Source organism: Coffea eugenioides, chromosome 2 (genome assembly GCF_003713205.1).
Source record: "Coffea eugenioides isolate CCC68of chromosome 2, Ceug_1.0, whole genome shotgun sequence".
Lineage (NCBI taxonomy): Eukaryota > Viridiplantae > Streptophyta > Magnoliopsida > Gentianales > Rubiaceae > Coffea > Coffea eugenioides.
Window position 1 is genome coordinate 13,081,994 of NC_040036.1, and position 71,073 is coordinate 13,153,066.

The 71,073-nt window shown below is 35.6% G+C and overlaps 4 protein-coding genes, 1 long non-coding RNA gene and 1 pseudogene across 17 annotated transcripts; 4 read left to right on the plus strand and 2 right to left on the minus strand.

Moving 5' to 3' along the window:
* Positions 1-5,688: 5,688 nt before the first annotated feature.
* On the minus strand, positions 5,689-6,697 carry LOC113756819 (annotated as a pseudogene).
* A 2,924-nt stretch (positions 6,698-9,621) lies between these two features.
* On the plus strand, positions 9,622-23,096 carry LOC113760476 (transcription factor IIIB 60 kDa subunit-like). Of its 6 annotated transcripts, none has more exons than XM_027303059.1 (20): positions 9,622-9,740; positions 10,487-10,592; positions 10,721-10,802; positions 11,029-11,104; positions 11,373-11,455; positions 11,536-11,612; positions 14,209-14,265; positions 14,431-14,543; positions 15,459-15,541; positions 15,646-15,732; positions 16,433-16,513; positions 18,483-18,647; positions 18,727-18,822; positions 19,531-19,606; positions 19,697-19,806; positions 20,147-20,227; positions 20,342-20,461; positions 21,046-21,132; positions 21,299-21,352; positions 21,883-22,645. In XM_027303059.1, the coding sequence occupies exons 2-20, from the start codon at positions 10,528-10,530 to the stop codon at positions 21,964-21,966; spliced, it is 1,677 nt and encodes a 558-aa protein (XP_027158860.1). In that variant the 5' UTR covers positions 9,622-9,740; positions 10,487-10,527; the 3' UTR covers positions 21,967-22,645. The 6 variants fall into 6 exon arrangements, with proteins under 6 accessions (XP_027158860.1, XP_027158861.1, XP_027158858.1 ...); XM_027303060.1 differs by lacking the exon at positions 21,883-22,645 and adding an exon at positions 21,799-21,877; XM_027303057.1 differs by lacking the exon at positions 21,883-22,645 and adding an exon at positions 22,664-23,096 and having other exon boundaries at positions 9,623-9,752.
* Positions 23,097-26,116: 3,020 nt separating this feature from the next.
* LOC113760859 (serine/threonine-protein kinase HT1) lies at positions 26,117-29,874 on the plus strand. Of its 2 annotated transcripts, XM_027303592.1 has the most exons (5): positions 26,117-26,477; positions 26,588-26,686; positions 26,926-27,774; positions 27,989-28,459; positions 29,333-29,874. In XM_027303592.1, exons 3-5 carry the CDS (start codon positions 26,998-27,000, stop codon positions 29,600-29,602), a joined length of 1,518 nt encoding a protein of 505 aa, XP_027159393.1. In that variant the 5' UTR covers positions 26,117-26,477; positions 26,588-26,686; positions 26,926-26,997; the 3' UTR covers positions 29,603-29,874. The 2 variants fall into 2 exon arrangements, with proteins under 2 accessions (XP_027159393.1, XP_027159392.1); XM_027303591.1 differs by having other exon boundaries at positions 26,588-27,774.
* A 4,656-nt stretch (positions 29,875-34,530) lies between these two features.
* On the minus strand, positions 34,531-39,709 carry LOC113760487. 7 transcript variants are annotated; one of them, XR_003467051.1, is made up of 12 exons: positions 39,430-39,709; positions 39,239-39,323; positions 39,017-39,056; positions 38,867-38,928; positions 37,986-38,057; positions 37,641-37,673; positions 37,234-37,286; positions 37,046-37,121; positions 36,798-36,849; positions 36,577-36,677; positions 36,397-36,500; positions 34,531-35,482 (listed from the first exon to the last, which is right to left on the minus strand). It is a non-coding gene; the product is annotated as an uncharacterized LOC113760487 (long non-coding RNA). The 7 variants fall into 7 exon arrangements; XR_003467049.1 differs by having other exon boundaries at positions 39,239-39,327; XR_003467050.1 differs by having other exon boundaries at positions 34,531-34,953; positions 35,348-35,482; positions 39,239-39,709.
* Positions 39,710-47,331: 7,622 nt separating this feature from the next.
* LOC113763267 (transcription factor bHLH162) lies at positions 47,332-48,453 on the plus strand. Its single transcript, XM_027307026.1, has 3 exons — positions 47,332-47,598; positions 47,795-48,124; positions 48,210-48,453. Exons 1-3 carry the CDS (start codon positions 47,482-47,484, stop codon positions 48,285-48,287), a joined length of 525 nt encoding a protein of 174 aa, XP_027162827.1. The 5' UTR covers positions 47,332-47,481; the 3' UTR covers positions 48,288-48,453.
* Positions 48,454-56,255: 7,802 nt separating this feature from the next.
* On the plus strand, positions 56,256-60,002 carry LOC113760887 (eukaryotic translation initiation factor 3 subunit D-like). The gene is made up of 2 exons (XM_027303636.1): positions 56,256-58,087; positions 59,618-60,002. Exon 1 carries the CDS (start codon positions 56,321-56,323, stop codon positions 58,082-58,084), a length of 1,764 nt encoding a protein of 587 aa, XP_027159437.1. The 5' UTR covers positions 56,256-56,320; the 3' UTR covers positions 58,085-58,087; positions 59,618-60,002.
* Positions 60,003-71,073: the final 11,071 nt, after the last annotated feature.

Below are 71,073 nucleotides of genomic sequence, written 5' to 3' on the forward strand. Positions count from 1 at the left end.
TATCACAGTTCAAAAACCTGCACTGTTACTGGATGAGAAAAGACTATAAATTCGAGGTGGAAAGTGCAAATCCCTCGGAACCTCAAATAACTTGAAAAATGGTGTCTAAAAACAAACTAGTACTATGTTTGACTTTTATTATGGCAATATTCTTCATTTCCAAATCACTGACAGCTTATGCAGATAAAGATGTTTCTTCAGGAGCGGAAGAAACGACACCAGTCAAGGCCAAGATTATTTGCTGAATATAACTGGAGAAGTGAAGGATGGTCCTGTAATGGCAAGTGATGATGCACTTCGGGCTTCTGAGCAGTTAGAAAATTGTGAGCAAATTTTGATATCTAGTAATGTTGAAGATCACTCACTTGCGGCCAAACACAAATTTGCGAGAGCATGTGTTCGCCTTTGTATGGACCTTGCGTTTAATATTCGTTAAGTTGCACTTTGTGTGGACTATTGCTACAAGTATAAATAAATAATAGTTAGTTTTTTTCCTTTTTAGCAGGAAGACGTGGAATTTAAGAGTCGGAAAAGAGAAAAAAGAATTGAAATTTGAGATCTCTAGATCTTGGAGTCTCGATCGACCTAATAAATAAAAGTTTGTCGTTGCTACGTGAAAAAAAGGAAAAAGACTCAATTGATACAAACAATTTGTTGTGTATCTCTCTTTTGGAAGTTAATTCGGATGATAAGTGCTGGCAAAAATTCGAAGAAATAAAAAGGTTCGGATGGTAAGTATTGGAGATCTGCTTTACATCAGGGTATGGTTTCTCAATGAACTTGAAGAATCGATGGATATTATGAATCCTAATTAGGTTTGTGTCAACGTTTTGTTTGAATCTGAAACTCGGAATCCAAATATAGAAACATGCATCTTTCGACCCCGGGAGGAAAACATTAGTTATTCCATTTGGGTTCTTCTCAATTATTAGCAATTCAAACAAACAGAAGAATGGAGCAATTGATACTAGCTAGTGATTAAATTATAAGAGACTCATAAAAGATGATCTTTTCGCTCCATTATAAAAGACTCATACTAGCGAGCACACAGTTTTGATTCCTTAATAAAACTGATAAAAAGCCCGGATCTAAATTAAAAGTGCTAAAATAACATACGTAATTAGTCCATGTTAGTGAAATAAATGAAGCAATCATAGGACTTTCAATTCAGAATTACATCTAATAACTTGATTAGTGAATTTGTGAAGGACGAAGGATTTTTGGCTCAACTAAGTGAAAACATGCTCAATAGGTTTTAATAAATTTAGTTCTCGAAACTTTATAAACTAAAACAACATAGAGGTAAATGTCTGTTATTCCATAGGACTATTAGTATAAGGATTAACTCTTTTTTATACACTGGTAGTGTAGCGATTTTTTTACAAACCAAATTTGGACATATCCACATGTGCATGATTTAAAATTCAAATTTGAATTCATACTGTGTAGCATGATCTAAACTTGCAAGTGTAAAAAAAAAAATAAAATTATACACTAACACTGTATAAAAAAGTTGTCCTTGATATATATAATTCTCTATCGATGAAGTCCAAGTAATTATTTTTTTAAAATTGGAAATTTTAAAGAATTCTAAGAAAATATTCTAAATCTATTATTGTTGGCATTTATACTTCAAAATTCAGATGTACAATATCTTTAGGTGAACCTGCAAGTTTCCTAATAATTAATCAAATTCATGTCCAGTGCTAGTTATACGGTATTATTGTACCAAAGATTAATCCTTTCCACTTACCATAGGATTATATTCAGCCACGCCTCATATTAATTTTCTTGTGCAATAACAACACGTGGGTGCCCAAATATTGCTGTGGACATGTGGTGCCTCTCAACAGTCCAACTAATACATGGAGGAGTTTGTTTGAACACCTCACGTGGCTGTAGCCCAATTAAGTTGGGTTTTTTTTTTCCTTTTGAAAATAAATTAAGTTGGTTAAAACTTAAAAGCATAATTAGTACGGATCAAGCATTTGTTACTGATTTCTGTCAATGCCAAGAATGCTAAAGCATCGGCACTCTTATCAATGCCAATTAATGCTTTAATTAAAGACTATCTTTTGTTTGTCTGCATGTTTTTCCTTGCCAAACTATACAATATTGTATATAATTAGGGGTTTGATATGACTTTCAACTCATGGCTATATTTTGGGGACGACATTACCCTGCTGCTGGGATCCTTGTCCAAAAATTGCTTCATGCCTCCCTTTGAATAAACTTGCTTCTTCTGTCCGAATCCCAGCGCTATTCGATCGTCCCAATTGTTCAATTTTCAAACTGAAGATGTACTATAATTGTTGTGGCAGTCACCGAGAAGCAACAGAATAAAGGAATTGAGAAGAATAACGTCCGTGTCCTTTTAGGTGTTGTTATTTTTGGTGGAACGTCTTCCAATTCCAATTCCTACCTACTTTTGAAGCACCTCAGTCAAAATAACTAAATCAGCACCTCCTTCAATTGTTGTATCCATTCATTTGAGCTAGGACTGAGGTGTATGAGTTTTAACCTCTTGAGTCTTGACCATCTAGGAAGGAATTAAAGTTTCGCTGCTGCGTGAAGAATTTCCAAGTTCTACTTATAGCCAAATATGGAAGTGAGAAGATACCAATTCTATATTCAAACTGCAAAACTTACAAGTACACGCCTAATGGAAGCCGTAAAATTTAGCTTAGTATACAAATCTTTTATTAAATGTCAACTACTACGTCTAATCCATGCCTTTAAGGTCACCAAATGGGAAAATCCAGAAGTTGTTGAGCAAAGTATGATAGCTTTGAACTCAGGAGTTCTTCTCCCTGATCATGGCTATACTATTCTTGGGAGGAAACAGTTAAAATGAGTTCCAGCTAGAACCCGTGATAATGGTTATCACAGTTGAAACACATGCAATGCTACAGCATGAAGAAGACTATAAATTTGTGGTGGAACGTGCAAATCCCTTCTAACGTCATATAACTCGAAAACATGGTGTTGCTTTGTTTGTGACATTCCTCATTTCCAAGTCACCAACAGCCTATGCAGAACAAGATCATTCTGTAGCAACAACACCGGCTCCAGCACCAAGTGAACCAAACCAATTTGCTAAGGAATTTTGCAGCAAAAGAAGTTATAAAGAAGGACGAGAATTTTGCATGAGAGTTCTGGCGTCAAATCCCAGGAGTGCCTCGGCAAAAGGTTATGTTGATCTCCTACATATTTCGATAGATATAACAGTGAGATATGCAAACATTACCAAAGAGTACATGGCATCTTTGTTGAATAGTCATGCAACAGAGGGAGAATTTCTGGAGGCTCTCAAACAGTGCATTTCTGACTATGATACGGGCATAGGTGACTTGCTCATGATAACTACAGATATGAGTTTTTACCCTCCACTGGCAAGTTATGAGGCTTTTCTGGCTTCTGACCAGTTGGGCTATTGTGAGGAAGCTTTGAAATCTGATAATGTTGCCGATGGCTCAATTTTATCCAAACATGAAGTTGCCAAAGCAAGTGTTTCGCTTTGTGTGGACATTGCGAAATGTATTAATTAAGTTGTTTTTTTGCCCTTTTGTTGACTATGCGATGAGTATAAATTAAATAAAAGATTTGTTGCAAGTCTATGCGAAAAAGGAAAAAGAATTACTGTGTTAAATGTTTTTTTTTTTTGTTTCTACTATCTTTTGTGTCAATTGAGTGCTTAAGAGTTCCTTTTTCTTGTACCAAAAATACCTTGGCCTAGTTCTCCGCAAGTTAATACAGATGATTAAGTGTTCAAAATCTGCTTTTTGTTGGGGGTTACTAATATTTCATCTTGCGTCCCTCGGAGAAAGCCAAAACGAGTCGAGAACAAATATTGTCCTGCTCGTTCTGAAGCTGATGTTCGACTGAGTACTAAATTCGATGCTTGAGATTGACTTGATAATATTCAGGGAATTCAAGAAAGAAAAGGGTGCTCAAGCTTGAACTCAATTAAATGATTAATCATAGGCAAAATATGTAAATTATCCAAAAGGTCTTTAAAGTTTAAAGGTGTTTTGGTAATTTTGCATTAGGAGCTCTTCTCCCTGATCACGGCAATACTATTCTTGGCAGCAAACAGTTAACATGGAGTTCGAGCTAGAACCCATGATAATGGTTATCACAGTTTAAACACATGCAATGCTACTGGTTGAATAAGACTATAAATTTGTGGTGGTTCGTGCAAATCCCTTCTAACCTCACATAACTCGAAAACATGGTGTCTCAAAAAAATCTAGTATCATGGGTTGCTTTGTTTATGACATTCCTCATTACCAAGTCACCAACAGCCCATGCAGAAAAAGATCATTCTTTAGCAACAACACGGGCTCCAGCACCAAGTGAATCATCCAAATTTGCTAAGGAGTTCTGCAACAAAATAAGTTCTAAAGAAGGCCGGGAATTTTGCATGAGAGTTCTGGCGTCAAATCCCAGGAGTGCCTCGGCAAAAGGTTATGTTGATCTCCTACATATTTCGATAGATATAACAGTGAGATATGCAAACATTACCAAAGAGTACATGGCATCTTTGTTGAATAGTAATACAGCAAAAGGAGAATTTCTTCCGGCTCTCAAACAGTGCATTTCTGACTATGATACGGGCGTACGTGAGTTGCTGCTTATAACTAAGGATATGGTGGATGATCCTGCACTGGCAAGTTATGATGCTGTTGTGGCTTCTGACCAGTTAGGCTATTGTGAGGAAGCTTTGAAATCTGATAATGTTGTCGATCGCTCAATTTTATCCAAACATAAAATTGCCAAAGCAAGTGTTTTGCTTTGTGTGGACGTTGCGAATCATATTAATTAAGTTGCTTTTTGGCCTGTGTGTGGACTATTGCGATGAGCATGAACTAAATAAAAGTTTTGTCGCAAATCTTTGTGAAAAAGGAAAAAGAATTGCTGTGTTAAATGCTATTTTTTGTGTTTCTACTATCTTTTGAGTCAATTGATGCTTAAAAGTACCTTTTTTCTTGTACCAAAAATACCTTGGCCTACTTCTCTGCGAGTTAATTCCGATGGTAAGTGTTCAAAATCTGCTTAGCCTTCGGGCATGGTTTTTCTGCAGCTGTAGGATCCTTTTATGCACATTCTTGGGTTTAAATATTTCATCTTGCGATCCTAGGAGAAAGCCAAAAATTTAGGGAAGCTCAAGTTTGATCGAGTACTAAATTTGATGCTCAAGATTGATTTAATAATATTTAGGGAAGCTCGAAAAAGGAAAGTGTGTTCAAACTCGAGCTCAATTACTCATAGGCAAAATATGTAAACTATTCAAAGGGTATTTATTTATAGGTGTCTTGATAATTTTGCATAAACATTTAAAATTTAATAGTGTATATGCACATACTTACATGTGTATGGTCCGGAAAGAGGGTGTAAGTGGAGTTTCTGGACAAGCACGCGAGCAGAGTATCACTAAGTTCAAGCGTGGCTCATTATCCTTAAACCAGCATTCTCGACCAGCTCTAATAAGCATCTAACGGGTTTTAGACTCTAACCAAGCTACTTGTTCGTTTATTAAATCCCACCCTTTCCATACTAAAAAAATTAATAAAAATTCCGATGCACAATATCTTTATTGAACTTCCGAGACTCTTAGAGATCAAATGCATGTCCTGTGGTGATCTGATCACACCTTTTTTGACACAAGACACAACCAACATGGTTAAACTACTTCAAATAGATTGATCTAGCACTAATCCCACCATCAACAGCTAAATCATGTGCACTTATGTAGGCAGATTCATCTGAGGCAAGAAATAGAGCAGCCTCAGCAACATGTTTGCCGTTCAGGGATTCTCCCTTGAGGTTAACTCGGTCACTCAGAAATCTATGAATCTGTTCTGGAGCCAATCTCGAAGAACTAGACACCATTGGCATGGCAATACACGCAGGAGAGATGCAATTAACTCTTATTCCATACTCTCCTAGCTCAACTGCGGCAGCTTTAACAAGACCTATTACAGATGCTTAGAAGCCTTATATGCAGCTGGACCTCCTGTAGACAGTGTAGCTTCAATACTCGCAGTTCACATAATCGAGCCGCGAATTTTTCCAGCCACCATGGCCTTAGCCGCATGCTTAATAGCACAGGCAGAACAACGAACATTTACAGCCATGGTCTCGTCGAAATCTTTAGCATCTATGGCTAGAATACTGTTTTTAAGACCAGGGACCCCGGCATTGCTAAACATGATGTCAAGACTGCCATATTTCTGGATAGCATATGCTACGGTTTCCTCTACTTCTTTTTCGTTCTTCACATTGCAATGCTTGTACGTGGATTTGTCATGAACTGATGGATTCCACGACCTGATGGCCGGGATCATCTTGAATGTCGGCAACCACCACAAAGTCTCCATGCTCCACGAATATTCTTGCTGGTGCTTCACCTATGCCACTGGCTGCCCCGGTGATTATTGACATCTTTCTCTCTAACCTGGAAATGTTTTCAACAAAAACTTCATAATGCGAAATAATTAAGTATTCCAGTGGCGTGAAATTAATTGCTTACTTCAGTTGAGTAAAGAGGTTAAGATAGAAAGTAACCTTCGGTTAGCCATCGATCTACATTTATAGGCAAAAAGTGTTTGTTGGGTAAGGACCAAATTGATATCCAAAGTTTTAACGGAAATGCATTTGATCCTTTAAGTGCGCAATCTTGATAAATTTTGGACATTTTATGTTAAAATGTCAAAAATTTATCAAACAAATGCTTGCAAAGTTAATTTGTTTGCAAAAGAATCTCGTATTTGAGGAGGTTAATCCAGCTTGGTAGTTTTTTAATTTATTATATTGATTGATGGAAGTGATATTAGGGTGATACATATAAATACGCTTTTTACAAGATTACAACAAGCCAATATGGTGGAAGTAATATAAACAGATTAAAGCTTAATTAACAACAAATCAAGACGCAAACAACAGGACTATTACCGGTATGCTTAATTATACTATTACGTTATTATGGCTAAAGCCAAAAGTTTTTTAACACTACAAAGATTCCAATCCACATGTTGTAATTTAGATTATGTGACATCCGAAGAGAAAAAGAGAGGATTTAACTAAAAACCGTATAATGAAGAGGTTCAGCTGTTTGGATAGAGTATTATTTAAAATATTATCTGGAATAATTGTTGTAGCACTTTTCGTGATATGATGTATGTGAGATAAAAAAATAGTTGGAAATATAAAAATGTGGGTTGAGAAATGTGTTTATGATGCAAGCGAAATATTATTTTGGATAATTTCACTATCCAAACAAACAGCACCGACTTCACTCTGGAGAATGAAATTTAATTATTCTTGAATTTCTTTTCTCTCCGACCATAAGACTCTGAATTTTGAAAGGAGGAATATTCATAGCCATGCAAAACCTCAACTAAATTCGAAAAGAAAACCCCATTCAGAATCTAAACTCAAATCTATAATAAGAATGCATCATATTTTGGGGAGGAGGAGGATAACTGGCTTGAAATGGTAGCCGTTGATGAGCCGACTTACCTAATTAATTCAGTTCAATCTAATCTAATTTTTAATACTTTTGACATTAAGGTAATTTCAGTATTCTCCAACTTAAGCTTGAAAAATCCCTTTCTACATGGGTGCTCGATATTGTGCTTGTCGTCAAGCTAAACATGGTTGATTATAAAACATTACGGCTTATATATACGTTTTAAAATTATAGTGTCTAGGCATGGGTTTTGTTTTAAAAAATAGTAAATCTTTTATACACTGACAGTGTATATACTAGTGAGTCTAAGTGCATACCACATGCACAAAATTTTAATGTTCAATTTCAAATTCAGATAATGTGACATTCATCCAATCCTATCAGTATAGGAAAGATTAATACTTAAAAAAGAGTAAAATTTTTATACACTAGTGTATACACTAGATAGTCTATATACATGCTACATATACAAAATTTGACACTCTTTTCCACTTTTACAACTACAAATAAAACTTCCAAAACAACGAATAACTTTCTCTCTTTTCGAAAGAATAAAAAATATACTCCTATTATTTTTAATGTGCATATATATACACAGTCTGTGCCTTTCTCACTATATATATAAAATGTGAGCAAGGGTTGATATTCAAAAAATATGTCATCCTTTTGAATTATCATCTTAGCCTTATTGTTAAGGGCAAAATGATGACAATATAATTACAATTAAAAAAACTTAATACTGCAATTTCCTCTTCCTATATCAATACAGTTACTTTGATTCGATTTGTCCATGTTTATCTCATGGTATTTGAAAGACATGAAGACTACAGTATATCTACTGCTGAGCTTCTTTCTTCACCATTGGTAAAAAATCACGATTTTTGTATCCAAAAGATAGGAGTGATCGTAGCCTTTTAAACATTTGAAGATTAGTTGGATTCTCCTAAACATTCTTCTAATTTCTTTTAGGTTCGTTGTATTCTTCTCATTTTTTTTTATTGTGATCTCGATTAGTATTGAATACAATTTACTTGAATAATCTGTTTTTTTTTTTTTTACTTTCTTTTATAAAATTTTTCCTAGCTATAAATTAGTAAGATATTTAGTTATCTTTTTCCTCCTACCAAAGAATTTATTTATAACTCATTCACATTTCATCTCTTTGCGCATTTTTCCCCTTTTTTTGTTTACATATTGTACATGTGTTTATGTTTCTTAGTGTATCATATGTTTTACAAAGTGCACGCAAATTGAGTGTGTCCCAGACACTGGTATATACAAAGGACTAATTGTAATTCTCCATTTGCCCTCTTGATTACTTGAATTCATTACTTTTTAATTACACGTAAAGTGTCTTATCAATTAGGTCATGTTTCGTTGTTCAAAAACAACTTATTAAAACCTCATTTTGTTTATTATAAGGTCTTCTGTATGGTCATCAGAATTTAAGAAACAAAATAAAAAAAAAAACTAGTCTAGCTGATAAATCTATTGCAAGTCATTTTAAGTTAATTTTTATATGCTTTTTCAATTGATTCCCTAAAAATGAAAAAGCTGCTCATATCTTTTTTTTATGCATTTGAGCTAATATAATGTGTCTTTTATCAGCACCTCATGCCGTTCTCGTTGTCCTTTTTCCTATCATCACAACCATTTATTATGATCAGAGCATGTGAATGAAAAAAAATAATTAAGAAGAAACATCTTCTTCTCCCTCCATATTAAGTCTAGTAAAACATTTTTGTTCAAGGGGATTTTCAGCAGCATTAATATATGCATACATATGAATTTTTAAGATCACTATTTGTCCATATCTCCCTTTTGATTATTTTTTTTAAGCAAGTTATTTAAAAAAAAACTTTACATGATGTTAAGTAACAATAACGATTTAGTTAACAACTGAACAATTTTCCATCCTCACACCGAAACTTTGTTGTCAAAATTTTAGTTTTTGATGCCTATTATCAAATTTTCAATTGAATATTCGTTAAAAATGTTTATGTAAATGATTTTTTTTATTAGCTGCACTTGCTTATCAGTACTATCTATAATGGATTTGCCAATGTTGATGACTCAACCAAGGGGCGGGCGGCTGTGTGGTAAGACACTTCGGTAGGAGTATTTAAGGTCGAGGCCTCGAATCTAACGACAGTCTCTGCTTTCCGATATTCGGGTGCCAGGCGAAATCCGCATTCCTTAGGCTACGTCAGCTCCACCGGGCTCTCCTGCACAGTGTCCATCTCCGCCATGAACAGTGAAAGCCAACCGCGTAAGATCATGCGTAAGATTCGAACCTTGCATTTTGTACTAAAGATTCACTTCTGGAGTCTTTAATAAAACATTTCTTCAAGAAGGTACAAAACAATGAATAAATAAGGATGATCAAAACAATTCAAAGGGTCGAGGTTGAAAAAAAGTGTTCTGCTGAATACAGTAAAAGATTTCTTAGTTTACTTTGGTTTCACCCCTGAAAATCATTATCATGCGTTGATGTTTTTACTTAGGCTTCTTCAAATTAAAGATGATCAAAACAATTCAAAGAGTTGAGGTTGAAAATAAGTGTTCTGCTGAATACAGTAAAAGATTTCTTAGTTTACTTTGGTTTCACCCCTAAATATCATTACCATGCATTGATGTTTTTACTTAGGTTTCTTCAAATTGGTTGTTTTCCCATCAATTTTTAAGTTCAAGAACTGGGAATTTCAAATGGGTTCAAGCAGATTAGTTCTTTAAACAGTGCCTTTGAATTATGTAGTTGGACTAGGACTGAAAGCGTTCCTTTATTGGTTGTTCTTTTTCTTCTCCAGCCGTCTTTTGGGCGGAGGCTTTTGTGTTTAGGGACGGTTATTTTGGGAGTTGGGAAGGATAAAGTGGAGGGAGCATAATTCAAATTCAGAATTACCTGGGGAATTTTGGTTAATTTTGATTGATACTTGTTTGGTTTCTAAAGCTCTTGAATTTTATTGTACTTGAAACTTAATTGCTCTGATGCGTTTTGGATATATGAATATTCAGGTGCCTCAGTTGATTAGTGACCGTTTCATCTCCTCAAGAAAATGGTATGGTGCCCGAACTGCGTCAGGGACTGTCGTGTAGACCGTGATCATGCTAGTGGATACATGTAAGTATATCTACTGCTTCCGTCAGTTATTTAGGCCAATTTGGCTTCTGAAATTGTAATTCCAGCAACTTGTAGTTATCTCAAGCTTTGCAATTCGTGAATGTTATCATTTGGTGCATTTCTTGCAGATGTTGTTCTGAATGCGGAAGAATACACTATCAAGATGTCTTCACAGATGAGCCCACATTCGTCAAGGGACCAGGAGGAGAGGTTTGCTTCTGTTCCATGTCACACTTGTGTGTGACCATTAAACTGAGAGAACATTGTATTTTCTAAAGGTTGCCTAAATAATCAAATTGAAAGGCAAATCCCGAAGAAAACGACTTAACAATTTTTATTTCATCATAACTTCTTGTGATGTTTTTGTGAGACGTTGTGGTTGTTAATTGCATTTTATGTCAATGCTGCTGATATAGTTTCTTTGGGTTTGGTGCAGAGCCGTTTGGCTGGCAGTTTTGTGAGGAGCATTCAAAGCGATTGTTCAGAATCATTTAAAAGAACATTAGAGAATGGTCTGTGCCTCTGTTTCCTAACTGCTGTTTCTTAAATATTATGGAACATATCTTGAGTTTGTCTTTGCCACCATATCTTGATGCTTTTTGCGTTTTTGTTTTCTTCAGTCTGGGTTGTATGTATTATGTCATCAAATTTCTTTTGTTGGACAAAGCTATGTATTCTCTTTGGTTGTATGAATGATCTGCATGCTCTTTTAATGCAGTAAAGGATTATTTTGTGTTATTTCAGCAGTCTTCACTTATCTGGTATCATTACTCTTTGCAGGAAGTAGGCAAATTAATGATTTGATGATAAAACTGGATATCCCTGACGAGTCTTTAGGTGCACAAGCAGCTTCATTTTATCGGGTTGGTTTTCGTATTCTTCCTTTTTCTTTTTGGTGATATTTCAATTTCCATCAGTTATTGGTACGCCTGAGATCTTGCAGATTGCAGTTGAGCGTAGCTTCACCAAAGGACGTAGAACTGCTCATGTTGCAGCAGCTTGCCTCTACATTGCTTGCAGGTCAGCTGCTCTCTTTTTCTTTCAGCAACAATTAGTCAGATATTTCTTCAAAAATACCTTTGAAAAGTTAGTTTGAGTGATATTATGCCATTGACCTGATGAAGATAATTGGCATATATGCTGTGGTATTTGTTAGGAGAATATCAGTATTCTTGTAGATAATATTAGTAAGGGTATTCTTGTAAATAGTTGGTTAGGTTTGTACTTCTATAAATACTAGTTGGTCACTCATAATACGGGGACAAGATGTTTTCCTCCCAAGATACCTGTTGACATGGTATCAGAGCATGGGTAATAGACTTAGGAATGGATGCCGAATCAAGGGAAGCAACAAAAGAAGAATATGACAGAGAGAGACGAGAATAAGAGACAAAATTAGAAATAGGATGAGAATAATCAGTATTCTTGTAACAGTATTAAAGCATCAACTTGCTAAAGCAATTGTGTCTAGCTCGGTTTTGGTAAATATTGATATTCTTGATACAGGTATTAACAGGCAAAGATTGAGTTGTGTATTTTTACAAGGCTTACCTTGAGATCCACTGACTTCATTATATGATGTAGTATCTTTTGCAGAAATCTAATCTGCTGTTTCTGGTTAGTTGTCTTAGCAGTAAATAAGGTTTCATTCTTATTGCAGGAGTGGTTGCAACTTTAGGTTCTCCCACATTTGCTATTTAGGTTTTTACTCATTCTGATAAGGTTTGACAGATTATTTGGGTTCCAATGAAAGAAATAATGGAAATTTGATAACAAGTAATCTGATTTCAACTAAGAGGTTTACTAGAAGATCTGTAGAGTATTTCATTAGTTAAGATTCCCTTCATAAATTAGTTCCAAGTTAACACCAAGTTAAATTTTCCCTCATCTTTGTCGCTAACAATAACCACTCAGCTCTTTTGTGACAACTTGCTGCCAACATAGCCATTCATAAACTCATGCTTTTTCCTCTTTGCCATTGTTATGTATATACAAGCAACTAAATACATGTAAAAGCTTTCTATGTCTGAGACTGGAGGGTGGACATATGGTTTCCTATAACCTTTGATATCTATCTATGAAAACTACTTGGCTATTCTAACGTAAATCAGGACAAGCAAAAGCAACTTTAAGCTATGTTGCAGTCACTTTACAGTGATGTGATACTTGTTTAGATGTCATAGTAACTATGATCACTAGTCAGCACGTCAACCAAACGTGTGTACAACTTATAAAATTGGAAGATAAATAGATTTGGTTTGAAACTACTTCAAGAAAATTTATTAATTACGGGAAAAAATGAATCCTCCAATGTCTATCTTTAAGTACATGGTTAGTTATTCTTAGTCACAATATTTATGGAGTCACAGAGTCAGCCTTACAAGTAGGGCTTATATTTTAAATAAAGAAATTAAAGAGGGAGGGACACCACAAATTAAGGGATGCTCTTACTTGATATACGGTATAAATATTCAAATGGCAGAAGGTTTGATTCATGTTGTTGCTAGGGATAATCCTAGTGGGCTGTGAAAGTAACAACTCGTGCAATTTGTGCCTGAATTATAATTTGTTTCTCTCCAGTGGAATTGGTAATTAATTTTTGCAGTTAATGAAGTTATTATTGCTAACATAATAGCTAAAATTCATTGTCTTAATTCATCTAAACTGTCCCTTTTACTGGTTATTAGATCCACAACCAATATTTTCAATTGTTTAATGCTGTAGTAGTTATTTGCATCTAAGATATTTCCTCCAATTAAATTGGGGTTTTACAGGTATATGTCCAAGATCTCATTTGTAGAAGCATTTTCACTTTCTTTTTCCTAATCTGTTTTCATGCTGTTCCAATATATCCTCCTGTTTTAACTTGTCTTTGAAAATTAATTGTAATGATGTACATAGTCACTCGCAGTTGAGATATATAAAGTATGGTGAACAACGTTTTCTTATGAGGGAGTTGTGCCCTTTTTGTTGGTTGATGCTATTAGTCCAATCTCTTTTGCCTTTGGACAATTTGGCAAACAAATTGCTAAAGCATGTTAACACGCTTGTCACCTGCTCTGCTATTGAAATTGGTTTGAATGATCTTCTATATGTCATCAGACGAGATTTAATGCTAAGAAGTGATAGATCAATTTATAACATATTAGCTCAAATGGGTATTTTGCAAGAACCATAAAGTAGCTCAACTTTTAGAAGAATTGTCAATGAATTGTCTTTTAAGGATAGGCTAAACTGTTCATAGTTGTCATGGGATTGGTCTTTAAAATGCAATCTAACTTTTCCCCGAAAATTTGAAATTCTTCTTTCCTTGAGTTATTACTCAGTTTTAGTATTATATAGGTGAAGAATTTGTCAACATTACATACATTCTTCTTTTTCTGTATCATTTTGATGATGAAATAAAAATGCATGAGGGAGGCTATTGAAGTACTTCAATACCCCTAGATCATTGCTTGAAAATATAATAGATTCAGTTTTGGGCTCATAGTCTAAAGACAAATATTAACTTCATGTATTTTGATGCCCTTGTATATGACCAAGTGTATGTTGCTGTGTATTTCCAGTATTTCTTTGTCTGACAGCTAATACCTCGTTATCTTTTTGTTTATTGTAGGGCCAATGACAAGCCATATTTACTTATTGATTTTTCCATTTGGTTGAGTGTAAATGTGTAAGAGAATTCCCATTATGATGTCATATTTACTTGTTTTCTTGGTTTAGATTCCCCTTCCAATTTTTTTTGATGAAATTTACTGCTTCATACATACATCTTTAGTGTCTTTAGTTGCCTGAAGACTTTTACGTTTGTGACTAATAACGGTAATTTATGTTATAGTTATGTGTTGGGAGCTGTCTATCTACAGCTTTGCAAAGTTTTGAACCTTGAAGAGCATCCATTTGTTCAGAAACCTATTGATCCTAGCCTTTTTATGCATCGATTTACAAGTGGTAAGGTTCCAGTGTCTTTTTGAAGTTTTAACCATATTATGCGTTCATGTTATGTTGGAGAAATTTCAATGCTGTTCTTAATCGTAATTTTGGTGGAAGTTGAGTTATTTAGCAATTATTCATCTACAAAAAATGGATTGTACATAGACAGGCAAAAAGTAGATCGTACATAGACTAGATTAGTTATAAGGTAATGTTGGTTGCAACGTACTTATTGTGGGCCTTGTTTCTGGTGTCTTTATTCATTAATTTCTCTCCAACTTCAATGCTTTCGAAAAACAAGATCCTGCATTTTTTTCCTCTTTCTGATTCATCATTCTTTTCCTTCCATACAAGAATTTACTCTATCTTTAAATCACGTGGCATTCTTGACAGAACTCAATGGCTTATCCATTTATAGGACCTGAATATGTTAAACTAGCGGAATTGAACCTTTCTTCTATGAGAATCAAATATAGTTAATATAAAGAGAGAGGAGATGTTTGTTAGATCTACAAGGGATTTTATCAAGGTTCTTATATGGTTTCACCTCATTGCTCATGGTCTGACCAACTTTAAGTACAATCATCAAGGATGCTAGTTACTCTTATTATTGTCATTTTTGTTTGCATGAATATATTTTTGAGGTCATTGGTGGGAAGACTCTCCTCAAACATGAGTTATTACTACAGTAGAAGTTCCAATCCAATTTACTTTTTGGTTAAATTGGAGAAATATTTGTTTCTTTGCAAGTTCAATGGTTGGTGCAGGTGCTTTGTTGCTCCCATTACAAACATTGCGTGATCCCTCCTCATAGTCACGTCTTATATTCTCGATCATTCAAGTCCTACAACATACATTGTTGAGATGGTTTAAAATAGTTAGTATCACCTTCCTTTTGTCATTGCATGCTATTAATATTTATATCTGCATTAGCTTTAATGAAAGGCGACTATAAAAATAAGGTTTGGAAGACAGCACTGCAAATAGTTGCCAGCATGAAGCGAGACTGGATGCAGGTTTGCTATCATTCTTTCATGCAGTTAACATATTCTTCTTTGTTGTGCGTTGGCTATTGTATGAGGTGTTGATGAATTATTAATTTGGTTTACATCCTTTACAGACAGGCAGAAAACCAAGTGGGATATGCGGTGCTGCATTGTACATCTCTGCACTTTCACATGGGTGTAGTTACTCAAAGTCAGAAATTGTAAGTGACATTGTGTTGCCATTTCTAAATATTTCTTTACCAGATTTAACCAAACACTCTTATATTCTTACTGGAGCTCACTTGAGTGACAATATCACAAATGATAATTGAAGAAATTGTTGTGAAGTAATATGCTATTCCTCCATCCCTATTGTTTTAAATTTTTTCATTTGATAAGATTTCTGGAAATGGATGTCCTGCAAACTACAAACTGAAGAAGTTAATTTGTCAGTGTGTTAGCATTGTTGCACAATTGTTTCAAGTTTATTGCTGATCATGTGTTAAATAGTGATGTTTCTGGAACATGGTAATAAGTTGTAAAGAAGCTTATACAGTTCCTTGGTGTAGACTCTGTCAGTAGGTTCGCTCATATTTCACCCCCCACCCCCGGCAACCCTCTCATTTTTGCCTGCTATGGTTGGATTTTGTCTAACATGCCTCGTAGATGTATTCTGTACTCTATCCTCATGACCTTCTTTTTTATCTAAAATGATGCAATTTGAAGGGAAGTTATTTAGTGCTGAAAATAGAGATTCTTGCTCCAGATTCTTCTATTAATGTTCAAATCTAACTGATTTTTAAGGTAAAGCTGACTGAATTCATGCTTAAAAAAGGCGTAAAAAAAGTAACTAAAAAAGTGATTGAGATTCACATGTATTTGCATGAATTTCTAACTTATTTACCCTTCCACTGTTTTTAGGTGAAAATTGTTCATATATGTGAAGCAACACTGACCAAAAGGTTGGTTGAGTTTGAGAATACAAAATCTGGAAGCTTAACAGTAAGTTCCTGCTCTTCCAAGCATGATCTGCTAGCATCGAACCTTGTAGCTTATGTAACAACAGTAGGTTTCTTGTGACATAACAGTTCATTTACATAGTTGCATTGAGATGGATCATTCTGTACTACTGCCACATCCAGAAAGTGTCTTAAGCAAAGGCATCAGGGATAATGTATTTACTGATCTTCTGTGACAGGCTCTTTTTGTTTCTTTTTTTTTTTCATTTTTTTTCCCTTCTCATGTCAACAGTTAGCCCTTTACTTATTCAGGTGGAAATTAGAAGTTGCTATTATCCAAGAATACATTATTGCCTTGTTAAAGTTATACTGGTATAATTTGGAAATACTACATGAGCCAGCATGAAGTTCCAGGATCTCACTTTGGTCCAAACCTCTTATGCTATTAGATTAGCACTTACAAGTGGTTTCATTAAAGAAATGTAAGCATTGCCTATTGTCTTTCTGAAGGTTTACAGTCACAGGCTACAATGGTTTAGTGTCGTCATTTGAGTATCTGGGATAAAATATATGGTTAATCATTTGGGATCTCTTCTAGGTTTGTTCTGATTAGGAAGGATGGTTTTATGGTCTTTGATTTTAATTTAGCAATGAGTTTTAGTCAAGCATCTGCAAAATGGTTTCGGCCCTTGAAATGATGGTTCTTTGTGTTGCAAAACTTGGTGCAAGGGAGCTATAAAGGAGATGCAGACGCTAATAGCATAATTTGTATTTTAGGTCATCTTGCTAACCCCTGCAGTCATGGGAATCGTGTATGTAAATTGAGGTATATTTTTAAATGGTTCTTGCTTTATCACAATCATGATTTATAATAACAGTTTTAAGACCAATCCAGACTATCTTATTCTTCACTTGCTTCCCTGTGCAACTTATTTGGAGTGTTTCTTTATCAATCGATCTTTTTTAATGACCTTGATGTTGGAAACTGTACTTCTATTTGGATGATGACAAAGATATGAATAAAATATGGGCTGTTAAGGATGTTTTTGGAAAAAATCAAGTCAAAAGGACATATTTGTTATGTGCTACGAGAATAGTGATGTTCGGAACAGTTGTTATTTCAAAAGGGCGAAAGGAATAATAAAAGGGTTAAGGTGCTTTTCTCATTGACAGGGAAGTGGCAGCAACTGCAAGAGTAAGATTCTAGGGCATCTCTTATTTTTTCTTCCCTTTTTCTTTTTTCCTACTTCTTCAACTACCTTGCTTATCATCTCTTATCAACATAAAAGGAAAGACACTGTCAATAAAAGGCATTAGCCATAAGGCGGTTGCATGCTGTCGCTTGTGGTTACGAAGGTCTGAAGCAAAGATAATGGATTTTGTCCTCAATCCTTGTTTCTATAACCTTTGTGCAATTAAAAGCCACTTTTAAAATCTTGGTACCATGAGACTCCTGGAGTTGTAGAGATTGTTCACTATATAAAGCAGAGTGGCTTGTTTCTCTTAAGGCTAATATAGAGGACTGTCTAAGATAGGCTAACTATGGAAATTTGTGGAGTGATGTTTTGGTTGTCTTTCCTTTTTAGTTTTGGAATAGTGGATGTTGTTTGTCGTTTATATTGGAGGTTTCTGAAAGAGATATTTGTGAGGTCTGAAATATGCATGGGAGATGGTGGAGAGCAGGTGGCATTAAAAGGACCTAAAACAGAGTTAGTCATAGCCCATGTTGAGCATAGGTTTAATCTTTTTTGGGTTTATTACTTTTGGATTTTGTCATGTTTGGCTGTTGCTTGAAGTTAGTTAAGATTGATGTTAAGAAATTATTGGATTGACTTGCAAAAATTTTCATGATATAAAAATGGAATTTGTCTTTACTGATGGAGGATTATGTAAAAGAGGAAAATTTATTTCACTCTCCTTTTCTTTGCCTCTTGTCTCTAGAATTTCCATTTGTGATCGGTTTTCTTAATATGTCTTGAGGTTCATACTTCCTCAACACAATCTCTTTTCAGATTGAGGAATTCAATCAGAATGCTGAAGAGTTTGAAAAGGAGAATCATTCATCCACATCACCAGATGTATACCTGCAGGAGTCTGGCAAAAAGGAAGTGCTTTGCCAACACAAAGGAAAAGAACCTCATTTTGCTCATGGGCTTTGCAGCAGCTGCTATAAAGATGTGAGTTCTATGCCTTTTTTCTTCCTTTCCTGTAACTTTTATTTTGAAGTATGATTAATGCTCTTCTCATATGTTCCAGTTCATTGAACTCTCTGGAGGACTTGATGAAGGATGTGAACCTCCAGCGTTCCAGGTTGCTGAAAGGGATAGATTAGCCCGAGCATCTGCTGAGAAGGTTGGGAATCAAAAATTCTTGTGACCATTGGTGGTGATATGATAAGTGCTATAATAAAATGTGACTATGTAGTAAACGATTAGAGACACCATCTGAATGATACTATATGATAAATTTAATAGCTTAAGTAACAACTTTGAGCTATCTTGTTAAGTGTTTCCCTGATAATGAATAAATTTTCTCCCTTGGCACATTAAAGTCATGAAATCACTTAAAGAGTCAATATCAACTGTGGAAGTTTTTTGGAGCTTCTCATTTCTTGACTAATTTTTCAGTTGAGGTTGTCATCAATTAATAAATGCATAAGTAAACAATGACTTGCCTCTGTATAATCTTAGAGCTTTTAGATAAGGTTGTCATTTGTATTGTACAAGCTCAAATTTTAGTATGAGATTGTAATTTAACATTGTATAAAACAAGCAAAGGCCTCTGACACAGCAATTTAACCTGCACATGAGAAGATAAGATTTCAACTTATACAGTTGATTTATTTTTTAAGGATTATTTAGCTAATTGGAGGGTTTGCAGCTTCAGTTAATGCCAAAATTCAGCTGATGAAACTTTGTTGTTGACATAACCAAGCACTTGAGAATATTTCTATGGAAGAAAAAGTTTAATATGCATATGCTTTTTCCATATGCATGAGTACTTAATTTGAAATTTTTTTTAAATTTTGGTACTCTGACCTAATAGAAGTTATTTGTGTAGGAAGGAAGCACTGATCAGGCAAATCAAGATAGTTGTAACCATGAGAAAGAAGCGGTGCCAGTGTCAGCAAGTGCTTGTAAGTGTCTGATGGTATTGGTTTGAAATTCTCTCCCACCTGGCGGGCCTATGTTGTTCTTACCTCTGACTTTTGTCCTTATTCCGGCAGCTGCCCCTCAGAATCTGAACAAAGGTTGTGATGACACATTTAGCAAAGATGATGATATTCCATCTGTCACAGATGAGACAGATAACCTTTCTGATATTGATGATGTAGAGGTGAGTAAATCAGTCAGAAAGGTGTGCGCATAACCCAATGGCTATGCCTATGGTTTTCCTTAAGGGAATAGTTTATTCTAGTTCAAGCGTGATACAGTATTGGCCTGACCTTGGCACCGTTGCATAGTTCAAATATACCTCATTCATTTCTTGCGCACTCTTTTTGTTTCATTATTATTTCTTTAATGATGCTCTCTGTTGTTCTTCCATGGGCATATTTTTTGTGTAAATTTAGGTATGACTCAGATGGCTGAATTCGCTCATTTATTGAGGGGGACAAATTACTGATAATGTAATAATCAAAGTTTTTGTTTCACACACTCATGATTTTGTATTGCAGGTCAATTCCTACCTTAATAGTAAGGAAGAAAGCCACTATAAGAAGATTATCTGGGAACAAATGAATAAGGAATACGTTAAGGTGAATGAGATTTTCTGACGTTGGTAACTTTTGTCCATGATTTGCTGAAGCAGTTAGAGAACAAGCTGTGAAATTATTGATGAGAAAAGAGTGTTAACTGCTAAATGTTTTCAGGAACAAGCAGCTAAGGAAGCGGCTGCTGCTTTACGAGATTGTGGTGAAGTTACAGATGATGTCCTTGCAGCACGGAAACTTGCAGCTGCAGCTGCTGCTGCTGTGGCAAAATCAAGAGATGTAAGTTGCTATGTACATAGTTGGTATTTTCGAAACATTATCCTGGACATATTTATCCCAATCAATTGGAACTTCTCTGGAGATAGAATGTCTGTGAAGCTTCTGTCTTGATTTTTTTTTCTCTCTCTAACTGCACCAAACCCCCCCCCCCCCCCCGGGGGGCAACCATGAGAGGGAGGATATAGTTCCAGGTTTTGACAGCAATGGATTACAAGCTATGAAGTGGTGGAAAATGTGCTATAGATCCTATCAAAGTAGAGTTTGTTTAAGAAGCATACATATCATATATGGAGATATCCATTTTCAAGTGGACTTAGAGTTTATGTTACCTTTCATCAACAAATGTGTTCTTCTCTTGGAGAAGAAACAAACTCGATCTTATTTTGGTACTAGGATATCCTTGACTCTGACATATGTTGCACTGTAACTGGCTATTTGTCAATTTCTCAATTACCTTAAAATGTTTAGCAAATATTTTCAAATGAATGACAATTGAAAGTGATTAATTAAGGTATTTGCATTATAATATTTGTGGTGGTTCTTGATTGGTGAACTTACTAGTGCTGCACCTTATGGACTCCCAGCAACAAAAACTGAAGAGAGCTGAATCTAAAAATGCTGGCCCAGCTCCAACTGCTGCTGAAGCAACCCGTCAGATGCTGATGAAAAAGGTATGCCACACAAGAGACCTAATGGGATTAGTTTATGAAAGATTATATAGCAGCAGACTCTTCTTGTTCTTTTCTTATCCAAAAACTGTGAAATAGGATTAAGTTCTACTCATATTTTTTTCTTTATCACACTTCTTCAAGTTTTTCGGTTTTCTATGTTTTGCAGGGGTTAAGTTCGAAAATTAATTATGACGTTCTGGAGAAACTATTTGATGAGAGTGTATGTCAATCTTTATGACTTAATTCCTTTTACTAGCTTTCTTCTGGAATATATCCTGTTGATTGATAGTCCTTATCATTTCAGTTAATTTTAGCCATCAAGACTAGCTTTTCACTTCTGCTATATTTGGACAAGATGCAAGTTACATTGTGGCAGGAAATGATACTTCATTCAACAAAATTGATTTCACATGCCAGAACTATAAGTGGTGGCCATCTGTTTTTGATTAACATGAAAGCGATAATGCTTAACGAAGTTTTTGATCCATAACAACTTGTCTAAGATAAAAGAAATGGTTATTTTCCTGAACATTTAAAAGGCTTTAACTTACCTATATGCATAATATTTGTGTATAATGTATAATGAGAGCACAAAGTTACCTGAATCAGAAAATAATCATTTGTGGGGAAGAAAGAAGTCTGATATTCTATTTTCTCCTCTTTTAGAAATTCAAAGTTGGTTTTCTTCACCAAACATTGTTGCTTAGTAGCAAAATGTCAAGTTTCTGATAGGATCATCTTAAAGTTTAGTGCAGAACATGGGGAAAGAATGGAGATAAGGCTGTTTGGATTGAAGTTGAACTGCTTAGCAGATGTAGGATAACTTATATGTAATGTGGTTTTTGACATCTAATCGGTGCTCCTTTGTTTGAAATAATGAAAGATCCATTGTGTTAAGCTCTGTACTTTTTTTCACTTGATTAAGCTTTTTCTGTTAGAAAAGGTTTGGGCTCTGCAGAGTGGATAGTCCATTTTCGCTTCCCAGATTTTGAAGACTAGTTATAAATCTTGCTTTCATGCTTTCTCCGTTCCTGAATGTGTGTTCTTTAATGCGCTTTAATTACATCCTCTAGCAACTGTGGTATTTTTAGTCCAAGAAAGATTGCGCTACTCCAACATAATTCTAATTCAAAAACATAATAACATTTCTTGAGTTCAATCCTGTGGATCAGTATTGAGTCAAGTTTGAGCTTTAGGAAACGGGTTCACTTTGAATTCGACCTATGCCGAGTCTAGTTGAGCTACGTCGAACAATCTCAAAACGAACCAACTGCAGTCGCAGGGCTGGATAATCTTTTTTCTGATTAGGTCTTAGATTCAGTTCTTCTCCTGTTCTATTTGGTTTGGAAGGTTTGATATATCAGCTTTGATAAGGAGAATGTAGTTTACTTCATTACTGATTTCATTCAAAATGTGTTTCTTTTGCCAGCCTTCGGTCCAATTATGGCAAGTGTTTCTTTGCTTGATCTTATATTTTTAAGTTTGTATTTAGTTCTCTTAGTGACTTGTACAAGAGTTTATGTCTGTGCAGTCGCCTCCAAGCACCAAAAAGCCTCGTATGGAACCTCCCCGCAATGACCACAATGCCTCTGGAAAATATGCAAACAAGAAGGATAATGAAGCAGAATGAACAATGTTAATAAGCAGGAGCTGAACGAGGATTATATGGAAGATGATATTACCATAGAAGTAGATGAAGAGCAGGATCAAAATGAGGAAGAAATGTTCTATTGTGATGAAGATGATAATGATAATTTTGATGAAGATTGATTTTTTTTTTATAGCAGCTTCATAGTTTTAAAGGAAAAGAACATGATTCTTGTAAAATTTTCAATGCCTTTTTAAATATCCTCTCTTTCAAAACGAGTTCTCTCTTCCTTCTCCCTAGAAAAACTCTCTAATCAAAAATTTCTTCAACTTTTCTACGGGAGAGAGATCGGATTTAGTTGATCTTTCCCACACGAAAGGAGCATATCTTTAGTTTCTTTTCATTTGTATAATTAAGTTTTTTTTAAGATTTTTCTAATGAAAATTTCTTCTCTTTTAAGGTTGTCTAATGAGTGTTTTCTTCTCTCATAAGCATTCTTATTGAGAGTTGTAAGTAGTTTTTTCAATTTTCTTTTACTAGATCTAGGTTTCTTCAAATTTTAATTGTCAAATATAGAATTTCTTAGATCTATTTGACAGATATCATCGTAATATTTTTGGACTTCAAGCAATTAATCAGTAGATTTGGAGATTGGAAGCATGTACAAATATTCTTGGATTATAATTATTTTATCTTTTTTCAAAATATTTTTTGAAACTATACAATGTAATTTTTATTTGATCTTCAAATTTGCGGTATCCATTTTTTAAAAAATAATTTTAATTCTTTTCTTTGATTGAGCATATGTTTGATGATATAACTTTTGTTGTTAGTACAGATTTTTAAAAAATGAGTATGATGTTTGGAAAAAAAAAAAGAATCATTAGTGATTCTCCAGTGGCGACACAAGCTTCGTCTCCATAGGCATTTTGATCCGACTGTTGAAGTTATATGAACCGGACATCCAACCGTGTGTGTCATATAGAAAAGAAATGTCAAAATCAGATTTCCATTTCTTGTCCTACATTATTCTTAATAATTTCTTCCAAAAATTCTATATCGCGTGTTTCATCATTAATGAGTCTTTTACTACAGACAAAATATTTGTCTTGACCAATAAATTTTCCTAAATCCACTGGCATTATCATGTTGTTAATCATAGAAAAACATTAAATGTGTTTGGATAGAAGATTATTTGAAATAATTACTGTGCTATTTTTCTATAATGTGATGTATATAAAATAAAAAAATCAATTGGATATATGGGTAAGGTAATGCTGTCTGAGCTGTTAATTAGAAACCAAATTCTACACCACAAATTAATTGAAGAAATGGTAATCTTCCACGAAACAGCACAAAAACATTGACGCAGAAGAAAGAAACTTGCTAAAAGTTGAAAATTCAACCGGACAGGAAAATTAGGGGAAAAAGAAAAAAAACCAGACAAACAGAAACAACCAATTCCTGCCAAATAAAAAACACAGACATAAAAACAAAACAAGTTGTTGAGGGTAAACCCAAAGGCCCACCTAAGTCATTGAGGGTCCCCAACCAACTCCAAATTCAACGCTAATCAACACACGTATCCGTGCGAACCGTACATTCCAACCAAACTTAAACCAAGCAATATGGTCATTAGATCAAAGTTAATTTGGAAGAGACTGCATGAGCTTGGGACGTATATTATGGTTTGCGCAGATGCATGTACGGATGTACACTTATATTCATTAAGGCGCATTCTCCAAATCATTAAAGTGCCTAAGCATTGTTATGGAGGTGATTTAATTATTTAATACTAAATTAATAGCTATTTGATTCTAGAATAGTAATCGCATCCCATTCACAAAAATTTCCAGAGCTTATGCTTTTCTTATAAAATGTTGAATTTTTTTCCTATTCTCGTTTTAGAAAATTTGCCAAACAACCAAATATTTGAGCAAATAAAACTATGCAAATTTAAAAGATCTTAATTTGTTTAAAACTGCATGAACTAGGATACTTTTGGATTCTCTCATAGTCTCATGTGTTGGATATTTTAAAAAGACATTTTAAAAATAAATTTACATAGATAAGTGTCATCTAGCCACAAAATGTTATACAAGGAAATAAAGGACCCAAAACCACTCAGAGAAATTAGTCTTTATCGTTCATCTTTACGATAGATTTCATGAATAGCTTAATATATTAATCTAAGATGAGAGGGTTCAGGTATTAATTTTTCTAGAAAAGTTTCAAAATATTGGGGCGTAATAATTGTGATAATGTGTAATCATATGATAAACTAAATGTAATTTAGATATATTAACAAGTCAAACAACCAAAAGTTAAACAAATTAAATTAAAATTAATTTATATATACTGATATACACTAATAATATATACATTATCACGATATTACGGTTGTATGTAAAATTTGAATTTCAATTTCAAATTCAAATTATATGTCATGCATCCAATGTAGAGGTAATATTGAGTTCGAGTAGCACCATGCTCGAACTCGAACTCGAACTCGATTATTATTAATGCTCGAATTCGAACGAGTATATAAATTCGAGTTCAAACTGGACTCGACGTAATGGAAATTGAGCTTGAACTTGACTTGTTTGAGCTCAAGTAAACTATAAGCCTTATCAACCTCGAGCTACTCTAGCTCGAATTCGAGTTTTTTTTTCTTGTTTTTAATTTTTTATATTTTAGATTTATCAGATTATCATTTTGCCATCTATCACTTCTTTTTATTGAACATTATTTCATGTAAATTTATTAAAATATGAATCCATAATAACCATTCCATAAATTAAAATATATAATATATAAATAATATAAATACTCGATTAAACTTCTCCAATATTCGAGTAGTTACTACTGACGCTCAAACTTAACTCGTTACATCGAACAAGAAGTACAAGAAGTTCGAACTCGAGTTCTATTAAATTAAATTTAAACCAAACTTTTGACCAACTCGCGAAACAAGCTTTTGACCAACTCGCGAGTGGTTTGGCTTGCTCACACCCCAAATCCAATACATAGAAGATTAATGCATTAAATTATATACAAAATGAAAAACAAAATCTGAGTAGTTATTTGCGTGCCTCAATCCTCCGATAGTGACAGTGACCTCGCATTCTATTGCTGCCCTCAATCTTTTCCTAATATTCCCTTTTAATTTTGTCTGTCTCGTCTTTTATTGACTTTCGCAAAAAGTAGGCCCTACGCTTGGTTTTCCCCCTCCTATCACCGCCCACCACACTCCATCCCCACAAGCGTAGGGCCAATCAGCATCATTAAAGTGGGGCCCACAAGGCTTGCTTACGCGCACCCGCATGCTGTAAAATGGTACATTTCGTATATTTGTACGTATAAGCAAAGCCATTGAACCCTTTGTATCATTTTATTGACTCTTTCCGCAGTACTGATTAACGTTTTCAAAAGCTCCCTAAATTTTCAATATTTGTGTCATAGTTGGACACAAACTCCATATGGGATTTAAATATTGCTCTCTCTTTCTCTCTAAATAAAATGATAATCATTATTTTATGGCGAGAGAAAGAGAGATAGATTTTGAGGAAAGATTATTTGTTTTTTGTTTGGGTTCTGTTTCTTTTTTCTTTTTTTTTTTGAAAATCTTTCAAGAATAACAGGTTTTCGTTTTTAAATTATCTAATATGATTCGTGATTATCCTGAAGTAATGATTGGTTTCTTGGCGTTTGGTGGTGGATATAATGATGGGTGTTTCTTTGCTTTCAAGCTAATTGGGTATTCCCTTTTATTTTTCATCAATTAATTTTTTTTTTTGTTTTTTTGTGTAATATTTTATTAATTTATTTGGTTTTTGGGGTTGATTGTGCCTCTTTTGGCTTTTCCAGGCTTTGAAGGAAGGTGGAGAGTTTGACTTTGAAGAGAAAGAGAAAGGGAGGGTCGGTTTTGGTGGAGATTTTGACTCGAATGCAATTGGGGTTGATCAGGTCAGGTTTTCCTATTGATGGTTCTGATGTAGAATGATGGGCTGGAGATTAGAATTTTAGATCTTTCAGCAAATTGATTCAGAATTTTGCTGGGCTTCTTTTACTTTACAGTATACAATTTATTTGTTCACTGATTTTATTTTGATGGGAGTGAGGGAATTGGTACTTTTATGGGACTCTGTAAATCTAGAGGAACTTTTTGGCAAGAAAATCTTGATTTGAAGCTTCCTTCTTCTCAGCTGAAGAAGGGGGAAGAGAAGAAGACTGGATTGGCGTTTGGATATCAGGTGTTTTAGTGATTGTTAGCTAAAATGGAGGAAGAGGCTAATTCTTGGATTAGGAGGACAAAGTTTTCTAACACAGTTTGTCATAGATTAGATTCATCAAGACTGGCCTCTATTCCGTTGACTATTAATCAGAGGGGGAGAATCCCAGTTGCAAAATCTAGGCTTGCTGTTACACCTTCTGCTGCTTATGTTAATCCTAAACAAGACCCTATTGTTAGTCCGTTACAAAGAAATCCCACGACAAACAAGCAGAGGGCTGTTTCCCCATCCCCACAAACCAAGCTTTTGGATACGTTTAAGGAGGCAAAGCAGGCAAGGTCTGTTAAGAGGAGACACTCAACTCCAAATTCAAGAAAATCTGAGAAAGGACTTGTTGGAAAGCTGTTTCATCATAAAGATTCTCATAAAGATTCCCATGAGCAGAAGCCAAATGGTTCTAAGTCTCCATTGAATAATAGTCGTCTGAGGCACTTCTCAGCTATGAAATTTCACGAGAAATCCAAGGGCAAGAAGGATTCAGCCTGGACTAAGTATTTTGATCACGGTGGAGGAAGGGTGACCTCAGTGGAAGCAGCTGATGAGCATATGGTTGATCTTTCTAAGCTGTTTCTTGGCCTAAGATTTGCTCATGGTGCACATAGCCAGCTTTACCATGGCATTTACAAGGATGAACCTGTTGCTGTGAAAATTATTCGACTTCCTGATGATGACGAAAATGGAGACTTAGCTGCTCGGTTGGAGAAGCAATTCAACAGAGAGGTTACTCTGTTGTCCCGTCTCCACCACCCAAATGTTATAAAGGTAGTGTGGAATTCTCGTTTGCCAGTTTGATTTTTTCGTCAGTCGTGACTGATTATTTGAGTGATAAGTTCTTATAGTTGATTCAACGTGATGAAATATTAATTAAAAAGTTGGTATATATTGATAAGCATGTTTCGTGAGAACTGATCTTATTGTTTTGACATCAAGGTATGTTTTTGGTTTTCATTTGGTTCAAAATTTCCTTGTGCTGCAGTTTGTAGCAGCCTGCAGAATGCCACCTGTATTTTGTGTTATCACAGAATACTTAGCTGAGGGTTCTTTGAGATCATACCTTCACAAACTTGAGCAGAAGCCTATGGAGGAGAAATTTCTTCCCTTAACAAAGCTAATCACTGTGGCTTTGGATATTGCTCGTGGAATGGAGTATATTCACTCACAAGGTGTTATACATAGGGATCTCAAACCAGAGAATATTCTTATAAATGAAGATTTCCACCTAAAAGTTGCTGATTTTGGAATAGCTTGTGAAGAGGCATACTGTGATCTTCTTGCTGATGATCCAGGTACATACCGGTGGATGGCGCCTGAAATGATCAAGCGCAAGTCCTACGGCAGGAAAGTTGATGTGTATGGCTTTGGACTCATTTTATGGGAAATGGTTGCTGGGACTATTCCCTATGAAGATATGACTCCAATTCAAGCTGCTTTTGCTGTAGTAAACAAGGTATGCTGCTAGGTTACTTTATTTCTTGACTTATATGATCTATTGTTGTACAGATTTTAAATTTTCATGATAGCTTATATGCGTATTTATATATGCTTTTCTTTTCCCATTTTTAATCTCCGTGCTCCTGAACGTGCCCTTATCTTTTATTTTGAGTTGATTTTAAAGTAGATGAATGTTATGGAAGAAGTTGTTACAGATGCGGATAGTTTTCTCCCATCTGGTTTGAATTTTGCTTTGTGAATAAAAAGAATGAAGCTTGTCAATCTAATTCAGATGATGAAAGAAAATAGGTTTGAGAGATCCCAACCAATAAGCATGTTAAATCTGACAAGTGAATGGAAAGTCCAGTGTGTCGAAGCTCAGATCTTGCTCTCTGAATTTGACATGCTTGAAGTTGTGTTATTATCACCATCGCTATAACAAGTAGTATTGCCAACATTACTTGGTTACATTGGTATCTTCGTTTTGCTCTATATAAATAGCACAATCTTATGCAGAATAGCTTGTTCTCTTGACATATTAAAGGTCATGCTATTGAATGCAAATATCATGCTGGCATAGCCTAATTGCCTTCAAGTGAATAATGAAGTCCTGTTATTGGTCTTCCTATGTCACCAGAATTTTGGAGATGACTTTTCTCTATGGTATTTTGATGTTGTAAAAACAACATTCACCCTTTGTTTTCTATATCGGGTTCTGGTGTGAAACAAAAACTGAAATTTGAATGCTGCAGTACTTTGTTGGTTTGACATAGAAATGTTCCTCTGCTTCTTTGCTCTCTAGATCCTTAGAAGATTTTAACATGTGGAAATCTTGTATGTCTTTTATTTCATGTAATTGTATTAATGAGCTCTCTCTGGGATTTTCTAGAATCTACGGCCTCCTGTCCCAGAGCGTTGTCCTCCAGCAATGAGAGCTTTAATAGAGCAATGTTGGTCTTTGCAGCCAGACAAGAGGCCTGAATTCTGGCAGATTGTGAAGGTATTAGAGCAGTTTGAGAGTTCTCTTGCTTCTGATGGAACCCTGAATCTGGTTAACAATCCAATCTGTCAGGATCATAAGAAGGGGCTTCTCCATTGGATCCAAAAGCTTGGTCCACATTCAGATACATCATCAATGCCTAAACCTAGATTTCAATGAATTTTGGATGATTTGTAGCTTCACTTAGATCCCATTGTAATTATAAGGTTTTTTTCTCAATTCTCTTTGCGGTTTTCATCCCTTTATCTCTGAGCCCAATGTGAATGTTAGACTGTAGGCAGTCATTCAAATGAATTATCGTTTGTACTATCACATTATGGATACAAAGGCCATGGTTATCAAATTCTGAGCACAATAGTTGTATTTCATGATTACGAAGGAATGTGAAAAATTTTGGATTTTCTGTATAGGGAACTCCAAAGTCCAACCTCCCTCAGGCCTGTCTTTATTCACTTTTTCTGTTATTTGTTTACTTATCTAAAGGTGGTTATTTTGGTTTCTCAGCTCCATTTTTTTGTTTGGGGGGTTCTGGCAGTCCCTAAGTGAAGTTGGCGTTAAATGTATCTACATCTTCTTCCTTTTACAGTTATTTGATTATTCTGGAAATTAGACTGACAAAATATGAATTTTTCTGATCATCTTAAAGTTTTGAGTTGTGAAAGAAGTACTTTCATGTCGAAGTAGGCGTCTGGGTAGGCGAGCATAAACAGACATTTTACTTGATGCCTGTGAAGATCAACCTAATTCCTTCTTCCAGCTGTTACACTTTCACTGGATTACCACAGCATACAACACCTGGTGCATTTGAAGGAGAGTGACTTGAATGTTATTGAAGCATGATAAATATTGCTTTCATCTTATTTCGTTGCTTAAGAAAGAGATCTTGCTGAATTTTGTTCCTTAGCAGCGGTCTGCAACTGTCATTTGTTGCACCGATCACAAGCATCTTATGGATATGTAGATATATCCTCCTTTGACTTTGCATTCTGTGTCAACATGGTAAAATGATGCATGATTAATTATGCTTGCGGAAAGAAACTACTCGTTAATGGATTTTTGTGTCCACTTTGTTGTGAATGAAAAGTTTGGTAGCGATTGTTCTGCCTTTGGTTACATGATTGCTAGCGCCACTCAAACTTTTAGGCCCTGTTGTCCTTTTCCCTCTACCCATCCTTTTTATTCCTCAATTTCTATGTCTTAGCCTGTTGCAGTCTCGCGGACTGTGCTCGTAGCATGTTTTCCTTCTCTGGTTGATGGTCTTGAGTTTTGTTACACGAGTTAACGTTCTTTTGGGAGCAATTGCACCGGCTAGAGCTTTGGATTCATATGCATGGATGGTCAATTTCTAGTGCTTTGGAAATGCAGGTGGAGCCTATGACATGGTGCTAAAGGTGATGGTTACATGCACCTCGCAGGACCAGAAAGAAGACCTCGTTGCATTGCAATCCTCTTTGACATTGATTCAATTGCATGATTGCATCCAAGTTGCACTACTGGCTTTGGCTTTTCTTTGTGACTCGTATTAAATTTTTGGCTTGAACTGTAGGGGTCTTACAACACCCTAGTTTTTGCATCACGGACAACAGGAAATGGAAGCAAATATCACCTCATCCGTTGCCTCCTAAGAATGTGAACCTGGTGCATTTAGGACCACAATGGATATTAATAGGCACTGGAATTCAAGTTGGGAGTTTTTTTCTGTAATTTGTAAAGATATTTTTAGCTCTCTCATTCCTGGCCACTTCTCTCGTTTGGAGAGAGAATTTGTTAAAGAGAGTGGAAGGAGCACCAAATTTTGTTTTCCTTTCACCTTCTTCTTCCCTGAACTTTTGACTCCCAAAACAGAGAAATGGAAACAGATGCCCTTTTCTTGTTTCTTTTTGTTTTCTTGCAAAATCACTAGTTTGCAAATAAATCCATCTTACGACAGCTGAGAAGTGCACTTTTCTTGACTTCGACTTGCAAACGTTGTGCAGGCAGGGCACATAATCTTGATTCCTGTCATCGGATGCTCGTGGAAAACTTTAAAACAAATAGTTTAGCCGAACGTGTATAGGAAGTCCGTGAAAGAAACCGGTTGGACTGGATTGTATCATGAAATTCCTTCTACTTAACGTAACGAGACCTTGCATGCTACCCGTGATTGTTGGAGGGGAGGGGGTGGTATACATTTGTATTAAATTTGCCACTATGTGTAACGACTATGTGTATTAAATTTGCGAGTGTAGAGAATTTTTTTTCTAAAATTTTGATTTCTATAGTTCCCACGTCAACATGTTTACTCGAACGCCAATTGTATTAAAGGATACTATTCGTTTCGACCCCTCAACTATTCCATTTGCACTCTTTTGGCCTCTTCATAATATAATATTGCAAACAAATTCCTCAACTAAAAAGTTGTCCCATTTAAGGACTTCTGTCAAATTTAACTGTCAATGTCAACAGAACAAGGGGGGGTAAACTATTTTCATCGTCAAGTTTTTGCCCCTAATCTAAATTTTATCTAGAATAGTCCCCAAACAATTAAAAGAGTATACTTTCAACCTTTCTACGCCATTTAGTGATAAGTGTGTAATCGGAACCAAAGAATAATTTTGTCTAATAACTTAATATAGTAACCATTGGGACCAGAATTAGAAGGGTTAAGACGAAAAATACACTTTATTATTCAGTATTACAAAAGACGAAATCTAATGATGGTAAAGCAAAATGTATTTTTCTTCCTAACCTTTTTTTATTCTAGTTTCGATGGTTATATTAAATGGATGGACACAAATTTCCTGTGGTTCTGACTGTCACTTATGATTAAAATGGGCAGAAAACCTGAAAGTATACACTTTCTAATCGTTCAAGGGATGCACTGAGATAAAATTTAAATTAGAGACCAAAACTTGATAATAGAAATAGTTTAATGACTCCCTAGACAATTTACTATTAAGAAATTAGGGCATATCTCTGACAATTTGTTTTTGAAGGGTCAAAAGACGACAGTGGAAATAGTTTAGGGACCGGGTCACTGTATCTCTTTGTTTGTTATTCGGTCGGTCACTCTCAAGAATTCATCAAACTTAGGCAGTTTCGTCAAAAAGGAAAAAGCTACCATACTTTAATTTCTTAACCCTTGAGAAGGTTGTCTACGATTGTGTTAAGTGCGAAATTTATCATCTATCTTCACAAACCGTCGATGCTACAGCCACTTGGTAAGGTTCACTGGTTCAGGCCCCCCACGAGAAAAATCTTGGGACTCGGAAAAAGTATCTGTGCACAAAAAATCTTCACTTAATGTGAAGATATCTGTCAAAATCGCGGGATGTAACGATCACCACAAGAAACACACCAAACGTTTCGTAACCTCTATTGGTCTAAATTCTGTATTTTAGTGCCCCGCGATCAAAATAAGAAATTTTTTTAAATAATAAAGTACTCTCACATAATACATCTGAAAAGTTATTTAAAATTGTTTTTTCCTTTTCTTTTTTGACTTTTGTTTTTCAGTTTTTTTTATCTGCTTTTTCTTTTGCGTAAATAGGAAGGTTTAAACTGACACCTTTCACTTATACTTCCTCTCTGCGAACCGCCTAACCCATTCCACCCCCTTGTAGTTCTGTGGGTGGATTTCTTTTTATTTGACATATTAAACTAACAGAATGAGTTTGAGAATCAATATATCAAACCACTCAACCAAAAAAAAAAAAAAATTATATCTCGTTGCAAAAAGGCCATTTCTGGTTTGCCTATGGGCTCTTGAGAGACTTAATTGATTTGAAAACCTACTTGTAAGGTATTAAAATTTGAAAGAAAAAATTAATCTCCAGCTCTTTGCTGCTGTAACCATCAGCACATACAAGCTGGTCGAATATAATATCACACAATTAGCAATAAATTTGTAAAAGATGCATGTGAATTGATTTTATACAAACAGTCTTCTTTGACGTCAGATTTAAGATTCGAATCCTACTCCTGACAGTTGGAAGTATGAAGGATATAGGAAGGGGTGAAACAGTTAGAAAAAATATGGGGTCAAGATTCAAAACATCATTTGTATGGGATGGAATCCTTCTGGAACCGAACTAAACTCCGACTTGAGCGCGCCTAAGCTGTTATAGTTGTCAGGTTTCTTGTTTCAGTTGTAATATTGCAAATTTAGTAATACCAATTTTGCAGAAAGGCTTGTTCTACAACTCATTAATTAGGAGGGGTCAAAAATCTGTTCTTCAATTTTAGGGCTGTAGTATTGATTAACCACTAACTAACTTAAATAGGTAGTAAGAAAAAATTTAAATGCATTAACCTTGTAATAACTAGCAACAATTAAATAGCTCAATTAAGGATTTCCATTTCCAACTAGGGAGGCTTAAGCTAGATCAAAATTTATAGAGTATAACCGAAACATAAAAAAAAAAAAAAAAATTTTTTTGGGAAAGAAAAACGGCATAATTATTGATAATACACATATGGAGGCTTTATTCTCTTTTCTTTCAAAAAACCAAAAAAAAAAAAAAGAAAGAAAAGCACAGCCCACAAATATGAAAATAACAATATAGTGAAACTACATTCGATTCGTTAGCCCATACTCCTCAACTTCCAAAACTGAAAAAAGCGTCAAGTAACCAGGAATAGATGGACGAACATAAGCCCATTTGTCATGCTAGGTCTACATGCCCAGCCGAAGATAGATAGATGGTTGGCAAAGACAATTTAATTGCCATTGCCCCATGGCTGGGCCTAACCAGGGCGACCCACGAAAAAGCTCAAGACCTGAATAGGCTTCAATAGAGGGCAGGTGTAATCTTGCTAAGATCCACCTCAACTGGTAAGAATATTTACCCGGTACTTATATTGATGGGAATTTATTCCTTTAGCTTTTTCTCACTCATGCCCATTTCGTCCTTCAACATTGCTTTAGTGTCCATTTGAGGTTCGGTGTTTTTGGTAAAACTAGGAGGCACAAAACGCGCTGCGCGCGTTGGGATAAACAGAAAATATGCCCACTTAGACATATGGATTCATGGAACAAAAATGTTTGTCAGTTAATAATTTGTGTACACAGCTAAATATAAATACACATGAATAAGTAGGAGGCAAAATTGTTTCACGAAAATAGGAATCCAAATCAGCTATCTTATCTTGAGCTTCAAATCCATAAGCTTCATTTCAAAATTTACTCTATGGTCAACCATAGAGTTAACCCATATAGAGTATATTTGACCTGAATCCTGATACATGATCCATATCAAAATTTACACCAAATTTCCCTTTATTCATATAGCAGTTGTAGCCATGAAATCCTCCTTGCAACCGGGAGAAGAACAAAGAGGCCCGTTTCTTTGACGTTGACATGAAAATGAAGTCATCAATAAACCTTAAAAGCGGATATTTGCAGTGGTACATGACAGCTTTGTTCTCATGGTGGATTGCTGCAGACAAAGCATCACGTGTATCTTGGTTGCCAAATGAATGTGTGGGAAGCTCCACAAACTTTCTCCAGATTTGTATCCAAAAACTTGTTCCTACTTTTTAACATCTCTTATGAAAAATCCAAAAGAAATCAAACAAAACTCCAGAAAAGATAAAACATCAAAAAGCAGCAAACAATCACAGCCAGATATTTAGCATAAGGGAAAGAACAAAGCATACAAGGAAAAAAGATGAAAAAATTAGCATTAAGACCATTGCATAGCAGCATTAGTAAAGCAAGGATCCAAGAAACACATAAAGGAGTAGGGGGGAAAGGCAATTCTCTAAGATTCCAACTCCGTAAAAAAATTACCTACCATCGAACAAGCGAAAAATTTAGGTAAAGCAAACCAGCAAACAACTGCAACCTTGAATTTTGGGCCATGGTACAATTTAAGAATTCAAGAGGGCTAACAAGAGTCAGTCAAGCCAATTTAGCCAACATACCGCTTTAGAACGTTGATGGCTTCTATTGTACCCAACATGCCAACTACCCCATCATATTTCCCAGAATATGGTATTGCATCAGTGCGAGAACCTGTTGAAACTGAAACTGGAGCAAGCTCAGTTTTGGAACCAGTCCTACAAAAAACCAAATGACGATTTGGGTTAAGTACATGTATAACAAGCAGAAGAGAATGAACAATGGATTATTACAAAAGAATTTTTCAATCAGATTAAATTTTTCCTACATTAACATCCAACGTCATTCTGCGAAATTGAGAATAATTCTTCTTAAACCACCAGTTCACCCTATAAATATGAAGTTTGGAGTTGATGATACTTAAAGTTCAAAATTTGGAACTTAATATCAACAATGTAATTTCAATTATACAACTTTTGAAGGGATTTCATCTTTTATTGCTTGAAATATTCTCAGTGCCAATTATTCTTTCTTATGGACCATAATTCACCAAATATCTCTCAAATAATCTTTTTAAATAGTTCAAAAGTAGTCAATCACTTTTCGAATTTTCAGTACCTTCTCTTTAAAAAAAAATTGCACAAAGAAAACAAATGGAAACAAATATTTCTTTCAACGTTAAAAATGGCAAAACTATGCATCACTTCCAGAGAATTAGACCTCTTAAATATCCTCAAGGCCATTTATAACCTAGCAATAGATAGAGAATGTAAAGCCAAATTGCTATGCACCATGAACCAATTTTTTTTTTGAATCGGTGAACCAAATTTTTAAGGCAGTCGGCTGCATATATTACCTTATCAGCAATTACAACTTTGTCTGGAATTTCTAATTTGGTTCCAGGTTTTGCAGTTATTGTCACTTTCCCCTTAAAACAAGGGGAAAAAAAAAGAAAAGAAGAAATTAATGCATATGCCATATGGACACTAAATAAGAAATAACAAACCACTGTACAACCACAAATTGCCACATCACAAGAAAATCTTCAAGGAACAGATACATCCATAAAGCTTCAGAAACAGGGTAACAGGGAAACAGAGTAATAGGGAGACAAGTAGTTAGTTTGTATTACCTTCAGGGTGATACCAGATCCAAACCACCATCACCACTCATCTTTAGGCTGTCTAGTTCAACAATACTGGGAATAGACTTGATACGACTTAAGAAGTTGCCTACCTAAAAAAGTGAAAAAAACAATTAGCTATATAAACAATTCAACCTGTGGAGAAAGATAGGGGGCTAAAATCTCAACCTTCTTAAATTCAGGTCCCAATTCATAGTTGGGTTAGTTGGATTTTTCCTAGCCTCGTTGCAGACCACATAGCCGTCATCAGACAAAGTGTACAGGTCGGACTGTAAAGGTTAAATGCATGAATAAATAGCAATTCATATAGTATTCAAAACAGAATTCAATAGCATGATCAAAGAACTGATTGGGGGTGGGGGCTGAAAGTAAATGATTTTACTTCTTACCTTTGGTTGTTGGTAGAGAGGAGACTGAATGTGAAATGCCATATTGATAAACCTAAATGGAAAGAAATGGAAAATAAAGATGTTTAAATGAATATCAAGAGATAAGGTTAATGTATCCTTATTGTAGCGCCAGTAGCAGTTTCAAGTTGAAGAACTTTCACCCCATCTACTTCCTATTAATCAGACAAAATTAAATAGAAGAACAAATACATTGGCAGAATGCAGAACGGATAGTTAAGAAATAGAACCTTTGGATTTGGAATAATCTCCATCTTCAGTGCACTTTATTGTACAAGTCTTTTGATTGCTTTCAAGTTCACCCATCTATATGATAGCAGAAATATATCATTCCATTGCATTTTCCATGAAGGAAGCATTGCCCACAGTGCTTGAAGCAAATAATATTTTAGCTTCAAATGAGAAGCATAACACTTACAAGTTGTTGGGATTGAAAATTTTGAACTTCCCTATCAACTTGAATTCATTCACCTGTAAAAAAAGAGGAGCAGCATAATCCTTTAATATCAAAATGATGCCTATGAAATTGTGTAACCCAAGAAAAAGATGTTACATCAAGAATGGGCTAATTCTGGATACCCTTGTTTAGTTGCCTAAATAGGTCGATGGATCTAACTCCACATTAAGTAAACAACCATACTGATTAACCTAACTGGTTATATGTAACGTGCTTATACCCTTACATACATCAATCCTGGGACCTTCTTATGTAGAAATAGTTATTTAAAGAAACAATGTTTAAATTGCACAAGGTTGCATGCAGTATGCCAACAGTTAAAAGCATTTCGTTAAAAGGTAAAGAAACCAGAAGAAATTGAATCTCACATGTTCATCAGGAACTTGAGCTATTTCTAGAAGCTGCAACAGAAGATAGAAAATGAATTAATAGCAACTATTAAGCATGAAAATAGAAACATTCCAGTGCATCATTGAATATATCCATCTATCTCATGGCATGGTTTAAACCATTTAGCAAAATACAAGTAAGAAAAATACCATGTAAACAATATAGCATGTTTATCAATCTTGTCAAAATTTTACAAATATACCAAGTTTGAGTAGCTATTCCAATTTTCTCATAAGTACAATTTTAAATGTTCAAGTATGTATTAACCTACAAAAGAGTGAATATGGCAGGTAATTGTCCCTTTTATCTTTTGTAGAGTATACCTGCCGGTTTTAGTTTGGAGTGGCCAAGAACTTTCATCAAATCCCCGAGAAAGCACTTTCTGCAGCTGAACCCTAATAGATCAACAATAATAGGAAAACAATAATAAATCATCTAAAAGTATAGAATACAGGGAAAACAAAAGGCAGAAAGTTAAAGAAGACATTATTCTAAATGCAAAGGCTGGTTCGATATTGAAAAAGAAGTAAATTTGCATCACTAATCGGAGGCAGAAGCCATACTAACACAAATAATAGTCATCTTTAGATGGATTTTATCGGACAAAAAACCAACAGAAAATTTCAGGGCAGAAAAATCAAAACAAACAACCATGAAACAAGCAAAAAGAACAGCTGATAATTACAAAAAGTAGCAACACCACAATAGTTCAAACATGGAAGGAAAAAAAATGGAGAGAAATGACAAAATAATGAAGACAGTACCTTAAAGGACTTAAGATTCTTCAATGCTAGCAGCTATCACCACTATTAAAAACACCAAACCATCCATTCACCATATTATGCCACTTATATGCCCCCAACCCCACCTTTCCCCTTTTCCTGAAACGAATATTGACCCCCATACCTAGAATAAGCAAGTTTGAGCCTAAGCTCTATCCTTGAGGCTTCATTAGTTCTGCATTTTATTTTTCCTTATAAATGGCATTATTGTAAAGAAAGAGCAATCAACATAAAAGTTAGTTTAAGTAGAAAAAACCCAATTAACTTACTAAACAAAACTTACACAGTCATCATGCCTTCCTTAAGAAAATTTATGTAGTTTGTAAATTTCAGTAAACATGTAAATTTAACTTAAAAATGCATGCAATAACTAAACCGCAAACAATTGACAAGATAATGAACAAGAATGCCTGAAATGATACCATGAAGATGATCTTCCAATGATCCCAAGGGCATGAACTAATAGACAAGTAGCCTCTGGTCCCTATTAGCACAGTAACCAATTAAATTTACAAGGTTAGAATGATATAAAAGACTGAACATAAGAACATCAACCAAAAATTCCCGGTTACCTTAGAGTCTATTTCTATCCAATTGCTTAACTGCAACAACCTGTCCATTCCAGTAATCCAATTAATTAGCAATAATAAACTTGAAAAGCAGCCAGAAAAATTTCGGTAGAGGCATTTCTAATAAAATCAATATTGCCATTCTAAAAAAATTTCAGGAAAATTCAGAAAAAAATCCTATGAAATGAAATAATTAGGAAAAAAATTAGAGAAAATCGCACATACCTCACTCTACTACTTTAGCTTGAAGATCTGGGATTGAATATTTTCTTTCAGATCATCTCTAAGAGGGCCACCACATATCTACACTCTAGCTGCATTCCAGAAAAAACAAGACAAAACATCGACGCAACCAAATAGAAGAGAGAAAAATAATCACTAATTAACGGAAAGTAACGGAAGAACCGAGGTAGTACCTGAAACAATAGAGAGGAAGCAGCAGTCAATGCTTCACTCTCGGTTCTATATTTGACCGAAAAATAAAAGTCAACAAATCAAAAGTAATCCCAGCCAAGACAAAGTCGGCAGTCTCTCAGCCAAGGAACGAAAATAAAAGACGATTGTGGAAAAGGTTAGGTATCGTTTACAGGGTTTGAAGCTTCAAATGTTAAATGAAAACACGGAACAAATAGGCAGTTGGCACGGGTAGTGGAGGCCTATGCTTTGTTCCTTCATCTAGCTGTAAGCTTGGGCCGGATGGACGCGTGGAGTGCTGTGGATAGAAAAGAAAAGCCTAGGGACCAGCAGAACGTGGCAACTGGTAGCTTTTAAATTCTGTGATGTCCGGAGCTGGGAGACATGACAAATTGGTCGTAGTAGCCGGTGTGGCGAGTTGAGTGGGGAATTGGGGACGGCAGGCAGGCACAGTAAACATGAGAATAAAGAAAAAAAATAAAAAAGTTGAAGTAATATTCAAGAATAAAATCAAAGAGTTGGAAGGAAAGGAGAAGGAGAGATAATAAAGATTTTTAGAGCAAGAGGAAGAGGGAAAGATCTGATCAAGGACTGTTGGGATGGGTTTAGCTTCTGAGGATAAAAGTGAGGCGAAGGAGAGAAGGGGAGAAGAGAGAAAGCGGCGGCGGCGGCGGCGGCGGAGGCGGAGGAAATTTAAGAAAACCCTAGAGAGGAAGTATTTGGCGCATTGCGCGGAAAAAAAGAGGCTGGTGACTCACATGTGCGGCACGTGAGAGGACGACGAAAACCATTCCAGGTCATCAGAGGCCTTCGGCTCTTTATCTACTTATGTTGAAAATATGCTTGATTGCTAAAAGTACTTTTTAGGCATTTGATGAATATCATTCCATAAAATTATGAGTGAAACTTTTGAGGTTATAAGATCAAATTTGATACCTTTAGAATAGCTTTTTGTGTTTTTTAAAAAATAAAATATTAAGTTTAATCATTTTTATCCTATATTATGAACTAAAAAAAGAAATAAATAAATTTAAATTTTTTTGAATTACACGTTATCCAAGACAATAAGAATAAGTATTTATAGAATTGTATATCCAAATAATATATTTAAAAGCGCTTGAGCATTTAATAAGTGATTTTATTAAAAGCTCGATTAGGTATAATACTTTTCAATAAACTATTTCAAAGTATATTGTTTGGATAAAAGCACTTATCAAGTGCGGCCCTTAGTCTAATTTAGCCTTTGAACTTAAATTTTCTTATCTAATTAAATCCTTTTATGGCAGCACCAATTATTATAATCTTTCTAGCAAAATCACCAACCCAACCCGTCAAGGATAATATGAGAATTGGAGGCTAGGGCCAATATCCAAAAGAAGATGCTATTCCAAAAGAATGTGCATGGAATACAAATGTCGGATGTTAAATGGTTGCCAATATACACCACATGAGGATTTATGTACACCTAACTATTTAAATCACATCCGACATTTCAAAAACTAGCAAAATTTTGGAGACTCGATCTAGCAAATATTTGGGTAAATTCGATCTATGTAGAATTAGTTACTCAAAATTTGTCATACTATCTCACCAATTTAAATAATAAAATTTGGGTCATTAAATTTACAAGATCAAGTCTATCCAAATTTTTGTCAATTTTGGCAGTTCAAATTCTTTACGTTTCCTTTTGACAAAGAAAAAAGTTTTTTGCCTTGATTCGTGACGTGGAGAGAACCGAATCCATCTAAACTCGTTATTATTTTTTTTAAAAAAAGGAGCTCTAACCATCTTGGACGTGTTATGGATCAGGGCAAGTGAAATGGTAATGGTTCCCAGCTTTAAAAGGTTAAGAATTGGGCAGCAAAGCAAATACTCATACTGAAAATGTTTGGTTGAGCCAAGGTCAGTAAAATTCTGATAGAATTGGTACACGTTTTTTAAAAAAAAAAAAAAAAAAAACTTATTGTGAACAATTAATTTTTAACAATTTTGTCATAAAAGTATAACAGTTATTTATGGAGAAGTTACCGACTTACCGTCTGTAACCTTCGTAGATGATGATACATATATACAATGACCGATGGCACGCTGCGAAGTGCCATCTCCTGATTCAGGACATGCGGCAAAAAAAAAAAAAAACCATTTTCACAAGGTTTTCATTGCCTCAATTATTCAATAATGGCTACCCCAGGCCTAGCCCCAAATTTGTTGTCAGGGGGCTATCCTAATTTTACATCTTTCACTTTCCCTCACATAATTTTTCTCTTTTTCCCTTGTCAGAAATCCTCTGCTAATCTAAGTGTCGAAATGGTCCCCAAACTTTTCCCATTCCCGACTTCATTCCTTGTGACACGTGGAATTAGGCTCGTCCCAGCTGACAGCCATTATTACACAAAAAAGGAACCAGGAATCGACCATTATTATTTGAATACACAATTTTTTTTCCATATATTATTTTAATTGTACCACAAACATGTTTTTTGTGATCTATTTTTTAATATCTTCAACAATATTTTTTTTATCTCACATGTATTATATTAAAAAAATTGCTATCATAGTATTATTCTAAATAATTTATTCAAATAATCACCTATCGAAATACACGCAATCGAGGGGTCAATTGAATAAATCAAGTATGATATTAGTCAAGTAAAAAATTTGCGCATCGATACATTGAGTATGAGTTTAATATCATATGTTATCATAGATTCACATCCAAATTCCAGAACATGGAATCTTGATTTTCACTAAGAAATTGCAGGAAAAATGAAAGCCCAAAAACAGGAAGAAGAGGAAAAATAGGAGCTTTCCAATGCCAAAGCTTCTTTCTTGTGTGATAATAAGGTAACAGTTGCCTCTTGCACAAAGAAGAACAAGAATAGCTGTTGAAGCTTGTGCAAGGCAATGGCTCCGTCATTTTAAGGAATGCAAGACAAATATTTTTTTTTTTTGAAGGAATGCAAGACAAATATTCAGAAAAAAAAAAAAAAGAAGCTTGGAAGTCAAAGGCTATTCCCCCTTTTCTCGGCAATTGGGTTCAAGACTTCTCGTCATTTATAATCTCTCTTATCTTTTCATTCAACCTAACTCTCCATCGGTCGAAGACTATTCGCACGAGAGGATCTCACCAATCATAATTTTATCTACGGGGGACAATTTTATGGTGGAGATTTAAGTAAATTTAAATGTCTAACATAAATATACAAGTTTATATTTGTTATGCTAAGCATAATAAGTTGTGCTCAAAATCATTTGGGTGGAGTAATCGGCTTGTTTCAACTGATGACGGATTTAGATATTTCCCCCTTTAAAATTATGCCTACGATATATAGATAAAAACACACTATATATATATATGCGGCATACCAATTGGAACACCTAAATGCAACCCAAAAAAAAAAAAAAAAACCACAAACAAAAGGAAGAAAGTGGGACAGCAGCATGACCTTGATAAAGCTTGAAACCAAGCCTAGCATTTGTAGACTCAAATTCGGCTTGAAATTGAGATTGTTCAAACTCGAGATCCAACTAACAAATGTTGAAGTAAGCAAGCTAGTTTTTGTCGAGTTGAGCATGAATAACTGCCCGACTTTTAAATGTTTCTTCTTGCCTTCGACCTTGCTCTTCAATTTGCAAAAGATAATGGGATATTAGGTAGGCGTGTATCATACCCGTTATTCACCAAACGCAAAAGTTTGATGTTTCTTTTTATTCCAGAATGAAGCAAGTTAAGATGATTTCAAGCTACACTAGAACATTTTTCGAACTTGAGTTCTCTGGTTACAATGAATTCGAAAATGTCAAGAAAAGGAAACTCTCTGTTTCCTTCTCCTCGCAAGTCCCATCCCCCACAGGTTTCCTTTTCTTGCAAAAACATGCCAAATCTAGGAAACAAAAAGTTTGGCTTCGTGCATCCAACAATTCAATATCTGAATGACAGAATGAGAACCGCAAAAAGCTTAAAATTGGATATGTCTCCTTGCGATCCAATATGCGCAGATTTCTGGCGAGGACGCCTCTCTATTTGATCCACTCCCTCTAAATGGTTTCCAGGTGTCCAAACTGATATGGCCCTCCAATCGCCAGCTTAAGACTAGTCATGTATATTACTTGTCAACAGCATTGTCAAAAATGCTCAAGACTGGTCACATGATTCATATGTCAACAACATAACAACGGAAATACTTTATCCTATACTCCACTTCTTTGTTTAGGCACTATGGTTTTTGTTTTATTATACTAGGCAAAGGGACCAAAACATTCATAAATTCTAGCATTTTAAATTGAAAAAATAAAATAAATTTTTTTGAGTCCAGAGAATAAGGAGTTTCTAGTCTAAAAAAATTAAATTAGAAAAAGGGAATGCATGTAATGGAGTGTGTAAACCATTATAATTGTTAATCGTAAAAGAAAATTCTTTAGCACGTTATTGTCGAAATCTGTATGCAGTACTAGGATTAAAGGAGGAGGAAAAAGAAATCCAAACATAATAAATAAAAGAAGGAAAAGTAGAGAAAGTAAATAAAAATCATTATTGTCTTTTTCTATCTTGGACTTTTTTTTTAAAAATTATAAAGAGGTAATTTGTAGTTTGGCGAATACAAATCCCTTATTACAGGGTGGCAATTCGTATTCAAGCGGGCCTTGCCAAATGTACTAATATTCATCACGTGCTGTGCACAATTCTTTCTATCTTGCATTTTTTTTTTTTTTGACAGAACCAAATGAGCGACGGAATTGCATTGGGAAAGGGACAAAAACAATTATGAGCACAAGACAAGTTGGTTGGAGTATGAACTCAACGTTTTTATTTTATTTGGTAGGTTTGTGAGTTTTTATTTACCTTTTTTTTTGGAAGAATTTCGGTCGACTCGTCCCAAGCCGTGGCCCTCCAAAACGATCAAAAGATTGGACAATGCCTAGTGGTTCATTGCCATTAGATTAGACTACTTACAAATCGACAAGTTTTTCTTTCCTTGTCCTCTTTTTCCTTCCTTCCATATTGTGTGGTGGGGGGGTCACTTATCCGCTTTCTTTTGTGTTGACAATTGACTGAGTTTAGATGGGACGAATACGTGTAAACACACGGGGTGGTCCATTGCCAATGTACTTCTTAAGATCAAATACGCTATGAACTCTTAACTCAATCAAATGTGAACTTGGAATCTCATTTTTACCTGGCCTCAACTGTGTGTTTGTTGTCTTATAACTTTTGACAAATTCTCAGGCGTCTAAAACATAATATTCTTTTGACATTGCATATAGTATCGAATAGAAAATGGACGACTACATGCCCAAAAATATAATCGTAGTACAAGTGCTGGAAACCTTTCTTTTATATAAATAAAAAATTTTAAATTCAAAATCTCCAACTTTTAATTTGTTAATTTCTCCAATCCAACCCTCCATCGTACGTACGAGTGAGAGTGCTGGATCAATTGTTTGCTACCACGTAAATTCTTGGGGAGTCAGTTGGTAATTTCATAAGCAACCTTAATCTCGTTTTAACTCGCAGCCCGTAAAGTAATTTCGGCCTCGCATCATTCGAGTGCGACTTGCGAAACGAACACGTGAGTGGAAAACACTGGGAAGATGGGGGGATCTTTTATATCTTTGGTCCATGCGGATAACGAGAAAAATTACCACGTTCTTCATTTTTTCCTCTTTGATCTCGTAAACCTATGAATCTGCAACAATCAGGGATGTGATATATTGTGTCCATGATGCTAAGTCCATGCTCACAGATTTCTAGGACACGTGAAAGTTGTATTTTGCTGGTCAAATTACATCAGCCACGTATTAGTCCTTGATAATTTGGCAACACAAGTTAACTAGTTGAACAACTATTTCTTTAAAAAAGATCATATGTGTTTGAATCTCATTATTGATGTGAGAACCGTGTTTGTATATAATCTGTAAAAAATTTCTATAAATGATCTATATGATCATGATGACATATTTTGACATGTACTGATAATTCGAGCCGAGCCGAATCCATCTAAACTGTTTTGTACCAAAAAAAAAAAAGGGTCCTTGATAGCCTAGCTAGTAGCTACAACTAATTTCCAATTATGTGGTGGTATCCGTCTATACGTGGACGCTAATTGGGTTCAGAATTTGGTGAAGGGTTAAAAGAACTAATGAAGAATGAGCAGCTATTGCCTGCCTGTTTTCAACATCAAGTATCCAACATATTTATTATGATTATAATATGGCTATTGCTGATCTTTACCTCTACGAGACCCTAGGATGGACCAGCTGGAAGGCCTAGGGTGGTACCACTTTTGAGTTTTGTCCCTCACGTTGTTGGTCAAGATGCAAGAAAAGAAACCATCTAATCTTCTATATATATGAATTATTTAAAATATTACTTACATTTTATTGAATAAATTTCTTTTGCTAGTATTTTTTAAATAGCTCTACGTCGATTATAAAATTAAGTCGACAAAATTTAGTTCTAATCTCTTGAGTTTTTAACTTTTTTTTATGATTATCATTTTTTTAAGGGCAAAGTGATGCCGGACACTGATCAGGGCTGCTTTCCAAACAATTAGAACGCAGACAATCTGAAAACGTTTACTGCGGGATTCTATATGAAATATGAATGACCCACATTCTCATTCTAAACAATTTCTCCCCCGAATTATTGGAGAGCACATAGGAGGCCTGTTCGTGGAAGTGACATACTATTTCTTTTTCTCAAATAGGAAATCATAAAATTAATTCATATTATCTTCTAGAAGAACTCCGTACATAATTAGTATATTAGAAATACAATGATTTTGTCTTCCCGCATTTTTTTATTCTAGTTTTGGTACGACAGTGGCATATGTGAATAATATTTTGAAAAATCATTTAAAACATCACTGACATTTCGTCAAATGAATTTTTTTGCTCTTCATTTTTTAAATAATAACTTTACGTCCTTGACAAATTTAATTGAGCAAAATTGAGTCTTAATCTAAGTTTTTAATCAATTTTTAGTTTGAAATCATAGTGTGACCCACATACAACCATTTTTTATATACACAAAGGTCATATTTCACTTTTATAACGGCAAAAATGAATATAGTTCGGATCAGTTCTTACTTTTTTTAGGAGTAAAAACTAATATGGATCTAATCACCTGTATAATTACAAATAAAATCTAACTTTTTTTTCCCTAAAACAATAACCATGCATAAGTCCCGATTTTGTAAGAAACTTAAAATTACTATTTTAAAAGTCGGGTATGAAAAAAGTCATTTAAAGAAATATAATGGACGTTTTCACCAATTTTTTCCTGATATTTTCTTTTACTACGAAAAGGAACACTTATACTATACTACTGCAATAAGGGAGGAAGAATCATCCAATTGGGTTATAAACAAAGAAGATTAGATGGAAAGGCTTATCTAGACCACAGAATTGTACTCACACCCTCTAAATCTTTTTTTGCTTTTGACCGAAGGGCGTCGCAGAAATTCTTGTGGCCGACTACGTTGAGGGTGGTTACTGGTTAAAGAGTGTGGATATCGGTTCTTATACCTTTCAAAATTCAAGGATTGACGTAAATGCTTCCGGACAAAGAATGATGAACTTCCTCCCTCTCATGATCTCCTGCCTAATTCAAAGCATGTGCTAATTAATACTACTATCTTGAACTAACTCTTGCAAATGTGAATCACGGATCAGAGACAGCCATCAGGTTCGTTGTGTGTGTAAATCAAAAGCCGATATCCAAACAGGTTTTGCTTTCCAAAATTCTACCAAACACAGATGGTCAAAAATTGTACATGTGGGGCACCACAATACTCATCCAGACCCCACCAATTTCCCTTATCTGGACCTTTCTTTGCTCCGACTAATGATAACCTTGTGCACTGTACAGTTCAGCATTCGGCCCTTTCTCTTTTCAGGTATCCTTTCGCTGCATAGTTCAAACCATATGTGTTAGGCATACTTACCAAGAAGCAAAACTTTATCCCCAGCATGGCCATTTTTTCTTAGGTGAAATCTTCTTTGCTCAAGTTCCTAGTTCCCACTGCAGGAGTAGAATAAAATAACATATCCACATGGAGCCAAACCCTAGTTCATCTAAAGCTGACAGAAAAACCATTGAGAGAAACAGAAGAAATCGGATGAAGACCCTTTATTCCAAGCTCACCTCTCTTATTCCTCCTCAATCCAGGGTTCCTTCCTAGCCCAGAACACGTCTTCATATATAACATGCATACACCTCACTTCTTCTTCTTTGCCTTTTTTCTATGTTTTTATAAGGGAAGTGTGGCAAAGAAGTAAAAAATTTGGGAGCAAATGTTTTGGTGTATGTTCATATATCTCGAAATTATGGTAAGTTTTTTTTTTTCCTTCTTTTCATGTTTCCAGGAAGCATCATCTCTGCCAGATCAACTTGAGGAAGCCACAAATTACATAAAGAAGATGCAGATCAAGTTGGAGAAGTTGAAGGAGAGAAGAGATTTTACTAATGGAACAAGATTAAGCAGTGATACAGATACAGCGTCTGCAGGTTTGAGACTGCCCCATATTGACATTCAAGAAAGGGGTTCGGCTCTGGAAGTGGTTCTGATAACTAAGTCGGATTGCCAATTCATGTTCACTGAGACCATCCGTTTGCTCCACGAAGAAGGAGCTGAGGTTGTCAATGCCAGTTTTTCTGTGCTGGATGAAACCATTTTCCACACTGTACATTCCAAGGTAACCACTAGCCTGCTGTCTTTTCATGCTTTTTTCTGCCATATCTAAGAGAAATCTGAACTTTTCTTCTCTTTTGTGTCTTTAGATAGGAGAATCAGCACCTTGTTCTGCAGCAGCAAGGATATCCGAGAAGCTAAAGAAGTATGTTTATGGTGACAATTAGTTAACTGATCTGACATGTTTTTTCTTGTTTTTCATTAGTTTGAGTCTTGACTTGTTATCATTCCAAATGGAGATCAATTCATTTTCCCTACCGTTTTTGTGTCACGTCTGAGGTGTAAGATGTGAATCTCTTGAATCCGCTTCAATTTATTGACTGATTATATGCTTCTTGTAGTCTTGAACTTTTTTCTCTTCTTCCACACTAGGATTTGGCCCTCCGTATACCATTTAGATATAATCGTGCATCATTAAGATTGAAAATGAAAGTTAGGTACTTACATTATCACCCACATTTTATTGTCGCCCACATTTTCCTAGCAAACACGGGTTGTTTTGCAAGTGAGATACCAGCGTTGCTACTTAGTTGTTGGTATTCTCCAACACAGGCTTAGGTTAGTTGCATATGCAAGATTTAGATCATATTTGGTCAATAACCAACCACCAAGGTGTAAGTATGTATTTCTAGTGCTTCAAAACATGGACATGCCATTTGATACTTTGATTAAGGTTCACAGGTTCAGCGTCTGCATCTTAATTCCACGAGGTCTGGCCACAATGCAAAGAAAACCAGTACTTTATTTTCTGAAGTTGTTGTTGTTAACTAGATGCAAATAACTATAATTACTAGTACCAGTAGTGTTTATCAGCCATGAGATGATTCCGTTCAAGATGTTTGATCCTATTCCTAAGAATCACCAAGTCATATGCCATTTGTTCAAGATTTGTTAAGAACGATGTTTTATGTTCTAGATGGATGGGTGATAGCTCTATGTACGTACAAAGATTCCCTAGGATATTATTTGTAACTGGTCAACGTCAACTTCTCAGGAAATAAGGGATCGTGTTGAAATCTAGAAACGTGAAAAAATGAAATATAAAAACAGCCTTCGGGGTAGTTGCAGGCTTTTTCCCTCTCACAAGTTAAACTAGAGAATGGCATTGGATCACAAGAGCTCTTTTTGATCCTCTCATTGAGCACAAAGATTCTGCAACTTGTGACATGGACTAAATGATTAGATTAACCTAACCCTTGTTCTCATTGCAGAATTTTTATATACAAATAGTCTGGTGGTAGATGAAATAGTGGTTTAGGTTGAGGTATGTATATGGTCCCCCCCCCCCCCCCCCAAAAAAAAAAAGAAAAAAAAAGACAATCCATAAGTTATCTCTCGTTCTTTACCTTCTTGCATGCATATGGATCAGGAGTTTATAGGGAATGTTTTTCTGGTTAGAAATCAGTGATACTTAAAATTTGTCAAGTACTGTTAAGTTATGATGGTAGTGATGCATGCTTACTAATTACCAATAGATGAAATCCTACCACTTTCACAATCAATTTTAACATTCACTTAAGAAACCTTTCTATTCAATAGTTGTCCTTACTGTTTTGTCTTGTTTGTATATTTATGGTCATTTTCAAGATAGGACTGAAAGCAATGGTAGAATTGCATTGAAGACATGTTTGAACTGTCAACTACCGAAAATATATAGGCCTTTTTCTGAATGCCAAGTGCTTTTCATTAGAAGTGTACTTGGAGCTTTTGCTCTTCTAATTTACAAGGCGGAAGAGCAAATTGTGGCTCCATGGTGCTCTCTTTGGTTGGACAAAGTGCCAATTTGTACTAGTCAAATTGGAAATAAGTCTTGCAACTCGACAATGTACTATATCTTCATGCGCCCCCTTTTTTTTTTTCTTTTGATGCTTGGGGGTGGGATTTGCCAAGAGTCAAATTCTTAACCTCTTACTAGAGACGGACGTCCAACTACTAGATAATTAGCTAAACACCAATACTATATTATGTCCTTTAAAGTATCAAGATAATTCTAAATGTGACAGCAGAGACATTCTAAATTTCGGCTTTTTTCTTTTTTTGCGATGACAAACCATCTATTTAAAAAGCCAAAAGTTGATTTAAGTGGCAAGAGACAAAGCCCTCAATCTACATATTAGAAGTCGAAGAGGCTTTGATCTAACTAGCTACTAAGGTTGAAACTTCAAAATTTAGAGATTCTGGATCTAAACTCTCTCTCTCTCTCTCTCTTTGCATTTTAAATCCCCTACCCCTATTTTGCTGAAAAAATTAAAACAAATACATATTAGAAATTAACATTCAGCCATAGTTTGTGCTCAAAATTAACCACATTGAACCAACAATATGTTTGAGTTGCCAAGATAACAAGTCTTCATCCTAATTGGTCTTTGAATTTCAATTTGAGTCCATCTATAAAAAGTTGACTCTAAATTACAACGTTAGTAAGCGATAAACACAAATATAAAAATTCCTAAAATTAAGGAGATGGGTTATCCAATAATTTGTTTTTGTGGCTTATATCATATATCACTTAGTATAGAATTTTTCTTTCAATTCTAAGATAAATTTCTCAATTCAACATCCATTCTTGAATATTAATGAGATTGACGTGCTGCTGAAATGAGTAAATGTTTAAAATTTATTACATTTAGCTAGCAATTACGTATAAATAGCAACAGATAGAAGCTATCCTTAGGCAATACATTGTCACAAATAAAAGCCCAGCTTGTAAACAATAGAAGCCGAAAGGCTAACGCAATTTTATATTGACAAACATGATGGACTTCACAAGCCCACAAAACGACTGATTATATATCCTATAAAAAGTATAAGAACTATTGAGGGGCCTGTTTGGAACCTCAAGTTTTTACCAAGTTTGTATAATACTAATTTTTTAACAACTTTTGCTACAGGAACTCCAAAAAACTTGTCAAAGTTTTTAACCTACACACTTCAAAAATACACAAAAAACTTTTTTCCAAAATCTTAGCCGATCCTTTGCTCCTTTAACTCTGCTCTCTCTCACAAGTCATAAGCACCTCAATCCTGCAATTCTCTGCAAACCCCCAGGCGGAAAAAAAAATCAAATTGTGCATTAAATTCCCAAAATTTCAGATGATGCTTAATATGAAAGCCTCCCCGGAGGCCCGGACGACGTCGTTTTCATCATCATCGCCGTCCCGCTCAATCGTTACAGCGGAGAAAGCTTTCTCGTTCATCTCCAAAGGATGGAGCGAGGTCCGCTCCTCCGCAGGTGCCGACCTCCAAATGATTAAGAACCGGGCGAATTCCTTTAAAAATCGCGCCGACAGGGAGTTGTAGAATTTTTTGAACTCGGCCTCCAGATCGCCCTTCGCTGTCCCTACAATTATGGCCTCTGCTACTACCACGCCTGCGGAGATCGACTTTGTCTAGAAGCTTCGGCCAGATCGCAGCTAGGGGAAGGGGAGGATGGCGGGGGAGGGGAGGAGAAGGGGAGTGGGGAGGAGAGGGTGAGGGAGAAGAGGGGTGGCGGGGGAGGGAGAGGGGAAGAGAAAAAAAGCAAAAAAAAAAAAAAAAACTTTGCTGTGAGTTGCGGCCATGGAAGTCTCGGGAGAGGGAAGGGGAAGGGAGAAGAAGCAGGAAGGAAGGAAGGAAAAGAAAAAAGAAAGAAAGAAAAAAATGAAAAAGAAAATGAAAGAAAGAAAATGAAAAGGAAAAAAAATTTCATCTTACAAAAAATTTTTCTACAACTTCTAAAAAAAGTTTTTTCATCTTACAAATTTTTCTACTATTTCTACAGTGATCTACAGTAAAGTTTTATATAAACACAAAAAAAACTCACCTTTCAAACAGGCTCGAGAAAAAGTAGAGAACTTTCCAGGAAATTTAGGTACGCTCGCTTATTTTATCAATATGACCTATAGCAAAGGACTTTCCGAGAAATCTTTGGTACTCTCACATATGTTATCAATATGACCTTGATAGACAGACAATAAGGGAACTATCGAGAAAAGGTAAAGAACTTTCCAAGGAGTTTAGGTACTCTCACTTATTGTATTAATATGACCTTGATAAACAGATATAATAAGAGGGCACAAACAATAGACACGGCCAATCCTTCGGTAAACTAGGCAACTTCAGAAGAGTAATTAACAACTTTAGTGTACGCTTCTGAAGAGTGAGCCCCCGAAACAAAAATTTAAGGCATGTGGCGTCCTAAATTTTGAGTGTCGATTTGGACCAACGTCCATGAACGGTAGACGTTATACACTTTTGTTAAGAATATTACTCCCTCCGTCCCAATTTGATAGTCCTGTTTTTCTTTTTCGTCTGTCCCAAATTATAGTCCACTTTTCAATTAAAAAATGTAGTTGTATTTTAATTTTTCTAAAATACCCTTATTCAATGTAAGTTATTGTTACTATAAATCTACCCTATTTAATGAGAGTTGATTCTTTTTTTACCATCAATTTCAAGTTCCCATAAAGTTGTACTCTAATTAATGTGAGGATATTGTAGGAAAATAGTTACCTAAATTGATTGTTCCAACAAAATTAACTACTTTTTCTTAATCTGTGTGAAAAAAAAATTAGGACTATCAAAGTGGGATGGAGGGAGTACAAAATTCATTTTTCAAGTGCCTATGAATTCAGAACTTCTTTACAAGAATGATAATACTGTAAGACAATTCCTCTTGCCAATAGTTCGATCCTATACATTTGCAATAATTTTTTTATTAGTAGTAAAATTAGATGCATGTCCTCTACTTTTATGTGTTATCCAATAAAGTAAAATTCTTATATTATTAATTTCAGAAAAAAAATTATGTTATTTTTATTGAGCTTTGATTAAGTTCAAAATAGGGTTCGAGATCCACTTTGACATTGAGAACTCCTTAAAATTGGATTCAGATATGTGAGGACCCGTAAATTTTTCTTATTTTATTTTATTTTATTTTCTCTCATGCATTTTCTTCACTATACCCTATGATATTGCTTTTTCTAGAGATTTTATAAGTGAATAGAGTTTTTAAATCATTTTCCTGATATAAGTTAGTTCATGTTAAGTTTGGAGCGTATATTGGATGTGGGACCCGCTAGTGCGTTAAGTGAGAGAAATTTAGCCAATTAGGTTAAGTTTTGCACAAAGGGATTAAATTACTAGGTGTTAGGAGATAATTAGAGATTACCTAGATGGATTAACCATGGGGAGACAAGAAGATAACTTTAAAGCATAAAAGGTGCCACGTGTCCTTTTCTTATTCGAAGTTGGACTTGCCTAACTTTCTTACCTTTACTAAAAACTTCAATTTTGACCAAGAAACCATCTTCATTTCCAACCTCTTGACCGAACCTCTCCTTGAGAGAAAAGAAAAGAAAGCTTCAACTACTTCTTCCATTTCTTGCTTCAATCTTGAAATCCAATCGATTAACTCTTGAATGTGTCCACCAAAGTGACTTGCTAAGAGAGTTTGAAGGTCTTGGTGGAGTTGTTTTGAAGGAGAAACCCTTAAACTACTACCTTTCTTGAGGAATTAAGGTATTTTGCTTGGAACTCACTCTTTGTTCCTAATAATGGTAAATTAGTGATTTATGGTGGTTAAATAGGTTGTTTAATGGAAGATTTTGTGGTTTGAGGTAGAGTTAGTTAAATTTCAGATTTTATTGGTGATTTTTTTGATTTTATATGATCATTAGTGGTTGGCCATGAATGATGGCTTGATATGGTGTAAAATGAAGCTTTTATATGTTAGTTGTAATTGGTTGCGAAAAATTTCAGTTTTATGCGGAAATTTCAGTTTTAGGGTTCCAATCTGCCCTGTTCTGACCGGCTTTATTTGTGCATGTTAAAGGCCGAATCAGGTTTAGATTAAAACATGAAAGTTGTAGCAAATGGTGTTAACTAGTTGCCTGCAAAATTTCAACTCGATTCGAGCACTGTAGCATGTGAAATGACCGAAATACCCTTGATTGCCCATGAACCTGGTTTCGCAGACAGATTTCTGTTTTCGTGGAGATTTTCATTTTTTATCATGAAAATGCATGATTTGGTTTTGGAGGTCTTCATAAGAAATGTAGGTATATGTATTAGTTTCGAAACGTCATAAAATTCGTTTCAATCCGATAAGTGTAGTTTCAGTTGTGATTGTTATGCCGAAAGGTATGTTTATGATTTGTATGTAGAATTGTGGTTGATTTGAGATGAGTTGGTGTTAATTGTAGGATGGAAAAGTAAGCATTTAGGGGAGATGCTGTCCAATTTTCTAGGCCGTTTAGTCCCTTTAAGTTTGAGTTGCCTTTTTGGTAGAAATGAAGGGTTTTTGGGTCGTTCAAGCTCTAGGTCCTTTCGTTACCTTTTCGTTCCAAAATCACGCTTTTGCACCCTTGCATTCGTAGTTAGTTTGGTTAGACTTACGACTCATAGTTGAGTTTCATTTGTGAATGTCGTTCCCATAGGAACCATAATTGTTTACTTTGATCATTTTAGGACGTGCTGGTGATTTAGAAAGTATTTCGGGGGGAAACGTTTGAATTTGTTTTACTTGAACTGGTGAGTGTACCACTCCCTTCATTGTTGCTTAACTTGGTTTCTGTACTTGCAATCTGTGATTTGAATAACTGTACTATCTGTTTATTCTGTTTGAGACGAGAGTGTACCTTATCACACTCGTTCTCTTGTCTGTCTGTATGCCTATTTACTGTGTGAATTTGAATCTGTTATCTATATCTGTATCTGTTCTGACGTCGTTTGGAGGCTTGTATCCAACGACCTTTCTGTGACCTCTGAGCTCAAATCCTGTGGCTAAGTTACTCGAGTCAAGCCGGCAAGGGTCAGGTCGATTAGATAACGAACCGTGGTAGTCTGTTTCTAGGAATTTTTGGGTATTGAGACTCTTGATTCCGGTATACTCGAGTATTACCACTTCTGTTTCTGTTGAGGTGTTCGGACCTGGTAAGGGGTAAGTTTGATGGACGGAATTTGGTGTAAAGTGTGGGTCACGGATATGGTTGTTCTTCATACGTTGACGGAGAGTTAACGGGTTTGTATCAATTACGGCAACAGGAAATTTTGGGCTCATGAGAGCCACCCGTATCCTTTCTATCTATGGTGTTTGTTCATTTTTTTATTTGAGTTGCATATGTGACTAATTGAATATGAAGTTCCATGGTTCTTAATTGCTATTATTTTGGTACCTCATTGAGCGTAAACTCACCCCCTTCCCGTTATCTTTATTTTCCTTACAGGGAACCACACTTTGAACCGTGATTTTGAGAAAAGGGTTGAGCTAGTGTAAACGTTCTTTTGTTAGCTCTTATGTAATCAAAACCCTAATTGTCTTTTAATTAAGTATTACGCTTTTAATTGTAAAGTTTTCAATGTATGTATATAAGTGTTTTATCATGTACATTAAGTGTATTCATTTGAGATGGTACATCTGCGTTTGTTGAGATGCTACTTGTAACCATTGGACGATCGGATGGGCGCGGCATTTGACCAAGGAAAGAAAATTCTGGTGGGAACTGTTCACCAAATCCGACCGTATCTTGGTCGGATTGTGATTTGTCCACTTTCCATTTGCATTTTCGTCTTCATTTTTGTTTCCGTTGAGGCGTTTAATCGAAGTACCCTGGTACCCTACGGTGTAGAACTCATGTGTCTCAACTTAGTATTTTTCGATTGATTGTTCTCTTGGGGATTCGTTTGTGCGCTATATAGGGTTTGTGAGATTCGACTCCGTAGTTTTGGCGAGAGTTGGGCAGGCGGTCCGCCGAACCCTTTGGTTTGTCTTAGGGGGAGGTGGGGCTGTCACAAGATCAGCTTAATTAAATCAAAATTCAACTCAATTCGACTAGCTTGCAACAGAGTTTGGCAGAGTTTCATGAGATAGAAAGTAGTGACTTCCGCGGTGATTTCTATCATTCTATTCCCTGCCCTTCTCTTGAACAATATCGCCATGGTCACACTGACCAAATTTCAATTATCCATTACGCCAACAATTACATTGGACCGTAAAACATTGGATTTCCGTATATCCCAGCCCAAGTAATGGAAATTTCATTTTCTTGAATTTCTCTTGGGCCCGTCCTACCCTTTTTGGGCCCATCTTCAACAATAAACCTTTACCAGAGACTGAGCTAGGGTTTTTCTTATAGTTCTCCTTCTCTCTTCTTCTTCTTCCACCTGCTCTTTCTCGGTGAAATAGAAAACTTCTCAGTAAGCTCCGATTTGGATCAAAGTCATGGTGGGTTTTGAAGTCGGAGCGGTTCCGTTCAATCCTGACGGTTGGGGTCCGCCCGATTCCTCCACCGCCAATTCCATTTCCGTCCCAAACCACCCATCCAATGTCCCCTTCGCCCCGTTTTCCCGGTCTGACAAGCTCGGTCGAATCGCCGACTGGACCCGAGCTATTTCCAACCCGAATCGTCCTGGATCTAATCCATCCAACAAAAACGTTTCCGACTCTGCCTTTGATTTCACCGGCGACGACTCTTTTGCAACCTTAGCCGCCGACGAGGACTCCTCTTTCCGTTTAGTTGACAATGCCGCCTCGAAATCCCACCACGGCCACCATCAGAACCGCCCCAAATTCAACCCCAGGTGGCGTTTCAACCCCCACCACCACCGCTCTCAGCTACCCCAGCGGCGTGACGAAGAGGTCGAAGCCCGAAAACGCGAAGCCGAGAAGGAACGAGCTCGTAGAGACCGTCTTTACAACCTCAATCGCTCTTCCACCAACGCCGGACCTCGCCGCGAGTCTGCCGTCTTCAAATCATCCGTCGATATCCAGCCGGAGTGGAATATGCTCGATCAAATCCCCTTCTCCACTTTCTCTAAGCTCTCCTTCTCCGTACCCGAGCCGGAAGACCTCCTTATATGCGGTGGGCTCGAATTTTATGACCGGTCCTACGATCGAATTACCCCCAGAAACGAACGCCGTCTGGAGCGCTTCAAGAATCGCAATTTCTTCAAGGTGACAACCACTGATGACCCTGTAATCCGCCGCCTGGCCAACGAGGATAAAGCTACAGTTTTTGCAACAGATACGATATTGTCAAGTTTAATGTGCGCTCCCAGGTCAGTTTATTCATGGGATATTGTGATTCAACGCGTTGGGAATAAGTTATTTTTTGATAAGCGTGATGGATCGCAGTTGGATTTGTTATCTGTGCACGAGACTTCTCAGGAGCCTTTACCTGATGTGAAGGATGATATAAACTCTGCTTATTCATTAAGTGTCGAGGCTGCTTATATAAACCAGAACTTTTCGCAGCAGGTTTTGATTAGGGACGGGAATAAGGTTACTTTTGAGGAGCCGAACCCATTTGCAAACGAAGGAGAGGAAGTGGCCTCTGTGGCTTACAGGTATAGGAGGTGGAAGTTGGATGATGATATGTACTTAGTTGCACGGTGCGAGGTTCAGAGTGTGGTGGAATTGAATAATCAGAGGTCGTTTTTGACTCTAAATGCGTTGAATGAATTTGATCCTAAGTACTCGGGTGTTGATTGGAGGCAGAAGTTGGAGACTCAGAGGGGTGCTGTTTTGGCCACTGAATTGAAGAACAATGCCAATAAGTTGGCTAAATGGACTGCTCAGGCGCTTTTGGGTAGTGCCGATATGATGAAATTGGGGTATGTTTCTAGGGTTCATCCAAGGGATCATTTTAACCATGTGATATTGGCTGTTGTTGGATATAAACCGAGGGAGTTTGCCTCTCAGATTAATTTGAATACCTCTAATATGTGGGGCATCGTGAAGAGTATCGTGGACTTGTGTATGAAGTTGAATGAAGGGAAGTATGTGCTTGTTAAGGACCCATCCAAGCCACAAGTGAGGATTTATGAGGTCCCACCTGATGCATTTGAGAATGACTATGTGGAGGAGCCGTTGCCAGAGGAGGAGCAGGTTCAGCCTCCTGCAGAGGATGCTGAAGGTGGGGAGGCGAATGCTACGGCTAATGATGTGGAGGACAAGGATGTGAGTGCTGAACCGGTAGCAGCTTGAATGGTACTTTTACTAGTAGACATGAATAGTTGCATTTGGTTATGTTTATTGCTTCTTCCTAGTGAGAGCATATTGATTCAAGAAGTTGATTTACCCTTTGATGCTGTTCTATTTCATCTTGTTAGTTTTTTTTCTTACAAAACTATGCATCAAGTCCTTTTCCAGTGGCTGATATACCATTACCCTGTAAGTATGTTATGGTTTTCTATAATACTGGGAAGGTTTCTCTTAGAATTGAATTGGATATGATATGAGAATGTATTCTTTGGCTGTGGAATTGAATCCTTTCAGAGATGATATATTTTTATTCTTGGTCAAATTAAGTGTGGCCTTTCTGTGGCATTGATTTACTTAATTGTATAACAAAGATTATCGGTTGGTTTGCAAATGATTTGTGGAGGTGTTATTATCCTGTGAAATGGGTGGTAATCTTGGATTTGGTGGTCACTAGCTGAAGTCCTTAAATAGCTGAGTTGACCTCTTTTATATATTTGTTCTTGTTGTTTCCAGCAAGAAAGAGATAAGGAAGAGATAGGATTACCTTTCATTTTCTGTTCTATGCAATAAAGTCATATTAGGCTCTGAGTCTTCAGAAACTAGCCTCTTACCTGGACCTTGAATGTGCTTTATCTTGTTCTGCTTGATGTTTCATCTGAGATTAACAAATGTTCTTTTGGCTGCTTATACAATCTTCTAAGTATGATGTATGTGAACATGTATGATTGTTCTTCAATTGTATTAGAAAAAATCTATGTGGGCATGGATGATCTAGGTTAAATGTTTGTGTGTGTGTGTGTGTAGCATAGGCAGCTGTTTGGTGTTTGTACGGCCTAGTTCATTAGCTTTTGCATGGACCCTGATTTACATGTCAAAAAGATATAAACCATCTGATCATCGCAACTTGGACATAGTCTCGTATTTGGTGAAACTATTAAGCAGGTAATTGGAGTTGATCCTAAATGCTCCAGTTATAGTATTCTTGTTGGTTCTTTTAATCTTGTTTTCTGATGAAGTTCCTTTCTTGTCACTAAAGCTTGCAACTCTACATGAAGTTTTGATTTCCTAACGTGCTAGCAAAATTTCTTGTGACATTTGGTTCCATGTCTTGGTGAACGGCAATACAACCACCCTCTCTCTCTCTCTCTCTTTCTGTGGATTGCCCTGGTAGATTATGTCGTGGGCCTTGTGGCTTTGTCAGCTTGTTTTAACTAGTTAAATAAGTTTATGCACAATCATATGGAGTAGTAGATCGGTCTTATATGGAGGTATGATACCGCTATTTATGTTGTATTTGCAAAAGATTTTGAATGTTGTGCTTGCAGATCTTACTGCTGTGAATGACCATGCTTTTGAAGGACAAAATTTCATCCACCTTTCATATGAACATACTATGATCTTCTTTAGTTTCCTCCTTGAATTTTGTACCATCTTGTTAATAGTTCAGGGTAGTTCTTGTTGATTTATCTACTTGTGTTGCATGTTTTCATGGCTGAGTTGGATGATGTATTTCTTCCTTTGTTGTCCCTTTTGCAGGTTAGAAGCTAAGATAATGGTTCTAGAAGCTAATTCCAGGATTAATCTAGCCTCAGCTGTACTTGCTTTACGTGTCTAAAAGTTGTTGATAATGGTTCTAGAAGCTAATTCCGGGATTATTATAGCCTCAGCTGTACTTGCTTTACATGTTCAAAGGTGGTTGATCCCCTTTCTTTTTTTTTTTTTTTTAAAAAAAGTCAACTGTATCGTTTGAGTTGTTTGTGGCCATCTTGTGGCTGTGAAAATTTTGCTAGGTTGCTTTAAGGATACTACGACACAATGAGTCAGCAGTTTCAACGGATTTTTCTGTCCATCTATCTCTTCTGATACAAATCTAGAGAAGTTAATTATGTGATTAGTAATAGTATGGAAACTGTTTCACTCATCTGTTGTTTCTCTTGTCAATCAGAGCGTGACCCTGTTGCTTTATGATGATCAAAGATCGAACAGTGCCTGTTGCTTTATGATGATAGATAGATAGAGAACAATTTAGTCTCAAAAAAAAAAAAAAAAAAAAAGGGGTTTGGTGTGTCCTCTTTGGGAAAATAGAATTTCAGCGTAGCTACAGGATGGTGTTTTTGACAATGGATGTATCAGAATATATCTCATGCTTTCATAATGCCCGTTGCTAGAGGGTTAAATTTGCTGAAGTATGTAGTCCCCTGTTAGAGAGTTGTATTTGCCTCGAGTATATATTCCAAGTAAGAATCTGAAGCACGGCGATGCAAATATGACGATAATTTGCTTGTTCTGTTTAATTGCGGGGAGCCCCAAACCAACAGCTAATCCCTAGTGTACTCCAAAAAAAAAAATTAATATATAAGGGCCAACATTTTTTTTTTTTTTAATAAAAATGTATCCAACATCAAAACAGCTACACCTACCGGACTTTTAGAGGGGTGAGAAAACTTGTAAACGGCACATCGTTCACGTTTCTGCAGGGTGCACTGCATGCTAAGATTGGGTAGGAATTTGGAGCAATTTCTTGTGCCATACAACTTCTATTCTTGCATAAATTTTATTTTAGCATAAGGGGATTTCGAATTCGATACCTTCTACTTACTTGCGCTCGCTCCGCCTGAATCACCTAACCCATTGCCTTGATTCCCGAAGAAGAGCGAAATTTTAGAATTGGACATAAATTTCCCCTCTATAAAAAAGTAAATTACAAATAGCCGGTCAAAGCCTTCTCTTTGCTATTCATCACGGTCAACTCTGGAACTAGCGGCCAAAACTAATTACCAGGACCATTACATATAATCCGATGAAACTAGCGGCCAAAAAAAAAAAAAAAAAAGGAAAACTTTGAATGGCATCAAGGTTTCTCCGGAACAAAATCCTAGTATCTAGAAAAGTAAATTAACCAATAAGCCCATATTTTCGATGTTCTCTTTAACGTCTTGTTCCATTTCGGAACTGAATCAGAACTATTCATTTCCATCGGGTAAATCTCCGATGTATGAATCAGAATGCAACATAAGAAATAAATGAACCTTGGAAGTGATAAAGTACGTGGGTCTGTGCTAGATTAATATGTGATTTCAGGATAATGATTTTAGAAATTGATAATTGATTGGAGTAGTGTTTATTACAGCTGGACGACTTGAATGAATCTAATAAGTTACTACTAATTACTGATGAAGTAAGATGTATTAGTAATTGACAACAAAAAGATCCAAATTACTAAAACAGTGGCATCGCTTGGAGCGGGAAAAAGGTTCAGACTTGAAACCAGCGCCGAGACTGTGGTCTTTTTTATCCATTTTTGGCGGCATTTTTTATGTTCGGTTTGATCAAGACTTGCTCAATTGCGTCTGCACTTTTTCTAGGTTTATTACTTCCCCCGTTACCGTTACAAATTATTCGTCGCATTTCAGGGTTTCAACTTTTTTAAAAATATATGATTGACGGTGATGTTAGTGAATTTATTTTCAAGATTATTCTTGAAAATTCAAATTTAAATTTTGAATTTAGTATGAAATATAAATAAAGGTGGAGATAACATTAAAAATTGATACTCTCAAAAGTAATTTTGAGTTCAATAAGCATTTTGGAATGTATTACTAAAATAGAAAATATGACACTTTTAATACCTCCGACCGACCGACCGACGGACGGAGTAACATCCAAAGGAAGAGTATACGCAGGTTCAAGGAACCAACAAATACCAGCTAGCAAAAGGAACCAACAAATTACACTACATGTCTACTGCGGTGGGAACATTTTTCTGGTCAAAATCCTTTGGCCTTTGATTTCTGGTTTTATTGAACTAATTCAAAATGGAGGCATGCATTTAATTCAGCTTGAAATTTAATGGCAAAAGTAATTGCAGCAGCGTTCACTAATTTTTGACGGTTTCGCAAAATTCTCTTTCCCTTGGATATGGTCAATACTTTTTCCCGCTGCTGTAATTGAAGGATTAACGAGCGCTAATAGCTAATAAAGTGGTTATGGATAACTGCCGATTTATTTCGCCGATTACGTGTATTAGACGGTTGACCGAACCTTCTATTCCTTTTCTTTTCCGGTTTGCCATTAGTCCGTGGTTAGTGGCCTGTTGCAGGTTTTTTAACATTTTCGTGTACTAAACGATACACCTTAACTTGTCCACGTATTTGTCGCTCGGATATCTTTTCCTCATTTTCTGTTTGTTCTAGAAAAAAAAAATGTTTCAATTCCAAAACTCTAATAATTCAATGTAAAATAAAATGCGAGATAAAGTCCCTCGAGACACAAAACAATTGCTTTTCTTGAGTAGTTTGTAGAGTATTCTTTGCGGCCCGAATTATTTATCGCATTTTTGGATTTCAACTTTTTAAAATTAGTGACTTGACGTGATGTTAGTGGATTTATTTTCTAAATTGCCCTCTGAAGTTTAAACTTTAGATTTGAATTTAATACGAAATATAAATAAAGGTGAGAATAATATTTAAAAAAATATATCAAAAATAACTTTAATTTTGATAAGATAATATATATATATTTCTGAACAATTCAAAAGTACGAATATATGATAGTACTTTGTATCAGCGTGTTATTACCTGACTGCCAAAGTACTCTGTACTATCAGTATGCTAAAGTAAATGTAGAAGGTGCTTAGAAATTCAACAGGATTGCAAAAGGAAGCCTGGTTTGCCTAATGATCGGGCTTAGTCGCCAAATACCAGATCACATGGCAGGGTTTGATGGGTTTGTCTTGCTGGATAATCGAAGGGGCGGCCGCGGTGGGAAAATGGGACTATTCTGCCTCCTGAGTCCTGAATTGGTACTGTCGATGGCCCCAAGGCCGAAACAAGGAGGCGGACACATTCCATGTGGCATTACATTAGATACCAAAAAAAAAAAACCAGCAATCAATCAACCAGCCAACTGCTTTTAATGTTGCCCCATGTTTTTCTCCATCACATTAATACTCAACATAGAAATCAGATTTTTAAAAAAGAAAAAAAAAATCAAACTAGCAACAGGGGAGAAAATAATTCAGTGGGCTAGGCTAGCCACTATCCTCTGATATTTTACACTTTCTTTTCTCTTGTGCTGAACAACCACTTTTGCTTGCCTATAAAAGCTTTTGTGTTGTAATAACTTTCTAGCCAACCTTTTTGTCAAGCATAAAGAAAGTTTTTTGGCTTCAGTATTTCACAGCAATCTTTCATTACTCTGTGGAGGAAGCTATCCAGCAGCTTTTCTCAAATCAATCAATGGCTTCTCTTGTTCTTCTTCTATCCGAACTAATTAGACATGAAAATCCAGACCACCTAATTTCATTGCCCGCTTTTTCTTCTAAAACTACTACTGCTTCTGCTGCCACGGCTAATCCCAGGAACCCAAGTGCTGCAGCATCCACCGCCAAAAGGGATGTCAAGATTTCTTCCAGTACAAGGTCAAGTGATTACGAGGCAGAGCAAATGCAAGATGATCTGCCAAGAGTTTGTGTGGACCTGGTTTGGGCTTAATTGATTAGAAGTCAATTTGCTCTGTTCCTTGGTCTTGATGTTTTCTGTACTCTGTTCTAACTTTCTTTGGGGGATTTTCTTGGATTTGAAGTGTAAACTTTGCCCTGCTATCTGCTGTTTTTTTTTTTTTTTTTTTTATAAATTTGTTCTCAAATTTCCTTTGGTTATCAGTGACTGAGGCGAGGAGTTCTCTTTTTGAGTGCAAGAGAAAGAAGACGACAAAGGAGAAAGAATGAGACAAAAAAAAATGTAGCTTAAAGTCAATAATGCTACATAGGCTTTGTTCAAGCTTGGCTCCTCATTGCTCTAATGGGCTGAATGAGGAAGATTTTATTTCACTGTTCAAGCTGACTCCTTAGTGAAATGAAAGATGGAAAAATCCACCAAAAGAAATTAACCAAAGATCTCAAACCGAATAGTTCTCTCATAAATACGGGCATAGATTGTACTAGTAGCCAAATGTGTAGATTCAGCCAGTGCATGATGAGCAATGTACCAGTCATACATGAGAGTTATTTCCCTCGCCTGCCTCTCTTTTTCAACTTCCAAACTGCAAAATGCAATGCAGAGATAGAACTACGTACTATTTCTTTTCCTCTAGTATCTATACTAGTAATATAATTTAGGCGGTGAATTAACATTTTTTCCACAATCAACATTCTTTTTTCCTCCCCCCCCCCCCCCCCCAACAAAAAAAAGGAAATTTTCTTTGTTTGCTAACATTCAATCTTGAACTTTACACTACTTTACACTAAAATGCAGAAAAAGTAATAAATCTGTACTTCTTCCGCTTTAGAATTATTTAGCCCTTCTTCTTAGTAGCTATGCTGGTGAAGATTCGAGAGTATTATATGAGGCGACGACGTCTCTCTTCTGTAATTTGCAATTTTGGCAGCAATGGAAGTGCAATTTTCTCTCAAACAAAAAAAAAATGGAGATGGAAATTCAATAGTCATTGACATTGTCCAATAATTACCGATTAAGAAGGGAAAAGGGTATTAAAAAAAAAAAAAGGAAAATGGTGTAGATGATAAATCATTCCATTTTTTTTTGGCAAAACGCTTAGCTGCATCCAAGAATTCCATGACCAAATAACTGAAGGAAACCCAATCTACATATTCATTTTATTTAAAATTTGCCCTTTCTATCCAAATCCAAAAAAAAAAAAAGTAAAAAAAATTGCACGAGAGAGTTTGAAAACATTAATTTGATTTATTTACCTTTAAATTACACAAAACTTTAAATTGGTTTAACTGTGCATCTTCTGTATTGAGAGGTTAGAACGAAGTGGATGATGCCAATATCGTGATGCATCTTTTCCACCATTTGTAGATTCTAATTCGATATGTTACAAGAAAACTCTTCTTGTTAGTTTGGGTAACTTCTTAAACTAACCTTTCACCCCTCGTTTATTTCAAGCCTTAAATTGATTTTTTAACAATAAAAGGTATCAAAATTTGAATATTCAATTGCCCAAAAAAATATTCAATATGTTTTCACCATTAGAATAGTCAAATTTTGCACTTAGACCAATCAGCTTTAACAATGTGAGAAAGATTGAAGGATCGATATTGATACTTTTTATGATTCAAGGACCAATTAAATATTTGAAACAAATTAGAAACTAAAAGTTGATTATTAAAATAATTCAGGATTAGGTTTTTTTTATCCAATGTCGATGTAGTGAAATTTTAATACTAACAGATGTAGATGTATTTATGCAAATCATTTCAAATCTAAAATTGAATTATGTGATATATATTTATACCCCGCTTTTATATTTACCGAGAGTGATAGCGCATAAAAAATTACCAATTATTTTTCCTTCAAGTTTCATTAGTCGGGATTTTAACTTGTGATGGTGGGCCGTAACACATGAATACTTTGAACCTTCAATTTAAGACAGAGCCGATTCTCCAAAACAAGGCTTTGTGGGAAGTATTGCTGGAACTGGAGATAGTGTCAGCCCATAAACAAAAGGCCTTCTTGGGCTTACCTGCAGAATAAGGCTTATTAGGAATGCAAATTAATAATGTATTTTTGGCACGAAGGCAAAATCTCAGCCTTAGTCTGCGATTAATAATGTATTTAGATGCAACTCGCAGTCAAGAAGTAATCTTGATTTCGACTTTGGTCTCCCTCCAATTGGGGAAAAAACAAAATTTTTTTGGTTGTTTGGATGTTGGACAATTCTACTTGATTAATTTCAAGAATTCACTTATGAGTGTTGAATAGTCTGCTTTTTCTCTCTCATTTGGGGACCAAGTTACTGTCCAAGAAAACAAAAAAAATTAATGATTTGACATCGGTCCCTCATTTCAATCTTGTTTGTTAGTTTTTGTAAGATTTGTTTCCCATTTGTGATCAATTCAAACAAGAACAAACTCGGTTCCCTAGCCTACGATCAAAAGTTTTCTTTCCACACCACACAGTACGTGAAATATTAATGGTGTATTAACGTACAGCTCGTTTGAATTGCATTTTTTTCTGAAAATTTTGTAGAGAAATAATAAGGTTATAGAACTTTGTTTTTAAAGATATTATGTATGTTTGAAGGTAAAAAAAAAAAAAAGCTAAAAATGTGTTTAAAAGGACTATTTCCATAAACTCCCAAAAAAAAAAAATTTCTCCCCACCGGACGCGTTGTAATGCGACCCAAGTTTTGACGGCCTCAACCCACGCTTCAATCACATGTTATCAACCTAGAATGTATAATTTTGGCTAATTATATGATTAATTTTATTTTACAATAAGCATAGTGCATGCATGTTATGTGATCAAACTTGAAGTTTTCTTACGCTCCAGTTACTTGTATAAAAAAAAAAATCCTTAGATTAGACAGTTAAAAAGATTAATCCTATAGATATTATACATCACATAACCTAAAGCGTTTCCACAATTATTGGCCTCCTCCAAGTCCTACTATAATAAAATCACTGTTTTAAATCACCACAGCCCCTACCGAGAAAGGCCCTATCCTTATGTACGATTTTCGATTGACCTTTGCTTAACTCTATTTCTTGATGATTTAAATTAATTATTTACTTTGATTTGTGTTCTCTCGAATCATGTCATTATTCATATTACCAACTTAACTCTTCGCCGCTGTATCCGCTCTAGTTTTTGTTTTTGTCTTTTTTCCCCAACAATTGAAGGACGTGTTTGTTCGATTTCCATACATTCATTTGTGGTAAATCTTTTGGTCCTAGTACTGTACATCTCGAACGTTTTGAGCTTCTTTTCTATCAGCGAACATTTTAGCTGAACAGTTTTCACCATCACCTCCCACAGGCCACAAGAAAAAAAAGATGCTGTTTTTCAGGAGCATAAACAACAACGTTCTGGCTAAATTGACGCTTTCGGCTTTCCCTCAATGTGTCATAATACGCGTTTTTTTTAACAAGAGTTAAGAGCCTGTTTGGATTATTATTTTTGAGAGTTTTTATGGAAATTATACCGTAACAATGTTGAACGTGAGATAAAAACGTGATTGAAAATGTGTTAAAAAATATTCTTACAAAATTCCAAACATGTTTCGCAAAAAAGTAGATCCAAACAAAAAGTGACCGTAACCAACTACTTTAGAGTAGTTGATCACCAAGAAAGTTTTCAAACTCTATTTGGGTGTAGATCAAAGAATCAAATTTCTTTACCTGCATTTTAGTATTCAAATTTTCCTAAAATATTTTGCCAACGGTGCATAGGCATTCGTCTGAACTAGTGAACCATCATCGGGTTCTCCTTGACCTATTTAGGTCCCCCTTCCCTTAGTGTAGAGTAGGAGTAGTTCAAGGGAATACGTCTGGACTAGTGATGATTCATCGGCTCCCTTAACCTGTTTAGGTCCTTCTCTCCCGCTAGTGTAGAGTAGGATGTAGTTAATCGAATTTCCCTTGATCTGTTCAGATCCTCCTCCCTCTAATGTAGAGTAGGAGTAATTATAGTGTAGAATCTATCGCATAAAAAAAAAAACAAACAAAAAGTGACCGTATGAAAGATAGGGTCTTCCGATTCAATGAAATTTCTCCAGCAAAATTTGAAACAACATTGCACAGATAGGTTACTACTCTGATAACCAGCGAAGCACATGCATGCATTCCCTGGAAGTTCATTGGATGCATTTATAGGTCAAATTTCTTTCTTTAAAAGGTCATGCGTAACAATATAGTATGATGATCATTTCAATGAACATGTGAGTAGAAATTTATGAGCTTTTATACCTCTTCTGAAGTAACAATATAAATTAGATGCCCCGGCACTTCAAGTTTGACCCTGTCGTGAGTTGCTCATCAGAAAGACGAGAATTTGTCATATATTGCTCCGTGAAATCCTCATTAATGACCACTTAGCACACACTACCCACATTAATGAAACCGACTCAGTTGGCCACCACGGGACTTAAGTTCCTTCTTGGCCAAATCTCCCTACTTGTATTCTTATTCAAGCTTTTCTGAAAAAACTTCGTCACAGGGTGCATGGAACATTGTCCAATAGCGTTTCAATCTCCTTTGATTTTTCATTGATGGATCCACCTCTTCACCTTAATGTAGGATAGAAGTAAAAATAGAATATAAATTATTGCATCAATAGGAAAAAAAAAGAGACAAAATACCCGTAATGATGCGATTAAGAATTCATAAAGATGGTGATGTTTGTGCAATAAGCGCAGTCAATGATTTCAACCCAAAAGAAAGGTCAGAGAGTTGAAGAGAGCTGCAAGCACGAGAAATTCGATTGGATCTAAAGTTAATCAGTAATATTACGCGTTTGAGATTTTTTTTCGGGTCTTCTCATAATAAAAGTATCTAGTTGATTTACCCGGTGCATTATTTGACACCGACAGCTGATTAACTCTAATCCCGAGATCTTAATACCATTTTTTATTTTGATCCCATTACTTCGACGAATATTTATGGGCGCATTTCTCGGAATATAGAAAATAAAGAAAAGCTACAACCAATCTTAAAACCAAATCAAACAAATGGTTGATCAGTAACATTGCTTGAAATTGCTGAGTTGTTCGATCGCGGGTTTTGTAGTAAGAGTACGAGGTATCAAAGCTTTAAATTAAGCACGAAGGAGCCACAACAGATTTTGTGATGAATTAATATCCGTTTGTTCTAATGATTACAGATCTTTGATCACAGAGAAATTTGTTCTAATGATCATCTCAGAGCTTGCAATAGATAAGTTGCAATTATATCACAAAATATGAGGAGGGGAAAATGAAACAAAAAAGAAAAAGAAAAAGAAAAAGAAGTGGAGTACAATTGAGTACATTTTGGACCAAGTGGACCTCATCATTAGTTGGAAAATTAGTTAAAGTACGTGTTATCTTAGGGCCTATATTTGTATATACGAAGTTCTGTACGTACAAGGATACATGTACACTTTTCATTTCTTTTATACATACATGTTTTGTTTTTTTCTTCATCTCTTTTCTGGACACATTTAATTTTTTTTCCCTCTTAATGGCAGATCTACTAATAGCTAGTTTGGGAGGATGGAAATGAAAAGAAAAGAAGAGAAATGATAAGTTAGAAAAGAAAAGAAAGGATCAAAGTTTCTATCTAAGTTGTTTGAGAGTTTTAAAAAAGAAAAGAAAGTGAGTAATTTTCTTTTGTTTGGGAGTTGAATGCAAAGGAAAGGAAAAGATACTCAAACAAATTATTTTACAAATATGCCCTTTCTATAAACAAATGTGAGAGGGATTCATCGAGTATTAAAATGTTTTGTATAGGATTTTAAGGGTAATTTGGCCATATTAAAAAATTTACTTAAACTTCTGTCCGTTCCTTCCCTTTCCGACCAATGTTGGGCGGAAAGTTTTCCAGAAGATGGAGGGCAGTGGAATCTTTCCTATTCTTTTCTTTTCCTTCTCATTTTAACTCCCAAACAATGGAAAAACTTTCTTATCCCTTCAAAACCTTTCTTTTCTTTTCATTTCCATCCTCCCAAACTAGCTATAAGTACTACCAGTACATATTCAATCTTGATCACCACCCATTTCTATCGCCAACATTTAGCGGTCTTGCCCACAAATTGAGGTTAAGCCCAACAAAATTAAAAACTTGACAGCTATTGCAGAAATTAGCTGATGAAGCTTTGATCGAATGGCTAAAGTTAATATTTCAAAAATTAAAAGTCCTGAGTTTAAATTTCTTTTTCTCGCTTCTTTATTATCATCCTTTCCCCGTTAAAAAGGCGTTTCTTTGGATAGTTTACACGTTAAAAGTGGGATTTGGAGCACGTGTGATTGTATTATGTCCAGTTCCGTCTTATAATTATGTTTGTTATGATATTTGATGTATAATTATATTACATTATTATGAGAAATATATATGAAATATTTTATTCATTTACACCAACATTTGTACAAATATGACAATATTATGCAATTGTGCATTAAATAATGTAAAGTATACATCAACCTCACAAAACCTGATGAAATCACAATTGCCACCCCCCCCCCCCACCCCTCCCCCGCGCGCGCGCCTCAGCTCCGTGCTTGCATTCACCATTTCTTGCGGAAGTTCCCGCGTTAAAAGATGATGCATTCAGGGTTAGACGGACCAAACATTGAGTGCTTAAATTAATTTGTCATTGAATGAACCTATTCAATTTCTTTCAAATAATTGACCACTCTAATATTTCTTAGATGCTAGACAGCTAAATAGCCCTTAAAGCTGATTAAACAAGCCACATGACGAAGAGGATAGCCAGTTCACAGTTGCAGAGTTTTCACATAAATGGTAGCATTATTCACTTTCATTCTTCGGGTTTTGTGGCATTGAAAACACAGGAAGAGAATGATGTGTTTTCGAATCTAAGTTGCCAAACCATATTAATTATAGTCATTGGATTCTAATTTCCTGAAGAGGGTACATGAAAAAGAAAAAAAAAAAGTAAGTTGAAACTTGCAGATTGCGACCTTGCAAGCTCTGCAGTGAACAAAATTCATCAACCCCACCCCTGCATGTGAAAGTAACAAGCCACATGTACTGTTCGGTGATTCACTATCAAGAACAAACACTATTTGAGGCAAGTTTAATGGGATTATTGCAGCAGCCTTACCTCAAAGTCTTTTCTGTCTTTCATTTTCTTCTTCTTTCCTGTTGTAAATTACAGTGCTATTTTCTGAAATTTTTGGTGAAGTTACAAAGTACAAACAACGTTATAAAATATGAGTGAGCCTCCCTCAGTTTTCCTGTCTTATTCAAATGGTCTTTCTAGAATTGAAATGTTTGGTTATATCGTCATAAATACATTTGTGTAATATTTAGACAGAAAAAGGAGGTCAGTAATTTTTTGGAATATTGGGTGCATAGGCACACAAATGCTATAGCTCTTGAGAAAATGTGGTTCTCCTGCTAATGGAGGTTTTTAATTATGATATTGATGTCATGAATCAGGAAAATTGAGTAAACAATTTTTTTTTTTTTAATTTTTGCCTCAATGTCGGTGAGATCATAGAATACTGTATCATCTAATCGAAAAATT

Excerpts from the sequence above, each read along its gene's own strand:
- LOC113760476 (XM_027303057.1), top strand. The coding sequence starts at position 10,528 with ATGGTATGGTGCCCGAACTGCGTCAGGGACTGTCGTGTAGACCGTGAT. Across the intron at positions 10,593-10,720 it reads GATCATGCTAGTGGATACAT|ATGTTGTTCTGAATGCGGAA; the intron begins GTAAGTATATCT and ends CATTTCTTGCAG. Across the intron at positions 18,823-19,530 it reads CCCGAGCATCTGCTGAGAAG|GAAGGAAGCACTGATCAGGC; the intron begins GTTGGGAATCAA and ends TTATTTGTGTAG.
- LOC113760859 (XM_027303591.1), top strand. The coding sequence starts at position 26,998 with ATGGAGGAAGAGGCTAATTCTTGGATTAGGAGGACAAAGTTTTCTAAC. Across the intron at positions 27,775-27,988 it reads ACCACCCAAATGTTATAAAG|TTTGTAGCAGCCTGCAGAAT; the intron begins GTAGTGTGGAAT and ends CTTGTGCTGCAG. Across the intron at positions 28,460-29,332 it reads CTTTTGCTGTAGTAAACAAG|AATCTACGGCCTCCTGTCCC; the intron begins GTATGCTGCTAG and ends GGGATTTTCTAG.
- LOC113760887 (XM_027303636.1), top strand. The coding sequence starts at position 56,321 with ATGGTGGGTTTTGAAGTCGGAGCGGTTCCGTTCAATCCTGACGGTTGG.
- LOC113763267 (XM_027307026.1), top strand. The coding sequence starts at position 47,482 with ATGGAGCCAAACCCTAGTTCATCTAAAGCTGACAGAAAAACCATTGAG. Across the intron at positions 47,599-47,794 it reads TTATTCCTCCTCAATCCAGG|GAAGCATCATCTCTGCCAGA; the intron begins GTTCCTTCCTAG and ends TCATGTTTCCAG. Across the intron at positions 48,125-48,209 it reads TCCACACTGTACATTCCAAG|ATAGGAGAATCAGCACCTTG; the intron begins GTAACCACTAGC and ends TTGTGTCTTTAG.